This window comes from Leopardus geoffroyi, chromosome X, assembly GCF_018350155.1.
Source record: "Leopardus geoffroyi isolate Oge1 chromosome X, O.geoffroyi_Oge1_pat1.0, whole genome shotgun sequence".
Taxonomy (NCBI): Eukaryota; Metazoa; Chordata; class Mammalia; order Carnivora; family Felidae; genus Leopardus; species Leopardus geoffroyi.
In genome coordinates, this window is record NC_059343.1 from 71,587,850 (window position 1) to 71,659,938 (window position 72,089).

A 72,089-nucleotide genomic window follows, 5' to 3' on the forward strand; every position below is an offset into this window, starting at 1 on the left:
TGTTAAAAAAAATCACTCCCTGTAAATGGAGTGCTAGCTTGCAGATCATATAAACAATATTCACACTATGTTTCAGATGAGATACTCTCCCTGATGCTGTCAGCAACATTTGCTGCCAAATCCACTAACTTCTTTCGCTTGACCTTGAGAGCATAAACAATATAATCTTCCATGCCATATTTCACCAGCTTCTGCTAGTCAATAAAAGCATACCGCTTTCATAATTACATCACAAAAGAATCTTGCTGTACTAGAAGAGCAAAGCACTTGAATTAACAAATCACTTGTCCAAGACTTCAGCCAACAAAACAAAATGAAACAAAACAAACTCCCTCAAAGCCCCAAACACACAACAGAATAACAAGGCACTGGGTGATCTGGAAGAACAGCTTCAATATACTACAAAATGCCTTAGTAGCAACAAGATAGCACAGAGATGGGAAGACTGGAACAAAAATTGTGGAATGGAAGCATAAGAAACAGACAGACTTCTTATTCCCAAAAAGAGAGACTTGAAAGTACTTTAAATGTTGGTGTATGCTCTTTTTTAAAGGGAGTAAAGAAATTTAACATTTAAGGCAAGTATAAAACATTAAAATAAATATAAATATAAAATATCATTAAGAGTTCACACCTTCCCATCCCACCACACTCCCAGCCAATTTTCAATGCAGCACACACGTAAATAGTAAATCAATAGCAATTGTCATTCTTCTCTATTTGCTTGGAATAAGTTGTTCCTTGCGCTGATTGAGTGACTATTTAGAAGTCTATTCTCATACACTTTTAATACAAAGTATAACTTTGTGTCCACTCAGCAATATCTGTAATATCATCATTTATGAAAGATGTGGCAGTGTGAAAAGGTTATCAATTTAGAAGTATTTAAATAAGTCAATGAAACAAAACTTTATAACACAAAACAAAATGAAGTGGCTCAACACTGCCACTTCTTATATCCTTTGCATGAAGGACTGAATGATGTCATCACTCTGTTCCAGGAGGAATATAAGGATGATATAACAGAGCTGTCTTTGGTAGGAGAGTGGCACAACTGACATAATTTTGACTCATTGAGTGAATGATAAACAAACATAAGGGAGTATAATCAGTCACAACTACATAGAGATTCGTGATTTTAAAAAGATAAGAAAGATTAATGGTTAGAATGTCATACCCAGAAATGGACCTATAACTATATGGTCAAATCATCTTTGACAAAGCAGGAAAGAATATCCCATGGAAAAAAGACAGTCTTTTCAACAAATTGTGCTGGGAAAACTGGACAGTGACAAACAGAAATATGTAACTAGACAGCATTCTTACACCATGCACAAAAATAAATTCAAAATGGATGAAAGAATTATATGTGAGACAGGAAACCATCAAAATCCCAGTGGAGAATGCAGGCAGCAACCTCTTTGACCTCAGCCATGGCAACTTCTTATTAACATGTCTGTGGAGGCAAGGGAAACAAAAGCAAAAAATGAACTATTGGGATCTCATCAAGATAAATAGTTTCTGCACAGCAAAGTAAATAATCAATAAAACTAAAAGGTAACCTAAAGAATGGGAGAAGATATTTGCAAATGACATATTGGATAAGGGGCTAGTATCCAAAATCTATAAAGAACTTATCAAACTCAACACCCAAAAACAAATAATCCAGTGAAGAAATGGGCAGAAAACATGAACAGATATTTTTCCAAAAAATACATACAAATGGCTAACAGACACATGAAAAAACAGTCAATATAACTCATCATAAGAGAAATTCGAATCAACACAACAGTGACATACCACCTCACACCTGTCAGAATGGCTAATATGAGCAACTTAGGAAACAGATGTTGGCAAGGATGTGAAGAGAGGGGAACCCACTTACACTGTTGGTGGGAATTCAAAGTGGTGAAGCCACTCTGGAAAACAGTGTGGAGATTCCTCAGAAAGAAGAACTACCTTTATGTAAATAGAACTACTCTGTGACCCAGCATTTGCACCACTAAGTGTTTATCCAAAGGATACAAAAGTACTGATTCAAAGGGGCACATATACGCCAATGTTTATAGCACCACTATCAACAACAGTCGAATTATGGTAAAAAGTCCAAATTTTCGTTGACGAATGAATGGATAAAGAAGATGTGGTATATATGTAAAATATGAGTGAAATCATATGGTATTTATCTTTCTCTGACTGACTTATTCAACTTAGCATAATACTCTGTAGCTCCATCCACGTCATGGCAAATAGCATGATTTCATTCTTTTTGATGGCTAATATTCCATTGTATATATAGATCACAACTTCTGTATCCATTCATAAGTTGATAGATATTTAGGCTCTTTCCATACTTTGGCTGTTGTTGATAATGCTGCTATAAATATTGGGGTGCATGTATTCTTCTGAATCAGTATTTTTCTATCTTTGGGTAATTACCTAGTACTGCAATTGCTGCACTGAAGTGTAGTTGTATTTTTAACTTTTTTGAGAAAACTCCATACTGTTTTCCAGAGTGGATGCAAAACTGAATTCCCACAAACAGTGCAAGAGGGTTCCCAATTCTCCACATATTCACCAACTTCTGTTGTTTCCTGTGTTGTAAATTTTAGCCATTCTGACTGGTATTAGATGATATCGCATTGTAGTTTTGATTTGTATTTCCCTGATGATGAGTGATGTTGAACATCTTTTAATGTGTCTGTTAGCCATCTCGAAGTCTATTGTAAAAGAGTCTATTCACTTCTTCAGCCCATTTCTTAACTGGATTATTTGTTTCTTGGGTGTGGAGTTTGATAAGTTCTTTATAGATTTTGTATACTAGCTCTTTATTTGATATGTCATTTGCAAATATCTCCTCCCATTCCATAGGTTGCCTTTTAGTTTTGTTGATTGTTTCCTTCACTGTGCAGTAGCTCTTTATCTTGATGAAATCCCAGTAGTTCATTTTCACTTTTCTTTCTCTAGCCTCAGGAGACATATCTAGAAAGCAGTTAATACAAATGATGTCAAAGAGGTTACTGCCTGTGTTCTTTAGGATTTTGATGGCTTCCTGTCAGACATTTAGACATTTCATCCATTCTGAATTTATTTTTATGTATGGTGTAAGAAAGTGGTACAGTTTCATTCTCCTGCATGTGGTTATCTAGTTTTTCCAACACTGTTGTAGAGACTGTCTTCATTCTACTGGACAGTTTTTCCTGACTTGTCAAAGATTAGTTAACCACACAGTTGTGGGTCCATTTCTAGGTTTTGTATTCTGTTCCATTGATCTATTTGTCTGTTTTTTTGTGCCAGTACCATACCATCTTGATCACATTGTAATATAACTTAACATCTGGAATTGTGAGTCCTCCAGCTTTGCTTTTGTTTTTCAAGACTGCTTTGGCTATTTGGGGTCTTTCATGATTCCATACAAATTTAAAGATTGTTTGTTCTAGCTCTGTGAAAAATGCTGATGGTATTTTGGCAGGGATTGCATTAAATGCATAGATTACTTTGGGTAATATAGACATTTTAGCAAAATTGTTTTTTCCAATCCATGAGCATGCAATGTCTTTCTATTTCATTGTGTCTTCTTCAATTTCTTCATCAGTGTCTTATAGCTTTCAGACTACAGATTTTTATTAGATTTATTACTATGTATGTCATGGTTTTTGGTGCAATTGTAAATGAGATTGATGCCTTGATTTCCATTTCTGCTGCTTCATTATTGATATAGCCATGCAACATATTTCTTTACATTGATTTTGTAACCTGTGACTTTACTGAATTTGTGTATCAGTTCTAGTGATTTTTCTGATGGAGTTTTTCATGTTTTCTACTTGGAATATCATGTCCCCTACAAATAGTGAAAGTTTGACTTCTTCTTTGCTGATTGATGCCTTTTTATTTCTTTGTTGTCTCTGATTGCTGAGCCTAGGACTTCCAGCACTACATTAAATAACAGTGGTGAGAGTGGACATCCCTGTATTGTTCATGACCACAGAGAAAAAACTCTGTTTTTCTCCACTGAGGATGAAATTAGCTGTGGGTTATTCATATATGGCATTTATGATGTTGAGGTATGTTCCCTCTATGCATACTTTGTTGAGGGTTTTTATCAAAAATTGATGCTTTAGTTTGTCAAATGTTTTTTTTTCTGTATCTACTGAGAAGATAATATTGTTCGTACCCTCTCTTTAATTAATATGATATATCACATTGATTGATTTGTGAATATTGAACCACGCTTGCAACCCAGGAATAAATCCCACTTGATTGTGATGAATGATTCTTTTAATACACTGTTGGATTCTATTTCCAAAAATAGTTTTGAGAATTTTTGCATCCTTGTTCATCAGGGATATTGGCTTGTAATTCTCCTCCTTGATGGGATCTTTGTCAGTGTTGGAATCAAGGTAATGCTGGCTTAATAGAAGGAGTTTGGAAGTTTTCTTTCCATTTTTTTTGGAATAGTTTGAGAAAAATAGGTATTAACTATTCTTTAAATGTTTGGTAGAATTCCCCTGGAAAATCATCTGACCCTGGACTTTTGTTTGTTGGGATATTTTTCATAACTGATTCAATTTCTTTGCTGGTTATCGGTCTGTTCAAGTTTTCTATCTATTGCTGTTTCAGTTTTGGTAATATTATATGTTTCTAGGATTTATTAATTTCTTTCAGATTTCTCAGTTTGTTGGCATATAGTTTTTCATAATATATAATTTTTGTATTTCTCTGGTGTTGGTTGTGATTTATCCTCTCTCGTTAGTGATTTTATTTGAGTCCTTTGTCTTTTCTTTTTCATATGCCTGACTACAGGTTTATAAATTTTAACAACTCCTTCAAAGAACAAGTTCCTGGTTTATTGATCTGTTATACTGTGTTTTTTGTTTGTTTGTTTGTTTGTTTGTTTCAGTATCATTTATTTCATTTCTTTAACTTAAATTCAAGTTAGTTAATATACAGTGTAGTGTTGGTTTCAAGAGTAGAATCCAGTGATTCATAACTTCCATATAGCACCCAATGCTCATCCCAGCATGTGCCCTCTTTAATGCCCATCACACATGTAGCCTATCCCCCCCACCACCCATCTCCCCTCTAGAAATCCTCAGTTTGTTCTCTGTATTTAAGAGTCTCTTATGGTTTGCCTCCCTCTCTGTTTTCGTCTTATTTTTCCTTCCCTTCCCCTATGTTCATCTTTTTTGTTTCTTAAATGCCAAACAAACAGGAGTGAAATCATATGATATTTGTCTTTCTTTGCCTGACTTATTTTGGTTATCATAACACTCTCGTTCCATTCATGTTTTGCAAATGGCAAGATTTCATTCTTTTTGATCGCTGAATACTAGTCCATTGTATATATGTACCACATCTTTTTTATCCATTCATCAGTTATTGGATATTTGGGCTTTTCCCATAATTTGGCTATTGTTGTTAGCACTGCTATAAACATTATGGTGTATGTGCCCCTTTGAATAGGTATTTTTTTATACTTTGAATAAATACCTAGTTGTACAATTGCTGGATTTTAAGGTCATTGTATTTTTAATTTTTTGAGGAACCTGCATACTGTTTTCCAAAGTAGCTGAACTAGTTTGCATTCCCACCAACAGTGCAATAGTGTTCCTTTCTCTTTGCATATTCACCAACATCTGTTGTTTCCTGAGTTCTACTCTACTCTTTATTATTTCCCTTTTTCTGCTGGCTTTAGGCTTCATTTGTTTTTCTTGTTCTAGCTCCTTTAGGTGTAAGGGTAGGTTGCATATTTGAGATCTTGCTTCTTGAGATAATCCTGTATTGCTATGTACTTCCCTCTTATGATTGCTTTTGCTGCATCTTGGAGGTTTTTGACCATTATGATTTCATTTTCATTTGGTTTTCAATTTCTTTAATTTCCTGATTGACCTGTTCATTCTTTGGTAACTTGTTCTTTCACCTGCATTCTTTATTAACATGTTTTTTAACCAAAACTGAAACAGGAAGAAATAGAAAATTTCCACAGACATAACCTCCTTTAACCCTGGGGTGTTACCAATTTTTTTCTTGTGCTTAACTTCTATTTTCATAGTGTTGTGGTTGGAAGAAATTCATGGTATGATCTGAATCTTTTTGTACTTGTTGAGGCCTTATTTGTGATGTAGTATGTCAACAGTTTTGGGAAATGTCCCATGCGCACTCAAAAGAATGTGCATTCTGCTGCTTTAGGATGAAATTTTCAGAATATATTTGTTAAATCCATCTGGTCCAATGTGTCATTCAAAGCCAGTTTTTCTTTGTTGATTTTCTGCCTAGATTATCTGTCCAATGATGTCAGTGGGTGTTAAAGTTCCCTATTATTGTACTATTATCAATGAGATCTTTTGTTTGTTATTTGTTGTTTTATTCTCACAATTTGGGGCATGTATATTTATAATTGTTAGATCTTCTTGTTGGATAAATCCCTTTATTATAATATGGTGTCTTTCTTCATCTCTTGTTATAGTCTTTGGTTTAAAAATATACTCTGATAAGTATTGTTATTCTGGCTTTCTTTTGACATCCATTTGCATGGTTAATGTTTCTCCCTCTACTCACTTTCAATCTGCAGGGGTCTTTATATCTAAAATGAGTCTCTTGTAGGCAGTATATAATGGAACTTTTTATTTAATACTTCTGAAGCCCTGTATCATTTGATTGGAGCATTTAATACATTTATATTCAGAATAATTATTGAGAGATATGAATTTAGTGCCATTGCATTACTGTTAAATCTTTGTTTCTGGGTATTTTCTTTATTCCTTTCTGATCTTTATCACTTTTGGCCTTTCTGTCCCATTCAAGGAAACCCCTTCAATATTTCTTGCAGGGCTGGTATACTGGTCATGAACTCCTTTAGTTTTTGTTGGTCTGGGAAATTCTTCATCCTTCCTTCTATTCTGAATTATCACCTTGCTGGATAGAGCATTTTTGGCTCCCTATTTTCCTCAATCAGCATCTTTTATATATCATGCATGCCCTTCTTGCCTGCCAGGTTCTGTGTAGACATCTGCTGCCTACTTTATTTTTCTTCCTTTGTAAGTTAGGGACTTCTTTTGTCTTGCTGCTTTTTGGATATTTTTATCCCTATATTTTGCAAGTTTAACTACAATATGTCTTGGTGTTGACCCTCTTTTGTTGATTTTGGTAAAAGTTCTCTGTGCCTCTGGTTTTGGATGACTGTTTCCTTCCCCTGAGTAAGGAAGTTTTCAGCTATTATTTCTTCAAGTAAACCTTCTACCCTCTCTTCCCTCTCTTCTTCTTCCAAGACTCCTATAATATGAATGTTATTAAGCTTTACAGAGTCACTGAGTTCCTTAAGTTTACTTTTATGATCCATGTTTTCTTTAGCTCTTTTTCTTTTATTATGTTCCATAATTTTACTTGTATATAAGTGTTTCTCCCTTGCATATAACTTGTATATAACTGTTTCTTCCTCCTTGTGGTCATTACATCAATTTCTTGGTTCTTGCTTATTACATTTTTCATTTTGGCCTGATGGATTTTTAGCTCCTCTGTCTGGGAAGAAAGGGACTCCCTCGTGTCTTTTATGCTTTTTTGAAGCCCAGCTAATACCCTTACGATTGTTGTTTTAAATTCTGGATTTTACTTATTCTGGATATTACTTGTATCTGTTTCAATTAGATCCCTGACTCTGACCTTTTGTTGTTCTTTGAGTTGGGATGAATTCCTCCATCTTGGCATTTTGTCTGGGTCTCTGTCTTCTTCTCTATGTTAGGATAGTCTGTTATGTTTCCTGCTCCTTAAAAGAGTAATTGTTTTATTAAAAAGTGGTCATATACTGTCCAGGACCTGGCACTTCAGAAAATGTCTTTCGTGTATGCTACCTTCACTCTGCTGCTGATTGCTCTATCTGTAAGGTCAGTCCTCTGCAGATTTTCTCCTTTCCTGCAGTGTGGAGTGCTTGGACCTTGGCCATAGTGTGGTGAGTTTTAACTAGGTGTGCTCTGGTCTGCTTTTTAAGAGACCTGATGATATTTACTCCATAATTGAAGCTTTACAGATCTCTATGGTCAGTAGACATGGTGCATGTAGTTTGTTCTGGTCGTCTGAGGTAAGTGCCAACTGCTGTGCTGGTTATCAGGCTTACTTCCCTGAGAAAAGCAGTATCAGCAGAGTGCAGGGGGTCAGGGCTTGGTATAAGCAGTTTAGGCCACCAGTGTTGGTGCTGTACTGTTTACTGAATTTAGTTTATGCTGAGGGGTGGGGAAGGGAAATGGCACCAGCCAGATCCTTCATTCATGGAGATGGGAGTCTGTGCTTGCTGCTACCTGGAAAGCTTTCCCAGAAGAGTGAACAATTTCCTCTCATGCATCCCAGGTGTCCTTCAGATCTCTGCCTTCACAATTTCTGTTGCTAGCCCACCTGGAGCAGCACAGTGCACTTTGGGCTCTACACCAACCAAATCAGCTGAGTTTTAAAACCTCATACTCAAAGCAACTGGTGTAGAGAAGCTATACTAGTCTTTTGTAGTAGGGTCTTGATGCACTGGTCTGATGCAGGTTTGACCTAGAAAAGCAGTCACACCAGAGCACAGTAGCATGGGGTTTGAAGTAAAGTATAGTAAAGAGCCAGTGTCCAGGTTAGCTGCCCTTAACAGAGGTGCCTATGTTGAGGGGTGGGGGAGGAAAATGGTGACTGCTGGCACTTTATCCCTGGAGAGGCAATGCCACTTCTCCTAGATGGGCTCCCTTCTGGTGTGAAAATTCACAAAAATAAGACCCTCTTATTTTCCCAGCCAATGGTTTTGGGGAAGTATTTTACTTTGGCAATCCCCTGTGTGCTTCTCTCTCTCTCTCTCTCTATCTCTCTTCTCTCCGTGACTGGGGCTCTCTCCCCTTTGCAGAACCCAGGATCTGTTTCTCCCCCAAACCACATCTCTGCACCTGTTACCTTCCACGATGTAACCTCTTCTTTCCTTCTGGTTGTTCAGATTTTTTTCTGCCATTCCTCAGACCTATTTCTTGGGTATTCCGAATGATTTGAGATTTATCTAGCTGTGTTCAAGGGATGAGGCAAGCCTAGGATCCTCCTACTACTCTGCTACCTTAGCTGCTCCCCTTTCTTAGCCACTAAATGTTGAAAATGTTGGAGTTCCACTAATTCATCTGTTTTGTTTACCTCCAATATCTAATCACCAGGTCCTTTAGATTATTTTCAGTGCTTTGTTATCTTTTTCATTCCCATGAATGAAATAACCATCTTATTTATAGCATCAGAACTTCACTCTGGACCAGTACAGTTTCTTCTTAACTGGTCTCTCTATCTTATACAATATTCTTACATCAATCTTCATAAAACAAAATTTTATATGGGACACTCCCCTGATCAAGGGGGAAATGTTCTGTGAACTAAGGAATAAACCCAATACACTCTGGCATTTACATTCATTTAGATTTATATTCATTTACATTCATTGAGAGAGAGAGAGAGAAAGAGAGAAAAGCACACAGGGGGTTACAAAAGGAAAATACTTCCCCAAAACCGTTGGCTGGGAAAATGAGAGGGTCTTATTTTTGTGAGTTTTTGCACCAGAAGGGCTCAAAGACTGGAGCCCATCTAGAAGTGGCATTGCCTCTCCAGGGATAAAGTGCCAGCAGGCACCATTGGTTTCAACCTATATTGTATTTGTATTACTCCCTATTAATAGTAACAACAAAATAGTATTTAGTGCTTACTATGGGTCATACCTATGTATATGTTTTTGTAATATATAAATACATATCTAATAATATACCTATTATTAAATGTATATTATATATTTATATATAATATATAAACAATGTAATAAATACATTCATATAATATAAAGCATTACATATGTGTATATATGTCTATAATATATATTAAATATTAATATTAATATTTAATATTATACATTTAATTTCCTGACAACCCTATGAGATAAGAAACATTGTAATCCTCTTTTACTAGTGAGGGGACTCAAGATCACACAGTGAGAAAGTGGTATAACTAGGTTTTGAACTTTCCACTCTTAATAGATGTTTCTAGTAGCAGTTCCCTGAACATAGTACATGTGTCCCTGCTTTGGTATATTTGCTCATTTCATAATTTCTGTCAAAAATGGCCATTTCTTCATCCTAACAAAATTCTGCCAATCCTTTGGAGAAAAGTTCACGCTTCCAGCCCAGATTACTTCTTTCCTCTTTATCATCTTTCTTCATTCATTGTCCCATAACATTTGTCCTTATCTCCCATTTGGCACTTATTGTGGATACCCTATGTTTTTATTTATGTATATATCTGTTTTATATTAGTTCTGTTATTTTAACTAGATTGGAAGTGAGCTGGATCAACACCATGTCATGTACTTTATTTGACTTACTCTGCACCTAGCACAAGCCTGAGAATAGTAGATTCCCAATAAATGTTTACTGATAATATTTATTCATTTATTTACTCATCAAGTATTTACTAAACATCAATATATGTTGTTTTAAGATCTGTGTAAATAAAGATATGAAGATAATTTGAAAGTTGTCTTCTTCCTGCTCCCAGGGTCTCACAGTCTGGAGGGGAGAAAGAGTTGTAAATGAAATACTACAGTAATGCAATTAGTGCTATATGGATGAGGTGCTATGGTATGATATAGAAGAAAAAGGGTTTATCTTTGACTAAGACGATTTGCTAAAGTTTCATCTGGTTGTCACATTATGTTTAGTTTTAAAACTAGTTGATCAAGTACATGAGTTTTCCAGTATGGAGAAACAACATATACAAAAGTGTTGGGAAAAATTATTGTATACTCTTTGAATTGCAAACATTTGAACATAGTTGGAGATCAGGGTATATGTAGAGAGGGAGATGAACCTATAAATGTAAGTAAGGGCCACATTATCAAGGGCCTCATAGTCTGGACAAAGGAAGTATGATTTTTATTTTCTATTTAAACACTAAAATTTGTCCATTCAGTATGGCAATTGGAAGGCCCACTGTGATACTATCAAAATAGATTTCACTGAGGTAATAATGTGGAAAACAAATCAAAAGAGGTTGAAGATTGGACAATGAGAGAAAAGCAGCAGTGACTTTAAACTATTATTTCCACACAATGACTATAGAGAAAGTATGATATATGGAAGGACTCCTGGGGAAGGTGATGGAGTAAGAGGACCTTAGGCTCACCTCATCCCAGATACAACTAGGTAATACTTACCTCAGTGTAAATAACCCAGAAAATAATCTTAAGACTGGAAGAACAAATTCAACAACTAAAGGTAGAGAAGAGACCACAATGAAGAAGATAAGGAAGGTGGAGACACCATTGGGAATTAAACAGACTCACAAGAATGTCCATGAAAAGGATGGATATTGAAGGCATGGAGAGGTGAAAGAAACAGACCCCTACACCAGGAAGCCCCCATGGTGAAGATGAATCCCCATAACATTTGACTTTGAAAACCAAGGAGGCCAAATTTCATGTGTTCTTACAAGTAGCAAGACTTAAAACCTGAAATTAAAAAAAAATCAGTGGGCTTGAATAGGGAGAGCCAGTGGGCAAGAGAAAACTGAGTCCCTACACTTTAAGAGAGAGCACCATAAACAGTCCAAGAAGATACAACATAGAAGTAGAAGTTTGAAAGTCACCTGGAGCATATGGGAAGGGCAGTTATTTACTAATCTCAGAGCATGTCCTGGAGTGACAGAAATCACTGGGGAACTCCCCCAGGAACAATGGAACTGACATGCATCACTTTCACCCCCCATTTCCTAGTGTAAACACACAACTACCTGTGGGACTCCCTACTTATCTTATTAGCACTGCTGCTCTCTCCCCCTCTCCCCCCAGCTTTGTGCTTCTGCCAGTCCACCCTTCTGGACAGTGCACATCAGTATGGACACTGCAGGGTCCCTCTCACAAAGAAACAGTGACACTCAAACTTTGCTAGTACTGCCACACTGCCCCCCACCCCACTGTGCTTTGGCAGATCAACCCTCTCCCATATGCTCTTGGCCAGAGCCCATACATGGTGGAGCCACAGGGCTGAAAATGTGTAAACAGCCACCACTCCAAAACAATTCCTGCCCCAGAGGGAAGGAAAGATAACCACACACGCAAGTCATACAGAGGCCCCAGGAGTGGGCTGGAGGCAGACAACTAGTCTGATTGCAGGCCCCATACACCAACAAAACCTTCTTGGAGGACAGCACAGGAAAATTGCCCTGCCATTTGATGCTAGTGAATCTCTGGCAAATGCCTGGTCTGACACGACTCAAGCCCAACAAGTCCCCAGACACACTAACATCATGGGAACCAAGCACTGGCCATAGTAGGCAAAAGATACATTGAAGATGACTGGCCTGAAGGAAAAACCAGCTCAGCCACAACAGTTGGATGCATGCATCACACATAGGAGACACCACTGAAGCACCAGGTTCTGGTGAACAGAGGACACTGCATGGTAGGACACTGCAGGACCTCTTCTTCACAAGGCCATCACATTCAAGTGCAGATGCAGCTGCCTTTCTTCACAATGAAACAGACTCAGGGAGTTAGACAAGATGAGGAGACAGAGGAATATGTCTCGAAAGAACAGAATAAGATCACAGCAAGAGACTGAGGTGAAATATACATAAGTAATATGCCTGATGGAGAATTTAAACTAATGATCTTAAAGATACTCACTGACCTTGGGGGCGCCTGGGTGGCGCAGTCGGTTAAGCGTCCGACTTCAGCCAGGTCACGATCTCGCAGTCCGTGAGTTCGAGCCCCGCGTCGGGCTCTGGGCTGATGGCTCAGAGCCTGGAGCCTGTTTCCGATTCTGTGTCTCCCTCTCTCTCTGCCCCTCCCCCGTTCATGCTCTGTCTCTCTCTGTCCCCAAAATAAATAAACGTTGAAAAAAAAAAAAAGATACTGACCTTGAGAAAGAGGTGGACATCGGTGAGGCCCTTAAAATAATATTTAAAAAAACCAATAAGAGATAAAGAACAAAATAAGTGAAATTAAAAATACACAAAATGGAATAAACAGTAGACTAAACAAAGCAGAAAAATAAATCTCAGTGACCTGGCAGACAGTAATGGAAAGTAATCAAGCTAAACAAATGAGAGAAAACAATTATGCAAAATAAGAATAGACTTAGAGAACTCAGCAATACAGTAAAAAGTAATAGCATTCACATTATAGGGATCCAAGAAGAAAAAAAAGAAAAGGTGGCACAAAATTTATTTGAAGAAATAATAGCTTAAAACTTCCCAAGTCCAGGCAAAGAAAGAGAAGTCCAGATTCAGAAGGGACAGGGATCTCCCAACAGAATCAATCAAAAGAGGTCCACACCAAGATATATAGTAATTAAGTTGGCTAAGAGTAGTAATAAAGAGAGAATTTTAAAGACAACAAGAGAAATCAGTTACATAAAAGGGAAACCCTATAAAGATATCAGAGGATTTTTCAACAGAAACTGAAGTTCAGAAGGGAGTGGCATGACATATTCAAGGTACTAAAAGAAAAAAAAATTGCAGCCTAAAATACTCTATCCAGAGTGGCTTTCAATCAGAATGAAAGGGGGAGATAGTTTCTCAGACAAATAAAAGTTAAAGAAATTCATGACCACTAAATGAACACTACAAGAAATGTTAAAGGGAACCCCTTGAAGGGAAAGGAAAGACCATAATCAAAAGTAAGGAAGGTAGGAAACATAAAATCAGTAAAAATAAGTATAGCTGTAAAAATCAGTCAATGGACACACAGAATAAAAGGATGTAAAGTATGACACCATACAATAAAAAGTGGGGCATAAAGGAGTAAAGAATGGCTTCAAACTTCAGCAACAATCAACTTACTATAGACTGCTTATAAAGAATATGGTATATACAAACCTAACGGTAACCACAAATAAAAAAAACCAGTAACAGATTTGCAAAAATTAACAGAAAGTAACCCAAGTATATCACTAAGAAGAGCCAACTAATCATGAGAGAAAAGATGAAGAAAAGAAAGGGATGGAGAAAACTAAAAAAGCAAATATAAAAGAAGTAACAAATGGCAATAAATACATATTTACTAATAATTACTTTCAAAGTAATTGATTAAATGCTCCAATAAAAGTACACAGGGTGAAAGAGTGGAAAAAACAAGACCCATCTATATATTGACTATAGGTGTCTGATTTTAGAACTGAAGACACTTGCAGATTGAAAGTGAGGCGGTGGAGAATTATTTATCCAGCAAAGGGATGTCAAAAGAAACCTTAAGTAGCAGTTCTTACATTAGACAAAACAGACTTTAAGACAAAGATTGCAATAAGATAAGAAGGACACTATATAATCATTAAGGGGAAAAGCCAAAAAAAAAGATATAACAATTGTAAATATTTACTCACTTAATATGGGAGCATCTAATACTTAAGACAGTTAATAACAAACATAAAGAAACTAATTAATAGTAATATAATAATAATAGGGGACTTTAAACATCCCACTTATATCAATGGACAGATCATCCAAACAGAAAACCAACAAGGAAACTGTGGCTTTGAATGACACATTAGAAATGATTGACTTAACATATATTCAGAATGTTCCATCCTAAAACAGCAGAAGAACACATTCTTTTCAAGTGGGCATGGAACATTCTTTGGTACAGACAGCATATTTGGCCACAAACCAAGTATCAAAACATTAAAAAAGACTGAAGTTATTTCATGCATCTTTTCTGCTGACAACTATGAATAGAAATCAAACACAAGAAAATATCTTACAAGATCATAAATACATGGAAGATAATTAATATGCTTCTAAACAATAAATGAGTCAACCAAGAAATCAAAGAGGAAATTAAAAAATACATGAAAACAAAAGAAAATGAAAACACCATAGTCGAAAACCTTTCAGATGAAGTAAAAGTGATTCTAAGAGGGAAGTTTATAGAAATACAAGACTATTTCAAGAAAGAATAAAATTCTGAAATAAACAAACTAACCTTACACCTAAAGGAACTAGAAAAAGAGCAGCAAACAAAACCTCAAACCAGTATAAGTAAGGAAATAATAAAGATTAGAGCAGAAATGAATGATATAGAAACTAAAAAAAAGAAAAGAAAAGAAAATATTAATGAAACTGGGAGCTGGTTCTTGGAAAAGAAACAAAATTGATGAATCTTTATACAGACACATTAAGAAAAGAGAGAGAAGACCCAAATAAACAAAATAAATGAAAAAGAAATAATTACCAACAACACAGAAATACAAGCAATTGTAAGTTAATATTATGAAAGACTATATGACAACAAATTAGATAAGCAAGAAGAAATGAAGAAATCCCTAGAAACATCTGACACACCAAAAATGAAGTAGGAAGAAACAGAAAATTTGAACAAACTGATTAGCAGCAATGAAATGGAATCAATAATCAAAAAAATTTCCAACAAACAAAAGTTTAGAACCAGATGGATTCACGGTTGAATTCTACCAAAGATTTAAAGAAGAGTTAATATGTATTCTTCTAAAATTATTCCAAAAAATAGGAAAGGAAGTAAAATTTCCGATTTCATTCTTTCAGGCCAGTATTACCCGGATACCAAAACCAGAAAACCAAAATAGAGAGAACTACAGACCACTATCTCTAATGAACATAGATGCAAAAAACCTCAAGAAAATACTAGCAGACCAAATCCAACAACACGTTAAAAAAATTATTCACCATGATCAGTGGGATTAATTCCCAGGATTCAAGCATGGTTCAATATTCACAAATCAGGGGCGCCTGGGTGGCTCAGTTGGTTGAGCAGCTGGCTTCGGCTCAGGTTATGATCTTGCAGTCCATGAGTTCGAGCCCCACGTCAGGCTCTGCTGACAGCTCAGAGCCTGGAGCCTGCTTCAGATTCTGTGTCTCCCTCTCTGTCTGCCCCTCCTCTACTCATGCTCTATCTCTGTCTCTCAAAAATGAATAAATGTTAAAAAAATTAAAAAAATATTCACAAATCAATGTGATGAATCACATAAATAAGGGAAAGGATTAGAACCATATGATCATTTCAATAGTGCAGAGAAAGAATTTGACAAAGTACAGCATCTATTTATGATAAAACTTTTCAACAAAGTAAGTCTAGAGGAAACATACCTCAACATAATAGAGACCTTATAAGAAAAATCCACAGCTATCATAATACTCAATGGTGAAAACTGAGAGCTTTTCTCCTAAGGTTAGGAATGAGACAAGGATGTAGACTCTTACCACTATTATTCAACATACTATTGGAAATACTACCCACAGGAATTAGATAAGAAAAAGAAAGAAAAGCGATCCAAATCATCAAGGAAGAAGTCAAACTTTCACAGTTTTGCAGGAGACATGATACTCTATATAGAAAACCTGAAAGGTTCCACCAAAAAGCTACTAGAACTGATAAATGAATTTAGTAAAGTCACAGGATACAAAATCAATTTTCAGAAGCCTGTTGCACCTGTATACACCAAGAATAAAGCAGCAGAAAGAAAATTAAGGAATAAATCCCATTTAAATTTGCATCAGAAGTAATAAAGTGTTTAGAAATCAACTAAAGGGGTGGAAGACTTGTACTCTTAAAACGTAAAATGTTGGTGAAAGAAATTCAAGATAATACAACGAAATTGAAAAATATTTCATGTTCATGGATTGGAAGAACACTTGTTAAAACATCTATACTATCCAAACCAATCTACACATTCAATGTAATCTCTATCAAAATACCAATAGCATTTCACAGTACTAGAACAATCATAAAAAATGGTTGGAATCACAAAAGATCCTGAATAACCAAAGAAATCTTGAAAAAGATAAACAAAAACAAGGTTATTGCAATTCTGAACTTGAAGTTATATTACAACAGTGTAGTAATCAAAACAATATGGTACTGACATAACAATAGACACATAGATCAATAGAACAGAACAAAAAACCCAGAAATAAACCTATATTTATATGGTCAATGAATGTTTGATAAAGGAGAAATAAATACACAATGGGAAAAAGACAGTCTTCTCCAAAAATGATGATGGGAAAACGAGACAGCAACATGCAAAAGAGTGAAACTGGACCATTTTCTCACACTACACAAAAATAAACTCAAATGGATTAAAGACCAAAATGTGAGAACTGAAACCATAAAAATCCTAAAAGAGAGCACAGGCAGTAATTTTTCTGACATTGGCCTTAGCAATATTTTTTATATATATGTCTAATGAAGCGAGGAACTTTAAAGTATAGTTCAAATACTGGGATTCCATCAACATAAAAAGCTACTGCACAGTGAAGGAAACAATCAACAAAACTAAAAGGCAACCTATGGAATATGAGAAGATATTTGCAAGTGACATCTCTGAAAAAGGGTTTGTACACAAAATATATGAAGAATTTATAGGGGCGCCTTTGTAGCCCAGTTGGCTAACTATCTGACTTCAGCTCAGGTCATGGTCTCGCAGTTTGTGAGTTCGAGCCCCACATTGGGCTCTGCAGACAGCTCAGAGCCCCAGCCTGCTTCGGATCTGTCTCCCTTTCTCTCTGCCCCTTCCCCACTTGCTCTCTCTCTCTCTCTCTCTCTCTCTCCCTCTCTGTCTCTCTCTCTTTCAAAAATAAATAAACATTAAAAAAAGAATTTATAAAACTCACACCAAAAATGAAAAGTCCAATTAAAAAATGGGCAGAAGACATTAATAGACATTTTTACAAAGAAGGTATCCAGATGGGTAACAGATACATGAAAAGATGCTAAACATGAGTCATAATCATGGAAATACAAATCAAAACTAAAATGAGCTCTCACACCCATCAGAATGGTTAAAATCAAAAGCACAAGATTCAACGGATAAGTCTGCTGCTAACCTTAGTATCTATGCTTGTAGGTTAAGTTCCTTTTGTCCTAGCTGCTTTCAGAATTATCTCTTTATTTTTATATTTTGCAAGTTTCCCTGTAATTTGTCGTGGTGTTGATGTGTTTTTATTGGTTTTGAGGGAAGTTCTCTGTGCCTCTTAGGCTTGAATGCTTGTTTCCTTCCCCAGATTATGAAGTTCTCAGCTATAATTTGTTCAGATAAACCTGATGCCCCTTTTCACCACTCTGCTTTTTCTGGGATTCCTGTGATATGGATATTATTTCTTTTTATGGAATTGAGTCTCTCTTTGTAATCTAATAGTTTTCTTTTTCTCTTATTTTCAGGTCCATTATTTTCTGTAATTTTATTTCTATATCACTTATTCTCTCCTCTGCTTCTTCAATCCCCATGGTGACTGTATCCAGTCAAATTCGCATTTTTATTCCGGCTTGACTAGGTTTAGGTCTTTGATCTCTGCAGCAAGGGTCTCTCAACATCACTCATCGTCAGGAAAATACAAATCAAAACCAGAATGAGGTACCACCTCACACCTGTCAGAATGGCTAAAATCAACAACACAAGAAACAAGTGCTGACAAGGATGTGGAGAAAAAGGAAATCACTTGCAATGTTGGTGAGAATTTAAACTCGTGCAACCACCCTGGAAAACAGTATGCAGTTTCCTCAAATAACTAAAAATAGAACTACAATATGATCCAGCAATTTCACTATTATGTATTTACCCAAAGGATACAAAAATATAGATTCAAAAGAGTACACGCACCCAATGTTTATAGCAGCATTATCAACAATAGCCAAACTATGGAAATATCCCAAATGTCCATTCGTTGATGAATGGATAAAGAAAATGTGGTATGTATGTATGTACGTGTGTGTGAGTATATGTATGTACATGTATATATACATATATATGTGTGTATATATACACACACACACACAAATCTGGTACACACACACACACACACACACATATACACACACTGGAATATTACTCAGCCATCAAAAAGAATGAAATCTCTCAATTTGCAATGATGTGGATGGAGCTAGAATTTATTATGCTAAGGAAATAAGTCAATCAGAGGAAGACAAATACCATATGATTTCATTCATATGTGGAATTTAAGAAACAAAACAGATGAACATATGGTAAGGGATGAAGAAGAGAAGAGAGGGAAACAAACCACAGGAGATCAACTATAGACAACAAACTCAGGGTTGATAGAGGGAGGTGGCTGGGTATTGGCTAGATGGGTGATGTGTAATAAGGAGGGCACTAGTTGTGATGAGTACTGGGTGTTGTATGTAGGTGATGAATCACTGAATTCTTCTTCCAAAACCAATATTGCACTGTGTGTTAATTAACTAAAAATTAAATAAATTAATAAAAAAAAACATGAGAAGCAAGTGTTGGCAAGAATGTGGAGTAAAAGGAATTCCTGTCACTGATGGCTGGAATGCAAACTCGTACAACCACTATGGAAAATAGTATGGAGATTCCTCAAAAAGATAAAAACAGAACTACCCTTTTAATATAGAAATCACACTACTGTGTATTTACCAAAAAAATTCAAAAACATAGATTCAAGTGTATAAGGCACTCCTATGTTAACTGCAGCATTATGTACAACATGTACAAGAAATGGAAATAGCCCAAGTGTCTAACAAGTAATGAATGGATAAACAATATGGATTGAGCTATGGAGTATAATGCTAAGTGAAATAAGTCAGTCACAGAAAGACAAATACCATATGACTTCACTCATATGTGGATTAAGAATCAAAACAAATAAGCAAAATAAAAAAAAAAGAGATGGAGAGAAACCGAGAAACAGATTCTTAACTATAGAAAAAAATTATGGTTAGTGGAGTTTAGGTGGAGAGGATGAATGAAATAGATTATGGGGATTAAAGAGTATAATTATCATGGATAAGAACTAAATAATATATAGAATTGTTGAATCATCATACTGTACACCAGAAACTAATATGACACTGTATATTAACTATGCTGGAATTAAAATTGAAAACTTAATAAAAAGTAAAATTAAAGAAGATCTTATTGATATTTTAGTTGGGATTATATTTGATTTTAGAGTTTAATATCGGTGAGTTAATTTTGGGTATATTTATTACTTTCTTCAAGCTTAATTGAAATATATTTGACATATGACATTGTGCAGTTTAAGGTGCATGACGTATTGATTTGAAACACTTACATATTGCAAAATGATTACTGCTTTTAATGTTAGCCATAAACAATGTGATCCTTTTTTCACCCGTTTACATTTCCTTTTACATGTTAATAAAGTTTTAAGGTTTTCTCATATGGTTCATTCACATTAATTGTTTAGTTACTCCCTGGGTATTTTATCTATTTGGTTGCTTCATAAATTGAATCTTTTCTTCCACTGTATTTTCTACCTGCATTGATGGGTTACCAAAGAGCAGTTTGGGGCCATTGTACTTGGTAACAATGAACTATATGGAATGGCTCCTTATGAAATTTATTTTTTTATTTCATAAATGAAGTACAGAGGTAAGCCCTCTGGTATATTTGTTCCATGATCATCAAAGACCTAGGTTTGCTGTTGTTGTTATTGCTGCTGTTGCTGTTGTTGTTTTTACCGTATTGCTTTGCCATCTGTAGCACATTTCTACATGCTATGATATGCTGCATGAATGGTTCCAAATAACAGCACCAACTCCGTTCTTCCCAACAGGGTGATTTTGTTCCACATCTCCAGATGGAATGTATTCTGTCTGCATTTTAGACAGCAAGAAGGTGACAAAGGAAAAGAAGTATGAAATCTTCTGCTGTTTAAGGAGGCTTCTTGGAAAACCTATACATTTTCCTTTATCTCATTGGCCAGAATTTAGTTACATAACTACTCACAGATGTAAAACGACTGCAAGAAATCCTCTCTTCAGAGAGGTGCTGTGCCCATCTTAAAAATATGGTTTTGTTACTAAAGAAAAAAGGCGGGGAAGAAATGATGAGGTAGGCAACCAGCAGTCATTCCCATCCTTCCTCATGTACTCTCACTTCCTCCAAACTGAAACCAAAGCATTTTCTGAAACACATATTAAATTCACCCCTTTCCTTACACCAATCAATGCCTTCTGCGTCATGGGGTCAAAGGCAATACATTGCCTTGATATCACCTCTTTTCTAGATTCTTCTGCCCCTCTTTTCATCTTGCTTTGTGCACTCAAGCAACTCTGTATTTAAGTTATGCAAACATGCTATGGATTCTTTAGCCTCACAACCTTTGCCCATGTGGTTCTCTGTGCTTTGGATGCTCTACCCTCTAGCTACTTCCTTTAGCCAACCCTTACTTTCCTTTTATTTTATTTTTTTAATATGAAATTTATTGTCAAATTGGTTTCCATACAACACCCAGTGATCATCCCAACAAGTGCCCTCCTCAATGCCCATCACCCACTTTCCCCTCGCTCCCACTCCCATCAACCCTCAGTTTATTCTCAGTTTTTAAGAGTCTCTTATGGTTTGGCTTCCTCCCTCTCTAACTTGTTTTTTCTTCCTTCCTCTCCCCCATGGTCTTCTGTTAAGGTTCTCAGGATCCACATAAGAGTGAAAAAATATGGTATCTGTCTTTCTTTCTATGACTTATTTCACTTAGCACAACACTCTCCAGTTCCATCCACATTGCTACAAAAGGCCAGATTTCATTCTTTCTCATTGCCACGTAGTATTCCATTGTATATATAAGCCACAATTTATCCATTCATCAGTTGATGGACATTTAGGCTCTTTCCATAATTTGGCTATTGTTGAAATTGCTGCTATAAACATTGAGGTACAAGTGCCCCCATGCATCAGCACTCCTGTATCCCTTGGGTAAATTCCTAGCAGTGCTATTGCTGGGTCATAGGTTAGATCCATTTTTAATTTTTTGAGGAACCTCCACACTATTTTCCATAGTGGCTGCACCAGTTTGCATTCCCAGAAGCAGTGCAAGAGGGTTCCCATTTCCCCACATCCTCTCCAGCATCCATAGTCTCCTGATTTGTCCATTTTAGCCACTCTGACTGGTGTGAGGTGATATCTGAGTGTGGTTTTGATTTGTATTTCCCTGATGAGGAGCGACGTTGAGCATCTTTTCATGTGCCTGTTGGCCATCTGGATGTCTTCTTTAGAGAAGTGTCTATTTATGTTTTCTTCCCATTTCTTCACTGGATTATTTGTTTTTTGGGTGTGGAGTTTGGTGAGTTCTTTATAGATTTTGGATACTAGCCCTTTGTCTGATATGTCATTTGCAAATATCTTTTCCCATTCCGTTGGTTGCCTTTTAGTTTTGTTGATTGTTTCCTTTGCAGTGCAGAAGCTTTTTATCTTCATGAAGTCCCAATAGTTCATGTTTGCTTTTAATTCCCTCGCCTTTGGGGATGTGTCAAGTAAGAAATTGCTGCGGCTGAGGTCAGAGAGGTTTTTTTTTGCTTTCTCCTCTGGGGTTTTGATGATTTCCTGCCTCACTTTCAGGTTCTTTATCCATTTTGAGTTTATTTTTGTGAATGGTGTAAGAAAGTGTTCTAGTTTCATTCTTCTGCATGTTGCTCTCCAGTTCTCCCAGCACCATTTGTTAAAGACTGTCTTTTTTCCATTGGCTATTCTTTCCTGCTTTGTCAAAGATTAGTTGGCCATGCTTTTGTGGGCCTAATTCTGGGGTTTCTATTCTATTCCATTGGTCTATGTGTCTGTTTTTGTGCCAATACCGTGCTGTCTTGGTGATTACAGCTTTTCAGTAGAGGCTAAAGTCTGGGATTGTGATGCCTCCCACTTCATTCTGCAAGTCTTAATGCTGGCATTTACTCTTTCAGTGGTACATATTTGTTTCACCAATGTCAAATTACACCCCACTGTTCCATTTTCATACCTTTCTGCTTACACAATAATATTTTGTTCTGATGCTTACTGGCAGTGTAATCTTTTTGAAGATATTTTATATGGCAATTAACACATGTAGTACCAACAGTGCATATAACTCAACTGAAGTGTTTATAACATGAACAGCTATGACCAGGTTTCCACATGTACATGAAATGACAACTATATCTTAATAGCTACCTGGCCAACTTTAGCTATAAGACAAAATTTTTGAAAATAATTCCTAATGTCAGAAATACATAATTTGTTGGAAGTAAATCCTAATGTCAGAGATTTGTTATGGTGAAAATATGTGAAATAGTGTGTCTTGGAATTGATTAAATATGGTATTTACATTAGAATTAATCCTAACAGGAGAGACTATTAAGATTTACTAAGTTTACCCAAGGCAATGAAGTAAGATCAGAGGAAGGCACTGGCTGGGATCACCATAATGACTTTCACTCCGAATATCCTCTGTACCAGTAACCTTGCACTCCTCCTGAATCCCTGGGTGAGGTGACTACTCTCAATGCAAACATTAGTGGGCACCATTCTAATGTTTAGAATTTGATTAGACTAAAAGCACTATCATTGGTGGTGACAAGAGACATACTTTATCAGACCTAAGAAGGAGAGGCATCTCATTAATTAGCTCTAATTAATACATTTCTAACCCAATTCTCCCTTGCTACTTTCTACTATAGAAACTAGAAAACAGAAAACCAAATTTCCCTCACTTACTTGCAGATAGGAGGGACAATGTGACTCAGTTCTAATAGTGAGACTCTAAGCAGAAATCTGCTGGCACTGAATCTTTCTTCTTCTTTCTCTCTGCTTTGAATGTAAACATGATATCTAGAGCTTCAGCAGCCATCTTATAACAATGGGATGACAGGCCTGAAGATGAAAGTCTACATAGTATGAATAGTGGGTCAGAAAAAAAAAAAAAGAAATTCCTTGGGTCCAAATGGCATTGTTGAACAACTAAATAAACACCAGCAATGACCTACATCTAGACTTGCTTTTAAGACTTGCTTTTATTTGGAAAAATAAGCCATTTATTTGCTTAAGCCACAATAGGTTAGTTTGTAACTTGCATCTGAACATATTTTTAATAAATATGAATGCATATGGCAGCTGTCACTGAGTGCTCAAAAGTTCTAATTTGTGGAACGTGTGAGAAATCACCCACTTTCCCCACCCCTCCTCTTCTAAAGGAATTTCCGAGTATCTGGGGAGAAAATGATGGTCTAGAGTTCCTGCAGAATGGCCCTGGATATTCATTATAAATTTTCTTAGGAAATTTGCAAAGGCATTATGTTAGTCTGCGATGAACTATGTTTTTAAAAAGTAAAAGCATTTGCAATTGTATGGTATTCTTCTGAAATGGGGCCTTCAAAATATCCTCCAAATGTTTTCACAAATAAAAATACATATGATTTACATAATGTTCCATTTTCAGCTCACAGAAAAAATTTATTGTTTCAGGAATATGTTAATTACATAGTACACAGATCTGCATTTATATTTCAACAAATATTCCAGCCACCTTATTACCCACTCAGCTTTGAAAATGTAGGTTATACCTCAAAAACTGAGGAGCCCTGCTGAGCTGGGACCATTTCTTCCAACTATTGCCTACAGGGACAGGAGAATAAATTTAGTGACATTCTTCACCCTGCCACTACCAATGGAAAAAAATATTCTGTTTCTCTAGACAAAATTCTTGCTTTTGATAGCCTAAAATGGACAGATTAATACTCAATTATAGACCACATTAGAGATTTATTTTCAGAGAATCTTTCATATAATTACATTTGAGAGACATTAGGCTTCAAAGATAGAAAAGACTGGTGATTCTACGGTTTTAATCCATTCTATAGCACAAAAATGTCTAACATCTAAAAGATGAAATAAAACAGAAATATAGGAGAAATTTCAAATTACAAAGAAACAGCTCTAGAGTTCCTGATGTATAAACATCATTATACATTAAATGTATACATTAAAAGCATTATCATGCTTTATATGTTGAGTTTAGATGAATCAAGTGTTAACAGTATAACAAGTGGCCAAATATAATAATATGTTGTTTGTACAGAAATCTTACAGTTTGTCATGTGTATAGAAACATTTCTTTCTGAAATGACACTCAAATTACCAATAGATGATGTCTAGTGTATAAGCAATGAGCCCATTCAGTGCTAGAACTACTTTTATTCTGATAGTATTTTTTTAACCTTTTTTTTCTTTCCAAATTTTTCTTTAACTTCCACATAGTTAACATAGAGTGTAAATGTAGCTTCAGGTGTAGAACTTAGTGATTCAACACATACATACAACACCCAGTGATCATCACAAGTGCCCTCCTTAATCCCCATCACCTATTTAACTCATCACGATTCCCATTTCCCCTCTGGTAACTGTAAGTCTGATCTCATTAGTTAAGAGTCTGTTTCTTGGTTTGCCTCTCTGTATCCCCTGTGTTCATTTTTTTTGTTTCTTGAATTCCACATATGAGTGAAATCATATGGTTTGTCTTTCTCTGACTTATTTCGCTTAGCATAATACTCTAGCTCCATCCATATCATTGCAAATGGCAAGATTTCATTCTTTTTTATAGCTGAGTAATATGTCATTATATATACATGTATATATTTTATCACACATCTTCTTTCTCCATTCATCAGTCAATGGACATTTGGACTTTTTCACCATTCGACCATTGTTGATAATGCTGCTATCAAAATCAGGATGCGTGTATCCCTTTGAATCAGTTTTTTTTTTTTATCCTTTGGATAAATACCTAGTAGTGCAGTTGCTGGATCGTAGGGTAGTTCTATTTTTAAATTTTTTGAAGAACCTCCATGCTGTCTTCCAGAGTGTCTCCACTTGTTGGCAATCCCATCAGCACTGCAAGAGTGTTCTCCTTTCTCTGCATCCTCACCAACATCTGTTCGTGTTATTAATTTCAGCCATTCTGACTGGTTTAAGGTGGCATATAATTGTGGTTTTGATTTGTATTTCCCTGATGATGAGTGATGTTGAGTATCTTTTCATGTGTCTGTTCACCATCTGTATGTCTTCTTTGGAAAAATGTCTATTAATGTCTTCTGCCCATTTTTTAATTTGACTATCTGTTTTTTGGGTGTTGAGTTTGATAACATCTTTATAAATTTTGGATGCTAACTTTTATCATCTATGTAATTTGCAAAAACCTCCCATTCCAATGTTGCCTTATAGTTTTGTTGATTGTTTCCTTCACTGTGAAGAAACTTTATATTATGATGAAGTCCCAATAGTTTGTTTCTGCATTTGTTTCCCTTGCCTCAGGAGACAGATCTATTAAGAAGTTGCTACATCTGATGTTGAAAATGTTGCTGCCTATGTTCTCCTCTAGGATTTTAATGTTTTCTTGTCTCACATTTAGGTCTTTCATCCATTTTGAATTTATTTTTCAATAAATTGTAAGAAAGTGGTCCAGTTTCATTCTTCTGCATGTTGCTGTCCAGTTTTCACAATACCATTTGTTGAAGAGGCTGTCTTTTTCCATTGGATATTCTTTCCTGTTTTGTCAAAGATTAATTGACCATATATTTGTGAGTTCGTTTCTGGTTTTTGTATTCTGTTCTATTGATCTATTCAACTATTTTTGTGCCAGCACCACACTGTCTTGATCAGTACAGCTTTGTAATATAGCCTGAAGTCTCAAATTGTGGTGCCTTTATATTTTCTTTTCTTTTCAAGATTGCTTTGGTTATTCCATATATTTTTTGGTTCCATACAAATTTGAGGATTGTTTGTTTTAGTTCTGTGGAAAATGCTAGTGTTATTTTGATAGGGATGGCATTAAATGTGCAGTTTATTCTGGGTAGTGTAGACATTTAAAGAATATTTGTTCTTCCAATCCAAGAGTATGGAATGTCTTTCCATTTCTTTGTGTTCTCTTCAATTTCTTTCATCAGTGTTTTATAGTGTGAAGAGTACAGGTATTCTACCTCTTTGGTTAGGTTTATTGCTAAGTATCTTATTGTTTTTTGTGTGAAATTGTAAATGGGATTGATACCTTGATTTCTCTTTCTGATCTTCATTATTTGTGTATAGATATTCAACAGATTTCTGTATGTTGGTTTTGTAACCTACAAGTTTGCTTAATTTATGTATCAGTTCTAGGAATTTTTTGGTGGAGTCTTTAAGGTTTTCTATATAGAGTATCATGCCATCTGAAAATAATGAAAACTTGACTCCTTCCTTGCCAATTTGAATTCCTTTTATTTATCTTTTTTGTCATATTCTTATGACTAGGATTTCCAGTACTATGTTAAATAACTGTGGTGAAATTGGACATCCCTGTCTTGTTCCTAATTGTAGAGGAAATGTTCTCAGATTTTCCACATTGAGGATAATATTATCTGTGGGTTTTTCATAATGGCCTGTGTATATTCCATCTAACTCTATTTTGTTGAGGTTTTTTTTCCTCATGAATGTTCTTTGTAAAATTCTTGTTTTGCATCTGTTGAAATTATTATATGGTCCTTATCCTTTCTTTTAATATTCTGTGTCAGGTTTGCAATTATTAAACCACCCTTGCAGCCCAGGAATAAATCACACTTGATTGTGGTGAATTTCTTTTTAACTACTGTTAGATTCATTTTGTTAGTATTTAATTGAGAATTTTTGCTTCCATGTTCATAAGGGATGTTGGCCTGTAGTTCTCTTTTTTTAGTGGAGTCTTTATCTGGTTTCGGTATCAGGGTAATTCTGGCCTCATAGAAGGAATTTCCAAGTTTTCCTTCCTTTGCTTTTTCTTTTTTCTTTTCTCTTTCTTTCTTTCTTTTTTTTTTTCTTTTGAATATTTTGAGAAGAGTTGGTATAAACTCTTCTTTAAATGTTGGTAAAATTCCCTGTAAAGCCATTTGGCCCTAGTCTTTTGTTTCTTGGGAGATTTTTTTTATTACTGATTCAATTTCATTGCTGGTATCAGTCTGTTGATGTTTTCTATTTCTTTCTGTTTCAGTTTGGTAGTTTATATCTTTCTAGGAATTTATCCATTTCTTCCAAGTTCTCCAATTTGTTGGCATACAGGTTTTCATAATATTCTCTTAGAATTGTTTGTATTTCTGTGGTGTTTAGTCCAATAATCTTAAATTTCTAACTTTACTTTTCTCCTGTGCCATTGTCTGTCATGTCTTTTTAGTATTTTTCTTACTTGTTTGTAGTATTTTGATTTCTTTTTATTTCTACCCAGATGATCAAAAAGTGGCTCTTATTTAAAAAATCAGTATATAAAAAAGGGGGATTTTTGGACTATATCCAGGGTCTCCAAATAATTTAGGAGTTTTTCTCCAAGAGGTAAAGTATGAAATGCATAATGGATCAGAGAGATGCAACTCTGTTTAAAGTTAGTCTTGATAATAAAGTGATTGACAATATTGCAATTCTAAGAAAAGGAATCAGTCAAGGAGGGAATTGGTCAACAATGGAAGTATAGATTATCAGAATTCAGTTACATTCTTTTTAAAATCTGAAACTAATATAACATTGTGTGTCAATGAAATTTCAATAAATAAACAAGTAATTTTACTGAGCACCTAGAAGGTGATTTACATACAGATTCTATTCTTGAGGAGCTTACATTTTAGTGATAAATAAAAAAAAGAGAGATAGAGAGAGAGAGAATGCCAGTGTAGTGGATTAAGTATTATAATTGATATAATTACACTACTGGGCATTTACCCCTAAAATACAAAAACATTAATTCACAAGGATACATGTACTCTAACATTTATTGCAGCATTACTTACAATAGCCAAATTATGGAAGCAGCCCAGATGTCCATCAACAGATAAATAAAGAAGATATAGTATATGCATATATATGGAAATATACACACACACAGAGTGGAATATTATTTAGCTATACTAAATGATGAAATCTTCATATTTGCAACAACATGGATGAGGCTAGAGTATAATGCTAAGTGAAATAAGTCAGTCAGAGAAAGAAAATTATATGATTTCACTCATATGTGGAATTTAAGAAATAAGACAAGTGAACAAAGGACAAAGGAGAGAGAGACAAAGCAAAAAATAGACTCTAACTATAGAAAACAAACAGAAGGTTGCCAGAGGGGAGGTGGGTCTGGGAAATGGGTGAAATAGGTGATGGAGATTAAAGAGACACTTATCATGATGAGCACTGAGTAATGTATAGAACTGTTGAACTGTTGAGCCACACATGAAACTAATATAACACCATATTTTAACTATACAGACATTAAAATTAAAAACTTAATAAAAGTTTTAAAAAATATGTCAAAAATTTCAGCAGACATATGGTAACTAAAGAGGATAGAGAATTGAAGGGAAAACCCTTTGGAGAAACTTGAGGGAGGCAATATTAATAGTCTTTGGACCCTAAAGAAATGGGAAAGGCTAATATACACAGCATAGGCTGAGGAATTATTTAGAATGAAAAAGGAAGATGGGAAACAAGGGGAAATGGGTACGAATATAGATAAATTTATAAGTATGAAATTATATGCTTAGATATTCTAGCCTAATGGTTTTGGAAGGAGGTAAAATAGTTTGCTGAGACTGTAGGTGTGGGAGTTTGTGGGTGACTTGAAAGAAGACGTACGTAAAAGGAACAGTCTTACAAATGGATGTCAAATAGTAGATAAGATGGCAGATGATGCAGCCTGGAATGATTGATGGAGGAAAGAAATACAAGAGGGGTTTGGCAACCTAGAAATAGTCCTGGAAGTCAAAAGACCAGTGGTATATGAAAGGTGAAATATGATTATAGCAAAAGAAAGAGGAGAGAATGGAAAGGATTAGAGGCTATTGTAGTCAGAGAGTGGGACAATAAAGTTTAAAATCTCAAGAGAGTTCACCAGCAGAGTCCATGATTTGATCAGCAGATGTAGAGGTAATAAAGATATTTGGGAAATTAAAAAAAAAGTGAAATTTCTGCAGATACCTGATAACCTATAAAATGTATCTCAAATCTGACCATTGCTCACCAATTCCACTACACCAAAGATTCCAAGCTGCCATCAACTTTAAAAAAAAATAATTAATTTTTAAATTTATATCCAAGTTAGTTACCATATAGTGCTAATATGACTTCAGCAGTAGATTCCTTAATGCCTCTTACTCGTTTAGCCCAACCCCTTCCCACACAACCCCTCCAGCAACCCTCTGTTCTCTATATTTAACAGTCTCTTATGTTTTGTCCCCCTCCCTGTTTTTATATTATCTTTGCATCCGTTCCCTTATGTCCATCTGTTTGTATCTTAAATTCTTCATGTGAGTAAAGTCATATATTTGTCTTTCTCTGACTAATTTTGCTTAGTATAATACCTTCTAGTTCCATCCACGTAGTTGCAAATGGCAAGATTTCATTCTTTTTAATTGCCATGTAATACCCCATTGTGTATATATACCACATCTTATTTATCCATTCATCTACTGAGGGACATTTGGGCTCTTTCCATACTTTGGCTATTGTCAATAGTGCTGCTATAAACATTAGGGTGCATGTGCCCCTTCAGAACAGCACACCTGTATCCCTTGGGTGAATGCCCAATAGTGAAATTGCTGGGTCGTAGGGTAGTTCTATTTTTAATTTTTGAGGAACCTCCATACTGGTTTCCAGAGTGGTCGCACCAGTTTACATTCCCATCAGCAGTGAAAAAGAGATCCTCTTTCTCCACATCGTCGCCAACGTCTGTTGTTGCCTGAGTTGCTAATGTTAGTCATTCTGACAGGGGTGAAGTGTTACCTCAGTGTGGTTTTGGTTTGTATTTCCCTGATGATGAGTGATGTTGAGCATTTTTTCAAGTGCCTGTTAGCCATCTGGATGTCTTCTTTGGAGAAGTGTCTATTCATGTCTTTTGCCCATTTCTTCACTGGATTGTGTTTTGGGTGTTGAGTTTGATAAGTTCTTTATAGATTTTGGATACTAACTCTTTATCTGATATGTCATTTGCAAATAATCTTTTCCCATTCTCTCGGTTACCTTTTAGTTTTGCTGATTGTTTCCTTTGCTGTGCAGAAACTTTTTATTTTGATGAGGTCCCAATAGTTCATTTTTGTTTCTTTCCCTTGCCTTGGAGATGTGTTCAGTGAGAAGTTGCTGTGGCTGAGGTCAAAGAGGTTTTAGCCTGCTTTCTCCTCTAGGATTTTGATGGCTTCCTGTCTTACACTGAGGTCTTTCACCCCTTTTGAGTTTATTTTTGTCTATGGTTTAAGTGGTCCAGGTTCATTCTTCTGCATGTGGCTGTCCAGTTTTCCCAGCACCACTTGCTGAAGAGGCTGTCTTTATTCCATTGGATATTCTTTCCTGCTTTGTCAATATTAGTTGGCCATACATTTATAGGTCCATTTCTGGGTTCTCTATTCTGTTCCATTGAGTGTCTATTTTTGTGCCAGTACCATACTGTCTTGATGATTACAGCTCTGTAGTTTAGCTTGAAGTCTGGGATTGTGATGCCTCCTGCTTTGGTTTTCTCTTTCAAGATTGCTTTGGCTATTTGAGGTCTTTTCTGGTTCCATACAAATTTTAGGATTGTTTGTTCTAGCTCTGTGAAGAATGCTGGTGTTATTTTGATAGGGATTGCTCTAGCCTTCTAATTGATGTCTTGGATTCCCTTTATGTCCATTCCCTAACCCACACCCCACTCAGATCCTCACATATTGGCCAGATGTAAATTAGGTAAAATAATGACCGCTCCCTCCTTTTCTCAAAATTCAGTATTGTACTGGCTTCCCATTACACTCACTTAGCTATAAGTCCTTACATGATTTTATCACATTCTTTTCAACTTTACCACCTAGAATTTTTCCTATCTTCATTGTGTTTCAGCTACCTGGGATCCTTGCTATTCTAAGAGCATAGTAAGCTTGTCATAGGGCCTCAAGGTTTGAGGGTCTTTGAACTTGTTCCTCTGCCTATAATTCAACCTCATTACCATCTCTACAGGTCTTTACAGACTCTTACTTCATTCAAACCTATGCTAAAATTTACCTTTAGAGAGGCCTTTGCTTACCTTTACTACTTAAAATTATAAGCCTCTGTTTTTCTCTACCACAATTCCCTTCATTATTTTCCATATAACACCACTAAGTGAGATATTTTATAAAGGCATACCTCAGGGGTATTGTGGGATACTTCCAGATCACTGCAATAAGGCAAATATCACAAGAGAGTCAAATGATTTTTTTTTATTTCTCAGTGCATATAAAAGTTATGTTTACAGTATCTGTAGCTTATTAGGTGCATAATAGCATATGTGTAAAACAGCAATGTACATACTTTAATTAAACTTTACTGCTAAAAATGCAAACCATTATCTGAGCTTTCAGTGAATTGTAATCTTTTTGTAGGTGGAAGGTCTTGCTTCAATGTTGATAGCTGTTGAAGTTTTGTGTGACTGTGTCAATTTCTTAAAACAACAATGACGTCTGAAGGATCAATTGACTCTTTATTTCATGAAAAATTTTGCTGTAGCCTGCAATGCTGTTTCATAGCATTTTACACATAATAGAACTTTCAAAATTGGAGTCAATCCTCTCAAAACTCCCTCTTCTATATTGTCTAAGTTTGGGTAATACTCCAAATCTTTTTTTGTCATTTCAATAATCTTCACAACATCTTCACCAGGAGTAGATTCCATCTCAAAACCTCAGTTTCTTTGCTCATCAACAAGAAACATCCCATTTGTTAAGTTGTATCATGAGATTGCGGTCATTCAGCCACATCTTAAGTGTTCACTTTTAATCTTACCTTTTCTTGCTATTTCCACTATATCTCAATTACTGCCTCCACTGAAGTCTTCAACCTTTCAAAATCATCCATGAGGGTTGAAATCAGCTTCTTGCAAATTCTTGTTAATATCGATGTTTTGAGCTTTTTGCAAGAATCATAAATGTTCTTAATGCCATCTAGAATTGTGAATCCTTTTCAGAAAGTTTTCAGTTTACTTTTCCTAGATCCATCAGTGGAGTCACTATCAATGGCAGCTATAGCCTCACAAAATATCTTTGTTAAATAATAAGACTTGAAAGTCAAAATTACTCCTAGATCGATGAACTGCAGAGAAGATGTTGTGTTAGTGGGCATGAAAAAAACATTAGTCTCATTGTACATCTCCTTTAGAACTCTTGGTTGACGAAGTGTATTTGCAATGAACAGTCATATTTTTAAAGAAATCTTTTTTTTTCTGAGCAGTAGATGTCAACCATGGGCTTAAAATACTCAATAAACCATGTTGTATGATCCAGGCTTTATTGTTCCATTTATAGAGCACAAGCAGAATAGATTTAGCATAATTCTTAAGGGTCCTATGAGTTTCAAAATGGTAAGTGAGCATTGACTTCGACTTAAAGTCACCAGCTGCATTAACCCCTAACAAGACAGTCAGCCTGTTCATTGAAGCTTTGAAGCCAAATATTGTCTCCTCTCTATCTCTGGAAATCCTAGATGGCATCTTCTTCCAATGGAAGGCTGTTTTGTCTACATTAAAAATCTGTTGTTTAGTATAGCCACCCTCATGAATTATCTTAGCTAGATCTTCTGGATAACTTTCTGTAACTTTTTCTTTTTTTTAAAGACTACATTTTATTTTAATTATTTTTAAAACTTTTTTGTTTTAATGTTTATGTATTTTTGAGATAAAGAGAGAGAGACAGAGCATGAGTAGGGGAGGGGTAGAGAGAGAAGGAGAGATAGATTCTGAAGCAGGCTCCAGACTATGTGCTGTCACCACAGAACCTGATGTGGGGCTTGAACTCATGAACTGCAAGATCATGACCTGAGCCAAAGTTGGATGCTTAACTGACTGAGCCACCCAGGTGCCCCAACTTTCTGCAACTTCTACATCAGGACTTGCAGCTTAACCTTGCACTTTTATGTTTGGAGATGGCTTTTCTTAAATCTCATGAACCAACATTGGCCAGCTTTAAACTTTTCTTCTGCAGCTTCCTCACTTCTTTTAGCCTTTGTAGAATTGAAGGTCATTAAAGCCTTGTTCTAGATAAGACTTTGGCTGAAGGAAACGTCACTGGTTTGATCTTATATCCAGACCACTACAACTTTCTCCATATCAGCAATAGGACTGTTTCACTTTCTTATCATTTGTGTGTTCACTGGAATTGCACTTTTAATTTGCTTCAGAAACTTTTCCCTTGCATTCACAACTTGACCAAATGTTTGATGCAAGGGGCCTCAGCCTATCTCAGCTTTCCATGTGCATTCCTCACTAAGCTCAATTATTTCTAGCTTTGTAGCTGAAGGGAGACATGTGACTCTTCTTTTCACTTGAACACTTAGAGGCCATTGTAGGCCATTGTAAGATATTTATTGGCCATTTCAATATTGTGTCTCAGGAAATAGCCCAAGGAAAGGAAGAGAGATGGGGGAATGGCAGGTTGGCAGAGCAGTAAGAACACACACATTTATTAAGTTCACTGTGCTATATGGGAGCAGTTCATGGTGCCTGAAAAGAATTACAATAATAACTTCAAAACTACTGATCACAGATAACCATAACAAATAAGATATGATGAAAAAGTTTAAAATATTGATAGAATTACCAAAATGTGATACAGAGACATAAAGTGAGCAAATGCTATTTGAGGAAATGACACTGATAGACTTGCTTAATGCAAGGTTGCCACAATCTTTCAATTTGTAAAAGACCCATATCTGTGAAACACAATAAACTTAAGTGCAATAAAAAAAGGTATGCCCATATATATTTGCTTGTTTATTACCTTTAGTCTACCTTGCACCTAAAATTTATTCTATTTGGGGTAGTGATTGTGTCTGTCATATCCCCTGTTTTATATCATAGCACTTAGCAAATTTCCCAGCACAAAATGGGTTTCAAGACAACCACTAGAATACTTGTTCAAGGCAAATCTGCATTCCATGTGCTGCAGCTACAAAAATGAATAAGGTATGGTTTCAGAAGCAGCTGCCAGATTTAGGAACCAAGAGGAGCTACAGAGTGAGGTGCACTGACTGGAGAATGACAGAAAATAAAGTGCATGAAAGTTTAACTGTCTAACTCTTCCTTTTGTATATTTTCCCCCTCTGAGTAAAATCTTGAGATCTTGGTTTCCCAAAGATCACCCTAAAGAGATCTCTGTAAACATGTAAAATTCTGGGGCATGGATTGGGCTCTTGTCTTTCTATTAAACAATAACAACAGACAATGAACACAGAATTGGAATCATATGCCAAAAGTATTTCAAAATATCAGAAAACAGTAAAAATAAGTGCGTATAAATTTTTATTTTATTTAAATATAACCTTTTTCAATGAGTTAAAACTGCAAAAATGCTCTTCAAACTTACATAAAAATTTTTTTTACAAGATTACCTCAATCCTTCTTGTAGGATGATTTAACCTTTTCAAGATCTTTGTCCTAAGTAATAGATGCATATTTAGTACTCTTTCATCTGCACTCATTTTTCAGGTCAAACAAGAAAAAAATAGCCTAGACTTTATTGCAAATGTTTGCAGTCATCCAAAAAAGTTTTGCATTTCATTGACTTACTTTTTCTCCCATGTTTTGCCTAAGATTTGTGAAGCTTGTTATTTAAGATAGCAACTAAAGACTAAGCCATGGATGAGTTATAATAGTCACCAAACAAATTAAAAATGTCTGGTGTTATGCTAGTGTTTTCGAAGACTTTATTCTTTTATCACTCTCCCTTCAAAGAAAATAAAGTCCCTATTGCAAAGGCACTGTGACATCCTTCCTAAACTTCATCTGTTGAAATGAATCTGCTACTCCCAAGCATCTGTAAATCTGTAAATCCCAAGAAGTTGAATATTTTTATTTCAACACATGAAAATAATTTCTAGTACGTTTTATTTTTATTTTTGTTATGTGTTGTAAAGATATCTTTGTCTATGTCCAGACTTGTCTGAACCATTACATGAATGAGGGAGAATGGAGGCAGTTAAAGGGGCAAATTTGCTTCCCATAGGAAACAATTAAGTTGCAACTGAAGCTACTTCTAAGCAAAATTGTGGAACATTGCATAATGTGAAGCATGCTCCATGTAATTAGTGTAGTTTCCAACTTCTTGCTCAAGCTGTGCCTCTATTTTGGTTATATGATCTCATGTGTTTGAATGAGAGACAGGTTTTACTGTTCCAACTTTCTGAGTTAGCTTGTTTTAAATCAGGATAATTACAATAGGTCTGTGTGAGCTACCTGTTTTCTAATTGTTTTTCCCCTAACGAAGGCAGTGAAAATAGAATGGCAAGTACATTTAAAAAAAAGCACTACAAGGAGGATTTAAGATAGCAGAGTTGTAGGGAGACCCGATGTTTTCCTAGTCCCTTGAACAAAGTTAGGTAAGTATCAAATCATTCTGAAATAGATCTGGGGACTGAGAAAACAAACTGCACAACTACAGGGAGAAAAGATGCCACAATGTGGAAGGTAGGAAGTGCAGAGACATGATTTGGGGGAGAAAAGAATCACAGGTGCTGTGGAAGGAAAGGAACCCTGATCATGGAGAGAGGAGAAAAAGAGAGAGAGAGAGTATTGCACAGGGGATTGCACAAGTAAAACACTTCCCCAAAACTTTTGACTGGGAAAACAAGAGGGGCCAATTATTGTAAGTTTTTACAAGCAGTGGAGCTCAAAGACTGAAGTTTTAGAAGTCCATGCCATCACCTGTGTGGAGCCTGGCCAGCACAGTGGGGCTTCTGTAGAGAAGGAGGGCAGAGGCCCAGGAGAAGACTGTATGGTCTGAGGATCTCCTGGGTCACACTAGGAGAGACAGTTACCCCTTCTTAGAGTGCATTCGGTAGAGGTGGCACTGTATCTCTGGGGACAAAATACCCATGGTGCCACAAAGCTTCCCCATTGATTACCACAGGAACAGAGACACCTGCCAAGGGCAGCTAACCGGGATGCCAGTTTTTGCTGTGCTTTACCACAAATTCCAACGCCCTGCATGTTTGTGTGCTGCCCATCTGAAACAAACCAGCACCAGCCACACAAAGCAAGACCCTCCCCCAGAGGATCAGTGCAGGTCTGCACCATGTCAGGTCCCTAAAATTTGGAGTTTTGAAGCACAGCCAGCACATTTGAGAGAAAACAAAGGAACACCACAAAAGGCCTGCAACAAATGCATGAAGGTAGGGATCTGAGGGAAATCAGGGACAAATGAAAGGAGAATATCTGGTCTTCTGCAGGGCTCTCTGAACAATGGAAGGCATGAACTCCCCTTTCCAGGGATGAGAGAGTGGACAGACAATATTTACTACCCTTGCCCATTAGCACATAAGGACAACACTGACCAGCTCAGTGCCCATAGTGGAGGGCTGAGCTGCTTATACCAAGCTTCTCCCCACTGTGCTCTGCAGGTTCTTGTTTTACTTAAGGCAAATGTACCTGAGAGCCACAACAGCAGCAAACCCTTCCCACAGACCAGCAAAATCTCTCCCACATGCACCAAGTCTAATGACATAGAGGGCTGTAAAGCTTCTGCCAAGTAGAAACAAGATCTAGACTTTTTTAACAAGCAGACCAAAGCACACCTAGTTAAAACACACCACACACTGGACAAGGTCAAAACACTCCCCACTGCAGACAAGAAGAAACTCTTCAGAGGATTGATCTAAGGGAAAGAGCAGGTAAACACAATAGGAAAGTACACACAGCATACACAAGAAATATTGCTGAAGTACCAGGCCATGGACAGTATATGATGTATTATTAATATAGCCATTACTGTCAGGAGTGAGAAACACAACAGCATTTGCTAAAACACAGAAGATAGAGACATAGACAAAATGCCAAGATGAGGGATTTCATTCTCCAAAAAATAACAAGAAAAGGTCATGGCCAGGGATCTAATCAAAATGGTTATAAGTAATATGCATGAACCAGAATTTAAAACATTAATCATAAGGACACTAGCCAGGCTTGAGAAAAGCATACAAGACACCAAGGAGTCCCTTACCATAAACATAAAGGCTTAAAAACTAGTAAGACCAAAATAAAAAATGCTATAACTGAGATGTGAAAACAACTGTATGTAAATAGCACAAGGATGGACAAAGTAGAGGAGTTAATCAGTGATATAGAAGATAAAATAAAGAAAAATAATGAAACTGAGGTACCTGGGTGGCTTGGTCAGTTAAGCATATGACTGTTGGTTTCAGTTCAGGTCATGATCTCATGGTTTGTGTGGTCGAGCCCCACATCGGGCTCTGTGCTGTGCAGAGCCTGCTTAGGATTCTCTCTCTCTTCCTCCATCTCTGTCTCTCTCAAAATAAATAAATAAACATTAAAAAAAGAAAATAATGAAGCTGAAAAGAAGAGGTAAAGAAAAATATTGGCTCACTAATGTAGACCTAAGGAACTCAGGGATTCCACAAAACATAATAACATTCCTATCATAAGAGTCCCAGAAGAAGAAGAGAGGAAAAAGGGGCAGACTTTTTTTGAGCAAATTATAGCTGAAAACTTCCCTAATCTGGGGAAGGAAGTAGCCAACCATATCCAGAAGGTACAGAGAACTCCCATCAAGATCAACAAAAGCAGGCCAACAATAAGACATATTGTACTTATAAGGAAAGACAATTGGGTTAGCAGCAGATCTGTCCACAGAAACTTGGCAGGCCAGAAGGGAGTGGCATAATATTCAATTTGCTGAGTGGGAAAAAATATGCAGCCAATAATACTTTATCCAGCAAAGCTGTCATTCAGAATAGAAGGAGGGATAAAGAGTTTCTCAGGCAAACAAAAACTGAAAGAGTATGTGACCACTAAACCAGCCCTGCAAGAAATAATAAAGGGGACACTTTGAGTGGTAAAGAAAGACCAAAAGCAACAAAGACTAGAAATGAACAGAGAAAATCTCAAGAAACAATGAATTTACAGGAAATACAATGGCACAAAATTCATATATTTCAATAATCATTATGAATATAAATTGACTAAATGCTCCAATCATAAGACGTAAGGTATCAGAGTGGACAAAAAAATAAAAAATCAAGACTCACCTATATGCTCCTACAAGAGATTGACTTTAGACCTAAAGACACCTACAGACTGAAAGTGAGGAGGTGGAGAACCATTTAACATGCTAATGGGTGTCATAATTAAGCTGGAGTAGACATGCTTATATCAAACAAACTAGATTATTAACCAAAGGTTGTAACAAGAGATGAATAAAGGCACTATATATAAAGGGGACTATCCAACAACAAGACCTAACAATTGTAAATATATATATCCCCAACTTGAGAGCACCCATTTATACACACCCACACACACACACACATACACACACATATATATATATATACACACTGGTAACAAAAAAAACCCTCACTGTTAATGGTACAATGACAGTATGGGACTTGAACACCCCACTTACAGCAATGGGCAGATCATCTAAGCAGAAATTCAACAAGGAAATAATGACTTTGAATGGCATCCTAGACTAGATGGATTTAACAAATATACTCAGTACACTTTTTCTTAAAGCATCAGAATATACTTTTTTTTGAATGCACATGGAACACTCTCCTGAATAGATCACATACTAGGTCACAAAAGAGGCCTTAACAAATACAAAAAGATTGAGATTTTACTGTACATATTTCTTCCCCAAAATGCTATGAAACTTGAAGTTGAGCAAAAGAAAAAAATTTGGAAAGCCTTCAAATACATGAACGACCCAACGCTAATATCATCCTCGATGGGGTAAAACTGAGAGCTTTCCCGCTAAGGTCAAGAACAAGACAGAGATGTCCACTCTTGCCACTGTTATTCAACATAGTATTGGAAGTCTTAGCCTCTGCAATCAAACAACACAAAGAAATAAAAGGCATCCAAATCAGCCAGGAGGCGGTCAAACTCTCACTCTTCACAGATAACATCATACTCTATATGGAAAACCCTAAAGATTCCACCAAAAGACTGCTAGAACTGATTCATGAATTCAGCAAAGTTTAAGGATATAAAATCAACACACAGAAATCAGTTGCATTGCTATACACCAACAATGAACCAACAGAAACAGAAATCAAGGAATTGATCCCATTTACAGTTGCACAAAAAACCATAAAATACCTAGGAATAAGCCTAACAAAGAGGTGAAAAATCTATATGCTGAAAACTATAGAAAGCTTATAAAAGAAATTGAAGAAGACACAAATAAATGGAAAAAGATTCCATGCTCCTGGATAGAAAGAGCAAGTATTGTTAAAATGTCGATACTGCCCAAAGCAATCTACATACTCAATGCAATCCCTACCAAAATAACACCAGCATTCTTCACAGAGCTGGAACAAATAATCCTAAAATTTGTATGGAACCAGAAAAGACCTCAAATAGCCAAAGCAATCTTGAAAAAGAAACCCAAAGCAGGAGGCATCACAATCCCAGACTTCAAGCTATACTACAAAGCTGTAATAGTCAAGACAGTATGGTACTAGCACAAGAACAGACACTGAGATCAGTGGAAAAGAATAGAGGACCCAGAAATCGACCCACAAACGTATGTCCAACTAATCTTTGACAAAGCAGGAAAGAATATCCAATGGAATAAGGAGAGTCTCTTCATCAAGTGGTGCTGGGAAACCTGGACAGTGACATGCATAAGAATGAACCTGAACCACTTTCTTACACCACACACAAAAATAAACTCAAAAGGGATGAAAGACCTCAATGTAAGACAGGAGCCATCAAAATCCTCGAGCAGAAAGTAGACAAAAACCTCTTTGATCTTGGCCGCAGCAACTTCTTGCTCAACATGTCTCCGGAAGCAAGGGAAACAAAAGCAAAAATGAACTACTGGGACCTCATCAAAATAAAAAACTTCTTTGAAGCAAAGGAAACAATCAACAAAACTAAAAGGCGACTGACAGAATGGGAGAAGATATTTGCAAATGACATATCAGATAAAGGGTTAGTATCCAAAATCTATAAAGAACTTATCAAACTCAACATCCAAAAAACAAATAATCCAGCGAAGAAATGGGCAAAAGACATGAATAGAAACTTCTCCAAGGAAGACATCCAGATGGCCAACCTACATATGAAAAATGCTCAACATCACTCATCATCAGGAAATACAAATCAAAACCCCAATGAGATACCACCTTACACCTGTCAGAATGGCTAACATTAACAAGTCAGGCAACAACAGATCTTGGCAAGGATGTGGAGAAAGAGGATCTCTTTTGCATTGCTGGTGGGATTGCAACCTGGTGCATCCACTCTGGAAAAGAGTATGGAGGTTCCTCAAAAAACTAAAAATAGAACTACCCTACAACCCAGCAATTGCACTACTAAGAATTTACCCACGGGACACAGGTGTGTTGTTTTGAAGGGACACATGCACCCCCATGTTTATAGCAGCACTATCAACAATAGCCAAAGTATGGAAAGAGCCCAAATGTCCATCGATGGATGAATGGATAAAGAAGATGTGGTATATATATACAATGGAGTATTACTCAACAACCAAAAAGAGTGAAATCTTGCCATTTGCAACTACATGGATGGAACTGAAGGGGATTATGCTAAGTGAAATTAGTCAGTCAGAGAAAGACAAAAATCATATGACTTCACTCATATGAGGACTTTAAGAGACAAAACAGATGAACACAAGGGAAGGGAAACAAAAATAATATAAAAACAGGGAGGGGGACAAAACGGAAGAGACTCATAAATATGGAGAACAAACTGAGGATTATGGGAGAGATTGTGGGTGGGGGGATGGGCTGAATGGGTAAGGGGCACTATCGAAACTACTCCTGAAATCATATGCTAAGTAATTTGGATGTAAACTTTAAAAAATTAAAATTAAAATTAAAATTAAAAAAATAAAAGAATAAAAACCAAATACATGGAGGTTAAAGAACACCCTACTAAAGAATGAATGACTTAACCAAGAAATTAAAGTAGAAATAAAAAAAAAATTCATGGAAGCAAATGAAAACGAAAACAAACAATCCAAAACCTTTGGGATGCAGAAAAAGTGCTCATTAGAGGGAGGTATAGAGCAATTCAGGTCTACCTCAAAAAGCAAGAAAAGTCTCAAATATACAACCTAGCCTTACACCTAAAGAAAATAGAAAAGGAACAGCAAATAAACCCTAAATAGAGCAGAAGAAAGGAAATAATAAAGATAAGAGAAAAAATAAATGATATAGAAAAAACAACAAAACAACAATAGAACAAATCAATAAATTAAAGCTGGTTCTTTGAAAGAATTAATAAAATTGATAAACCCCTAGTCAGACTTAAAAAAAAAGAGAGAGAGAGAAAGGATCTAAATAGTTAAAATCACATATGAAAGAGGAGAGGTCATGAGCAACACCACAGAGTCACAAACAATTACAAGACAATATTACGATAAATTGTATGCCAAGTTTTTGGCATTCTGGAAGAAATTGCTAAGTTCCTAGAAACATAAACTATCAAAACTGAAATAGGGAGAAATAGAAAATTTGAACATACCTATAACTAGCAAAGAAATTGAATGAATAAAAAAATAAAATCTCCCAACAAACAAAAGTCCATGGCCAGATGGACTCTCAGGGGAATTCTACCAAACATTAAAAGAAGAATTAATACTTATTCTCAAATTATTCCAAAAAAACCCAACCAGAATTGGAAGGAAAACTTCCAAATTCATTCCACAAGGCCAGTATCACCTTGATTCCAAAACCAAAGACCCCATTAAAAAGGATAATTACATGACAATATTCCTAATGAATATGGATGGAAAAATTCTCAACAAGACACTAGCAAAGTGATTCCAACAGTACACTGAAAGAATCTTTCACCACGATCAAGTGGCTTTATTTCTGAGCTGCAAATGTGGTTCAATATTCACATATCCATCAATGTGATAAACCACATTAACAAAGAAATGATAAGAACCTTATGATCCTCTCAATAGACAAAGAAAATTCATTTGTTAAATTACAGCATCCATTTTTGATAAAAAAAAAAACCCTCAACAAAGTAAGGATAGAGAGAACACACCTCAACATCATAAAGGACATATACAGAAGACCCACAGCTAATATAATCTTCAATGGGGGAAAACTGAAAGCTTTTCCTTTATGGTCCAGAATTGACAGGGATGTCCACTCTCATCACTGTGATTTAGCATAGTAATGGAAGTCCTAGCCTTAGCAATCAGACAACAAAAAGAAATAAAAGGTGTCAAATTGGTAAGGAAAAAGTCAATCTCACTATTCACAAAGGACGTGATACTTTATGTAGGATATCCGAAGGACTCCACCAAAAAATTGATAGAACTGATACATTAATATACATGAATTTAGTAAAGTGGCAGCATACAAAATCAATCTACAGAAAACTGTTGCATTTCTGTACACCAATAATGAAGCAGAGAAGGAGAAATCAAGGAATTGATTCCATTTACAATGCGCCAAAAACCATAAGATACCTAGGAATAAACCTATCCAAAGAAGTAGAAGATCTGTACTCCAAAAACTATAGAACACTATGAAAGAAACCGAAGATAAAACAATGCAATGGAAAAATATTCCATGCTCATAGATTGGAAGAACAAATATCGTTAAAATGTCTATACTACCAATGCAATCTACACATTCAATGCAATCCCTATCAAACAACACCAGCATTTTTCAAAGAGGTACACCAAACAATATTAAAATTTTTATGGAACCACGAAAGACCCCAAATAGCCAAAGAAATCTTGAAAATGAAAAACAAAGATGAAGGAATCATATTTCTAGACTTTGTGCTATTTTACAAAGCTGTAGTCATCAAGACAGTATAGTATTGGTTCTAAAAATGACACAGATCAACAGAACAGAGTAGAAACCTTGGAAATGGACCCACAACTATATGGTCAACTAATGTTTGACAAAGCAGGGGAAAATATGCAATGGAAAAACACAGTCTCTTCAACAAATGGTGTTGGGCAACCTGGACAGCCACAAGCACCAGAAAGAAACAGGACAACTTTCTGACACCATACACAAAAATAAATTCAAAATGAATGAAAGACCTAAATGCAACAAAGGAATCCATCAAAATCTTAAAGGAGAACAGAGGCAGCCACCACTTTTACAACAGCCATAGGAACTACTTATTAGACGCATCTCAGGAGGCAAGGGAAAGAAAAGCAAAAATGAATTATTGGGACTTCATTAAGATATAAACGCACACTTTTGCACAGTGAAGGAAACAATCAACAAAACTAAAAGGTTATCTACAGAATGGGAGAAGATATTTGCAAATTACATATGTGATAAAGGATTAGTATCCAAAATCTATACAGAACTTAGCAAACTCAACACCCAAAAAGCAAATAATCTAGTTAAGAAATGGCTAGAACACATGAAAAGACACTTTTCCAAAGAAGACATACGGATGGTTATCTGTTATAAGGCCTTTATCAAGGAGAAAATGAATCATGCCTTTTCATTAATCCTATTTTCCCATACCTTTGTGGATACTCTCTATTAGCCCTACTTTGTCTTCAAATATATGTTTATTTTTTACTCCATTGGGTATTACTGAAATATATTAATTTATATTAATTTATGTTCATGTGTACAACCTTTCTATTTAAATTTTTTTTAATGTTTATTTATTTTTGAGACAGAGAGAGACAGAGCATGAATGGGGGAGGGGCAGAGAGAGAGGGAGACACAGAATCGGAAGCAGGCTCCAGGCTCTGAGCCATCAGCCCAGAGCCTGACGCGGGGCTCGAACTCACGAACCGTGAGATTGCGACCTGAGCTGAAGTCGGACGCTCAACCGACTGAGCCACCCAGGCGCCCCCAACCTTTCTATTTATAAACATTCCTAAGTTTGTCCTATAGACATATACTGTATATTTTGAATTCCATTATAGGTTTCCTGATTGACAGTGCATTTTGTTATATTTTTAGTAGGTACTTCATGGTTCTTAATCTAGATTTTATCACAAATTGGTTACTTAATTCATACATCTCCATCCCTGAGCTTGCTCTTTGTCCACCAGACTCAAACCCAACTCCCTATGAATGCTCTGCTTAAGGCAACTCAGTATGACCAAAATAGAACTTATGATTATCCCCATCCAAAACTCTCTCCTTCAGTACTTCCCATCTCAATAAATGTCACTACTATTTGCCAAACTGCTAGAGTCATAGATCTAGGAGTCATTTTTTACACATGAAGGTAATATACCATTGTATGCCAATTATACTTTAATAATAATAATAATAATAATAATAATAATAATAAATTGCTGTAGAAAAATATTTTAAAACTAGGAATTATTTCTGACTTTTCTCTTTTCTTCACAGCCTAATCCATTCCACAGAGAAGACATGTCAGTTTTTCCTTCAAAATTTATTGAAAATCAAAACGCTCTTCACATTTTCACTATCATAACCCTCGTCCAAACCACTATCAACTCTCGCCTAGACTTAATTGCCTGCATAGTGTAGTAGCCCTTGACTGATCTTGCTTCTACTCTTGACCCCCTATATTCTATCTATCACACAGCACTTAGATTGATCTTTAAGAACCCATATTACATTATACTAGTTTCCTTCTTTACATATTCCAATGGCTTCTTATTGCATTGAGAATAAATTCCAAAGTCATTTACCATGGCTTAAAGATTGTACATTATTTAAGCTCTCTGCCCTATTCCCTATCACTCTGCCCTCTACTGACCCTTATCCAACCACCATGGCATTCTTACTATTCAAAAAAAAAAAAAAAAACTTATTCTCTGATCCAAATCCTTTATACTTATTTTTCTTTATATCGTGAATGCTCTCTTCTCAGGCTTTGGCTTGCTCCATCTCTTCTTCCAGGCTTCTATTCTACTATTCTCTTCAGAAAGGCCTTCCTTAACCACTTTTACTTTGTTTACATTTACCCCAGCTTTATTGATGTGTAGTTGACAAATAAAAATTATATATACTTAAGGTGTCTATGTAATGTTTTGCTATACATTGTGCATTTACATATACACTGAAATGATTACCATGAACAACTTAATTAACTATCCATCACCTCACATATTTAGCATATTTTTTGCAGTAGGAAACTTTAATATCTACTCTCTTAGAAAGTTTCAAGTATACAATACGGCTTTATTAAGGATAGTCAACATGCTGTACATTAAATCTCCAAACTCATTTATCCTGCATAACTGAAACATTGTACCTTTGATGAACACCTCTCTATTTCCCCCACACCATCCCCTGTCAGCTTCTATTCTATTCTCTGCTTTTATGAGTTCTAAATAGCCAATGGAAAGCAAGTTGCACACAGTTGTATGTCCACAAATGTTTCCCACTGAATTTAGAGGTTAGTATAATGTTAGGTTCCACATTTATTTGTCTTTTCAGCCTACTGACTTCATTTTCTCTCCACTAGAGAGAAATCTAGACAGACAGAGAGAAGGACTATGAGAGACATAGAGGCATGTTGGCAGAGAGGGATAGTCAAATAGCCATAAAAAGTGATGAGAGAGTGATGGATTGGAAAGGTTCATGCAGATTTCTACATAAAATCTCTCAAGAGAATAGGTAAACTTCGTAATGTAAAGGATGTTGAGAAAGAAAAATGAGGGGCATGGGGAATATTCCCGAGGAACAGTTGGCTGTTTTAAATTCCTGTGAATTCCCCACTCTAAATCTTGGATAAGGACCAGATATATATCATCGCTATTTTCCAAAACTGTGGTAATAGCAAAGCCACATACTAATTTTATAACCTTTAGCAATTTAGTCTTCTTGAGCTTTAGTTTCCTTATCTGTAAAATAAGAATATTCTCATCTTCCAGGAATAGTAGCATATTGCCTTGCATATAATAATAATGGTAGCTGCTATCACCATCACTACCATCATCATCACCAAAATACCTGGACTGCCCCTTATACTGGTCACTATGATAGCTACATGGTCCTTAAAACCACAATTGTTTTCCAACAAGAACTAAAATGTAGATTAGATGAGAGTTGTCTTGGGACAGTCTTGTGTAGCACAAGTGTCAAATTTTTGTTCATTTGCTTCCTAAAATATATTTTCTTGCTACATTCATTAAATGTTGTCATTTATATTTGTGACTGAGGAAGAGAGAGAGAAAGAGTGAGGGAGGGAAGGGAGGGAGGGGAGTAGAGTTGGTTTTGTGAGCTATTTAATCAAAAGCCTCTATGGGTTATTGGTTATCATTATTACTGCATTTACTGAGGCAATGGTATTATTTTATTGTGCAGAGCAGTTGTTTTTCAAATTCATTTATTCAGAATATGATCCCTGCTTATTTCATAATCAACTAAGTGGGTTTTTAATTTTTGATATCTCATTGCTTAACCTAGTCATTTATGAACAGGGGAAAAAAAGAAAACTGGAAATAAATCCACAGTAAGCAAATGAGGCAAACGAACATTGCAAATCATAGAATTTTACAGTCTGAAGAAAATATAGCCATTATCTAAACCATCTAGTTATACAGGAGAAAAATTGAAGTCTATAGACAAATTAAGAACAATATTTTAATCAATCCAGGCTTCAAATCCAGTATTTCTATTTCTAATATAATGCTCTTCCCTCTACCAAGCCTCCCTGCTTAAATATATGAAACAGAGCTCTGCAGAGGGATTATTCATTGAGAGCACTTAGCCCATTTCAGATTACAGAAAAAAAAATGAGTAAAGGAGAGCACCATGGGAAACTGGAGATGGGAAAATAGGAATGGAGATAGGGTGCATTCATACTCTGCATTGTTAGCAACTGATTTTGGTTTATTAAGTTTGAGGATTGGGGGAGCAGCAGCCTTACTTTATGATCTCTCTCAGAATTTCAGTTCTGAAATTTAACCTGTGACATGAATAAGTAAACTTCCAATGCAAATTAAAACAATTCTATCAACTTTTGACTTTATTTTCTTTTTTTTTTTTATCACAGTTTCAGGTTTTGGTTTGTGTTCCCTGAAATTGAAAACTATGGTTTGAAAAGAATCTTCCCCTTTCATTCTCACTTGACTACAGAATAGTACTATAATAGTTCTGGTGTGAGTGTGTTTGTGTTTGTGTGTGTGTGTGTGTGTGTGCATGCGTGTGTGTGTGTGTGTGTGTGTGTACTAGAATTAGTACACAAATTACAATCCTTGACATAGTCTGATGATAATTTCTTTTGATCTTAAATGATTGGTATTGTAGATTTTGTTTAGAGGTATTGAAAGATAAAATTTTAAAGAAAGCTCAGCCTTTGATTGTTTTCTTTTCTTTTCTTTTCTTTCTCACAGAATGAATTCTAATGGTTTACTAGACAACTGATCACTTGTGATTATATATAACTTATGATTGCTTTGTAAGAAAAAAGTAGAAAATGGAAGAAAAATTCTATGGATTATGTGGGGAGGGAAATCTCCTTTCAATGTATTACAGTTTTGTTAGTCATGACATGATGGCATTAGTAGGAGACCATGGGGATATAGAGGAATCTATGTTCACTTACTCTGAGTCAAAATAGGATTTTTTAAGAAATTAAATTTTATACAACAATATATTCCAGGCTTCAACCTATCATTTTTGTGGTTGGAGTGGAGATAGTGTCAAAGGAGAGTTGGAGCTCCAAATTTTTGATGGATCTCTAATTCATTGTGAAATTTAGGCTTTTCCAAGCCACATCTACTTATTAATAACTATATTTACTGCTGTGGTGACATACTAGCGTGGACTGTAGAATTGCTTTATTTGATGTACTTTGTTCCAAGTTCCTAAATTCTTAGACAGGAATCACTTAAAAAGCAACCTATAGAAGTTTGCTACTGCTGAATATTGAAATCATTCCCTCCAAAAGAAGTTTAAGTTAGTATAAAGCTACTCAAGCAATTATTCATAACTTGAAATACTTACTATTATTATTACAAAGTTTTATAGCTCTATTTACATTATTAGTGACATGATAGGAAAAAGAAAATGTGAAAAACTTGGATCTCTATGTACTTGTTATACTCAATAAACAATTTATAAATTAAGACTTCAACTTTATGTTCTGAGTCTTATTTCTCTCATTGAGATCATTTTTTTATTATAGTTACTGAAATAATGTGCCTTTGAAAAAACTCAATATATGGACAGATTCTAAATCAAGAATAATATCATTTAAAATGAGCTTTCAATCAGAAGTAGCCTTCTTTTTTTGTGTTAGTTTTATTGCTAATAAACAGGATAAGATATAAACAGAATATTTGAAGAAGTAAATAAACTAAAAGGAAGAATCATAACATAAGCAACTTCTAAAAACCACAGTAACTTGGAAAGTTTGCAAATTGAGATAAAGACTGAATAGATTATTATAAAATTGCATCGAATTAGACACTTTTCCAAGATACTTAGAATTTTTTATGCCATTAATTAAAATTTTTATTGAACTAGGGAATAATGATTATATACTGTCATATGTAATCAAAATTTTGGCAATTATGAAATGCATGGAATTAGAACAATTTTAAAGGTTATCAGATACAAATATTTGTCCACCAGCATTTCAGCTTTTGCTCTCAAATAGAAAGTAGTATCAATTAATCTAGTTCAACCACTATAGCACTCAAATTATGGACATATCTATATAAATATTAAAATATAACACTCAACACCCTCTTGACTGAATCTGAGAAACTTGAAGTTGAGAAACTATCCAGTATGGTATGCATACTAGAGAGAATTAAGAAACTCCAAAGTCTTTTCTGTGTTCCATCACAGACCCACTGGTTTTTCAATTTACATTTCTTTCATTAAAACAATTATAATGATGTTATTTACTCATAATAATTGTGGCATCAGGTGAGGGCTTTGGAAAGCAAAAAGTCCTAATCAATATAGTAGCTATTTTGTGTGAGATCTACACTATGAGTATAGAGGGTTCTTTGATTTTATTTTATTTTATCTTTTTAAATTTTTTTAACGTTTATTCATTTTTTGAGAGAGACAGAGACAGAGGATGAGCGGGGGAGGGGCAGAGAGAGAAGGAGACACAGAATCCGAAGCAGGCTCCAGACTCTGAGCTGTCAGCACAGAGCCCGCCATGAGGCTTGAAACCATGAACCTGAGATCCTGACCTGAGCTGAGGTCAGATGCTCAATCGACTGAGCCACCCAGGCACCCCGGGTTCTTTGATTTTATATGTGACATATATAAAGCCAAAAGTAGAGGGCTACCGAGGGCAAATATAAATCTTGTCACTAGCTACATTCTCAGGAAAATGGCAAGTGGCTTAAGCATCTCTTGAGTGGAACCAGGAGGGTGGAGGAAATGAGAGATTAAATATTCTAATAGCCCCAAAAGGCTGAGAAGTACTCATCAACCATCTATACTAAAAACTACAGGGGACTCAAGGAATGTAATTTCAGTGACATCCTTATCCAGAATGCATAGCAGCTTGCCACCATACATGAAATATTACCACCTGAGAATTATTCCTTTGGCTTGTACCATTACTTTTTCTAGAAGTCTCCTGTGGCAATTCATTATTTCTTTTTGTTGTTGTTATTTGAAGTTTTTATTTAAATTCCAGTTAGGACAAATATATATATATATATTTACATCCAAGTTAGCCAGCATACAGTGCAACAATGATTTCATGAGACCACCCCACCACCCCTCACCTATTCAGCCCATCCCCCCTCCCACAACCCCTCCAGTAACCCTCTGTTTGTTCTCCATATTTAGAGGCTGTTATGTTTTGTTTCCTTCCCTGTTTTTATATTATTTAAAATTTTTTATTATTTTTTTTAAATTTAATGTTTATTTTTGACAGAGAGAGAGCATGAGCAGGGGAGGGGCAGAGAGAGAGGGAGACACAGAATCCGAAGCAGGCTCCAGGCTCTGAGCTGTCTGCACAGAGCCGGACGCGGGGCTCGAACTCACAGACTGCGAGATCATGACCTGAGCCGAAGTCGACTGCTCAACTGACTGAGCCACCCAGGTGCCCCTATTATTTTTAATTTTTTAAATGTTTGTTTATTTTTGAGAAAGAGAGACAGAGAGTACAAGCAGGGGAGGGGCAGAGAGAGAGGGAGACACAGAATCTGAAGTGAACTCCAGGGTCTGAGCTGTCAGCACAGAGCTGGATGCAGGGCTTGAACCATGAATCATGAGATGACCTGAGCCAAAGTCAGACGTTTAACCGATTGAGCCGCCCAGGCACCCTTCATGAATATATTTAGAGTAGTTTTCACATTAAAAACAACTGGGAATTCTGCTTACCATACATTTCTAGACTCTACTTTAAGAGCTCATGATTCAGTGTGTCTGTCATGGGACATTGGAATCTGTATACTTGTCAGACTACCCAGGTGATTTGATGTTGCAGGCTAGATTTCTTTTTTTTTCTTTTTTTTAATGTTTATTTATTTTTGAGAGACAGAGAGAGACAGAGAATGAGCATGGGAGGGACAGAGAGAGAGGGAGACACAGAATCTGAAGCAGGCTCCAGGCTCTAAGCTGTCAGCACAGACCCTGATGCGGGGCTCGAACCCATGAACTGTGAGATCATTACCTGAGCCGAAGTCAGACGCTCAACCGACTGAGCCACCCAGGCTCCCCTGCTTGCTAGATTTAATTACCAGATATTAATAATGAGTGGCAAATGATTTTATTTTTCTCATCTGCTATGGTTGTGAAGGAATAATATAGATAAAAGGCTTTGATGGATGGTTTTGATGGGAGAAAAAAGGTTCAGAGCTGAGAGATACCTTGGAAAGAAAACACAAAATTCAAGAGTATAAAAACTCAAAGTACTACAAAGAGACATTGGCTACCTGAGGGAGGAAGTCTCCCCACAAGGAAAAAAAAAAGGCTATGAATTCTAACACAAAAGTAATGTATATCATAACTTTTTCCGGATATACTTCAACTTTCTTCAACAACCAACAAATGGACCTCTACATGGAGAGCTTCCTGCTGAGACCTCATCAGGAAATGAGATGAGTGGAGAAAACAAAACATTAAGGGTTCATCTGTACCAAACATTTTGAAACAATTAATTACTACTTCTTCTGTGCTCATGAGAATTCTGGGTGACATTTCTGCCAGCCCATTAAAGCTCATTTGGGGACATTTAAAACATCCAAGCTATTATCTTTTCCCCAGGATCATTTTCTCCCCATCTCTCCCCCAAAAAACAAAAATGTGAATTTTAGAAGGTCCTAACACATTGTCTTAGAGCTTTGGATCCTTGATTAGATGCTTGTTCACTCATCATTGGTTCCTATTTTAAAATGTAAACCTGGTCCAATTGTCAAAGATATGATGGGAATATCTGAAAAATATTGAGTGGAGGCAATAACTGGCAACATTGGGATTGTGTTATAATTTTAGTACTTGAGTGTAAGCCCGGGTATAGGAATAAGAAAGCATCAAACCAATTCATCTACTGTTTCATTTTCTGTGTTAAGTTGTTTGATTTTGGGGCTTAAGTCTTATAGAATCTTACTTCATTCTAAATGGAGTCTCTGTTTTGTAGATATAGAAAAATTACTGACTGCAGCTGTGCTGACTCTCACAGAAACCTCTGCAACCTGAAAAGAGAAATTACAGAGATCACAGAGGTTGATTATAAAAGCTAACATGAATCAACGGTTTACCATATTCCTGGCTCTTATGTGATGTGTATCCTTGACGTGCTATGTCTCATTTAATCCTTAAAACAATTATGTGAAGTAGATGATGTACTTATTTGTATTTTACAGATAAAGAAAATGAGTGTAAGCAAGATTAAATTAATTGTCCAAGGCCACACAGCTTTAAGTGGCAAAGCTATAATTCAAACCAAGATCCATCTGACCTTGTAATGATATAGTAAAAAATAGATCTCATAAGACTGAATAAGTCAATTAAATTTTAGTGCTTGTATAGGGTAATTTATAAAAGCGCCCCAAAGAGGTCATCTTCTTAGCATAATAGTCACACCAAGCTATTAAATTATAGAGCAATGTAAAACTCAACCCAAACTACCACTCAGATGCTGGGTTTTGTTGACAGTCATGGTCCAACTCTTCAGAGAACTAAATATTGAACTTGTATCCTATTTCAGAAACTTTCTTCCTCTTTTATAAGTAACCAAAATGTATTTTTAAAGAGACTTCATGGTAAAACTGCCTATTCCACATGTTACCCTTCTCTTTTAGGATAAAATCTGTTTATGAAAAGATTAAGTAACAAAAGAATTCCAAAATTCTTACACTAAAGTGTCTAAAAAATGGCACCATATTAGGCTCAGTCAGTTGAGCATGTGACTCTTGATCTTAGGGTCGTGAGTTCAACCCCCACGTTGGGCCGAGAACTTACTTTAAAATATTTTCTATTTTATTTTTTATGTTTTTAACGTTCATTTATTTTTGAGAGATAGAGACAGAGCATGAGTAGGGGAGGAGCAGAGAGAGAGAGGGAGACACAGAATCTGAAGCTAGCCCAGGCTCTTAGCTGTCAGCACAGAGCCCAATGCAGGGCTTGAAGTCATGAACCATAAGATCATGACCTGAGCTGAAGTCGGGGAATTAACTGACTGAGCCACCCAGGCGCCCCTAAAATTTTATTTAAATTAAAAAAAAATAGAATCCAAATCTATAACAATGTGTACCTTTCATTAAGACATTATTTATACTTCTTTTAAAGTGTAATTAAAATAATCTGTTAATACTTTTATTACCAATTCTTCCAAGGGTGGTTCAATATTTGCTAATCAACATGATACACCACATTAATAAAAGAAAGGATAAGCACCATATGATCCTTTTGATAGATGCAGAAAAAAAAAACATTTGACTAAGTACAATATCCATTCATGATAAAAAAAAACCCTCAGCAAAGTTGGTTTAGAGGGAATGTACCTCAACATAATGAAGGCCATGTATGAAAAACCCACAGCTAACATCATCATTAATGGGGATAAAACTATAAGCTTTTCTCCTGAGGTCACGTACAAGACATGAATGTTCACTCTTACCACTTTTATTCAACACAGTACTGAAAGTCCTAGCCACAGCAATCAAGCAAAAGGAAATAAAAGGCATCCAAATCAATAAGGAGGATGTAAAACTTTCATTACTTGCAGATGACATGATACTCTATATAGAAAACCTGAAAGATACCACCAAAAGACTTCTAGAACTGATTAATGAATTCAGTAAACTCAGAGGATACAAAACCAGTGTACAGAAATCTTTTGTATTTCTTTTTTTAAGTTTATTTATTTTGAGAGAGAGAGAGGGAGAGAGAGGAGAGAATGTGCATGAGCAGGGGAGGGGCAGAGAGACAGGGAGAGAGGGAATCCCAACCAGGCTCCGTGCTATCAGAGCAAAGCCAGATGCAGACTTTGATCTCACAAACTGTGAGATCATGACCTGAACTGAAATCGAGTCAGACGTTTAAACAACTGAACCACCCAGGCGCCCCAAGGATGAATACAATTTTCATGCTTATATAACTTCCCCTACTTCACCTATCCTGGTGCTTACCACATTATATCATAATTACAGATTTACTATTCTGGAGATCCCCATAGATTGTGAGATCCTGGAGGACAGTGCTAGGTATGTTTCATATACCTGTCATCTAGCCAGTACTTGACACATAGTAAGTATTTAGTTATTATTAGCTATATGAAAAGAAAGAAGGAAGGAAGGAAGGAAGAAAAAGAAGAAAGGAAGAAATGAAGAAAGAAGAAGGAGCAAAAAAAGGGATAAAAAAGAAAGAAAAAAGATAAAATCTATCCATCCAATTATTCTAGTTTTAGTGAGGTCTCAAAGACAAAGTAGTGGAGTCCTTAAAAGACATGGAACTTAATAGATGTTTGTTCAGCATGTGTGCTTTATTTGAATTTAATCAATTGAAGAGAACACAGACGAATTGACAATGCCTTCTGATGAGACATAATGCGTATGATTTTTATTATAAATTTATGAGTGGGACTCGGATGAGACATGGGTATTCCAGAGAAAAGGACATCTTTGACCCAGGACATAGGCTTCATTTACTGTTAATGTTCTTGTGTGTTTTGTTTTTAATTTAGTCTTTTTCCAGGTCAGGTCATAGCTGCAAGGTCTTATATTGCAAGCAAAAATGTGCCATATGAGTTGTATCATTATAGTCATCTTTATAGTCTACAGAGATGAGCGTGCCTGCTCTGTATCTCCTTCCAGCAAGAGCTAGGGAGTCTTAGGGTTTCTAAATTTCCTAACCCAAGATGTCATCATGCAGACTGGTTTTAAATGTATTGAATGATTCATGTGAGTTATGATGGCCTATATTTGCAGTTTGTCCTATCATCTTAACATGGTTATTCTGTGATTGGCATTTCTTGCATTTTTACATTTATGCAAACTAATATTTAAAGTGAGTTTTCTAAGTTAGGAACCCTGATGTTTTTATTAATAAGTAAAAATTACATCTAAGAGCCTGACAAACAGAACCTATAACATGTCATAATATGTTTGTTTTTTTTTTTTTATGAGGAGGTCATAGACAAAGTGAAGATGAAAGGGGAAGACAATAACTGTTTTAACTCTTTCATTTCTAGAAAGCAAACAAGATAGAGTTGCTTATTTATCTTATTTAGGGAAAGGGAAATTAGAATTATGTAGCTTTTCTACAATAAGGGTGGTCTTGTTTCCTTTCTGTCTTTTTGTTATTCTGAGCCACATTATGTTCTCTGGAAGGAATATCTGAAAATAGTCAATTTATAGCCTCTAGTTGGCCTTGCAGCCCAACCCAACAGGCCTTGAAGTGAAAACTTCTCACAAAGTCATGCAGAAAGTATCCACCAGGTGCTAGAAAGTGGCAGATTCTACCTGTCTATAAAAATAATTCAAGCAGAGAAGACTAATCAATATAAATGCATTCAAAAAGTGAAAACAAGGGGCGCCTGGGTGGCGCAGTCGGTTAAGTGTCCGACTTCAGCCAGGTCACGATCTCGCGGTCCGTGAGTTCGAGCCCCGCGTCGGGCTCTGGGCTGATGGCTCAGAGCCTGGAGCCTGTTTCCGATTCTGTGTCTCCCTCTCTCTCTGCCCCTCCCCCGTTCATGCTCTGTCTCTCTCTGTCCCAAAAATAAATAAACGTTGAAAAAAAAAATCTCAGTTTAAAAAGTGAAAACAATAGGAACTTGGCATCTTCATTACTCTGATAGTACAAATTTCCAACTTTTCTAATGTCAGGAAACATAACTAGAATTTTTACTTTAAAAAAATCTCTGATTCCTTTTCTGACCACAAGTTTTTATTTATGTAAATACCATTTTTCAAACTCAAAAATACATGAATAGTAGGACAATACTATTAAATTTTTAGTTCAACTGAAAAACTTCCCTATTTAACCAGCCAGACTTTTGTCTTGTAAATTCTGTTTCAATTCCTTTTTTCCAAAGTGTGGACAATCTGAGAAGAGGGAAATGAGTTTAATGAGGAAAGTGAAAAAGAGAGTAAAAGAGTTAGTTTGTTGGAGTTGCTGGGTTTCCCCTTACTTATTCCTAGCAATATTTTCTACCTAATCCTTCTCATTAAAAAAAAAATCTGCCACTATTTAAAATAACAATCTCAGGGGCACCTGGGTGGCTGAGTCAAAGTCTGACTTCAGCTCAGGTCATGATCTCACAGTTTGTGAGTTTGAGCCCTGTGTCAGGCTCTGTGCTGGCAGCTCACAGCCTGGAGCTTGCTTTGGATTCTGTGTCTCCCTCTATCTCTGCCCCTCCCCCACCCGCACTCTGTCTCTCTCTCAAAAATAAGCAATATATATATATATATATTCCATATATATATATATATATATATATATATATATATATATAAAGAATCACAAAGCTAGAAATTTTCTTTTTATTTTTACTGACTGGTTTAATTTTTTAAGTTTACACAAATAATGTATGAACACATTCTTATAGTAGAAAAACTAAACATTACAAAAGTATATACAGTAAAAAGTGACAGTTCCATTAGATGTGCCCACCCCCATCCCAATCCACTCCTAGGTAGTAGCTATTGCTAACATTAGATGTCTTATCTTCCCCATTCACTTTAGAAAATATTTTTTAATCTTAAATACAGTATATCTTCAAAGAGTAAGAACCATGTTTACATGTCTTTTTAGTTTTACCCAGACCTGCATATACTGCAGTCTCATTGTAAAACTTTTTGTTTCATTTTCCAGAGGACTTTAGCATAAGACATGTTTATCATAGTTTCTTGGTCAATAAAGTACAAAGAGAACTTCCAAGGAAGGCTCTTTCAATTATTAAACTATCTCATTTGGATCCAGAAGAACAGTGGGATCCTAAGGGCTTCCTCACATGCAATGTAGTGACGTTGATTAAATTAGATAATTGCTCTTCTGCATTCAGCCTGAGTAAACCTACTGAGAAGAATACATTTCTGGTATCAATCAAAAATATGTACTGTGCCTACTTCATGTAGAATATATATATTAAGTTGTTCTAAAATATTTTCATTTTGTTGGCCCCTCTGATGGGGCAAAAGACTTCACAGACCATGTATTCCACTTGCTCCTTCCTTTACGAAAAAAAAAATCCTCAGAATTGGGGAAAGTCCTACTTTTGATGAGGTGGAATGAGGTTATGTCTGCATTTTTATTAAAAACAGAAATTCATTTGCATAACAGAATACACAACAGGAAGTAAAGATTATGCATTGTTACATTATTTTTATTAATGGTATAAGATAACCTGTAGGCCACCTGAAAAATCCACATGAACCATGACTTGCAAACCAAATTTCTGTGTCAGACTTATCATAGAAATTTGACATACTGGAATGATCACATGAACATGGAGTCAGACAAACCTAGGTTTGAATTCTAACTGAGCCACTTAGTAGTTGCAAGAACTTAGGCAAATCGCTTAACCTTTTACAGTTTCATTGTCCCTTTCTCAAAATAAAGGAATACCTACCTTGTTCAGTTATTGTGAACATTAAGTGACAATGTATATATGTCTCCTTTCTTTCATTCCCTCCCTCTTTCTCTCCTTTATTCCTCTTCCCTCTCTTCCTCTGTTCCTTCTTTTCTCTTTCCTTCTTCCTCTCTCCCTCCCTCTTTTCCTTCCTTCCTTCCTTCCTCTTTCTTTCTTTTTCTTTATTTTGTCTTAATATTTGTATTCTTTCTAACTGGCTCTGAGAAAATTGTATAAAATATCCCCTTTAAAGGATATACACCCAATGAATCCATTCCTAAACACAAAGAGTTACAAGAGTGTAATCGTAACATTCAGTTTGTATCACTCCTTATCCAAACCTTTTCTCATTTTCTCCTGTCACCACTTTTTTTCCCCTTAAGTAGAGCTGAGCTTTGATGATCCAAATCCAGTCTCATGTAAAGACTTCTTCAAAGTTGTATCATTACATATATCCCTGGGTTTTTTAACCACTCCCTTTCAATTCCTCATTTCATGTTAAATTGTATTTTGTTGATTGGTTTTAGAAGATGCTCTGTGTAATACATTATTGGAGAGGTATATCTCATATATTTGAATACTTGACAGTTCTTCTCTGAGATAAGAGTTATGAACTTAAGAGAATGATGAAGCTTTCTATTTTATTTATGCACAAAATGGTAGCAAAAATATTAATGTAAAAACTCTTTATTTAGGAGTTTCTTTCTTACATTTCACATGCTGTAGTAAATACGATTTAACATGAATTCATGTTTGGAGCCGCACCTACAGAAACTGCCCTGGTAATGTGTTTGCATGGCACATAATTAAGTGCATGTTATAACTTGTTCCTATTATGCATACCAGTTTGGACAATGTGAAATATACAATCATAAAGTTAAACCTATGTTATTCATTATGTCAGTCAAATTTCCCTGATTTTAAGACTAGTTGCGACCCTCAAATCATAAAACAATAAAAGCCATCATAAAACATAAAGTCAAGGTGCCTGGGAAATACTAGATAAAACAAACAGGCAAGACTTGTTATTTAATTTTACCAATATTTGCCTACCAGAGAAGTCAGATTCACTTCTAGCCTAGCCATAGCAAATAGAGCTTTCTTATCAAAGTGTTAATGCCCTTTCCTGACGTTTGAGCTGCTGTACTTACGAAATGCCTCTACTTGTTCAGACCAGTATAACTTATTGCAGGGAAGCCTTAGGGAACTAGTAGCACAAAATAACAATTACTCACTGGAAACTTTGGTTCCAGAAATGGAGATAGGCACAGACAAAATGTAAAGGCCAAGTGGAGGGAGAGAGTAATACAAAACAGAGGTAGAATATAAGAGGAAAATCATGTAGGGCATTTGACCATTTGAAAGACTTCAAGTTTTACTTTGAATGATATAAGATATCATTGGAGAATTTTGAGAAGAGGAGTGACATGATCTGATTCTGTTTTTAAAATATCATTCTGGCTTATGTATTGAGAATACATAATACATCTCCTCTATCAGTGGAGATAATGGCATGAAAAAGGAAATCACTTTGGAAGGTGTTGTAATATTACTAGCAAGAGATTATGTCAGTTTATAACAGAGGAGGTGATGAGAATTGGTCATATCCTAGACATATTTCAAATGAGATGGGGCAGTAAAATAATAAAGATATTATAAGCCCCTTGAAGGCTATTACTGATATAATTAACTAGCCTTATCTCACCCACAACTCAGAATCATAAAAGAATAAATGTATATGAGAATTATGATTATTTCTTTTTTGAAACCACTGTTCTATCAAATATCCCACCCTCCCTTAATTAATGCTTATTTATTTTTTTAGAGAGAGATAGACAGAGTCGAGCAGGGGAGGGGCAGAAAAAGGGAGACACAGAATCGGAAGCAGCTCCAGGCTCCGAGCTGTCAGCACAGAGCCCGACGGGGGGCTGAAACTCATGAACTGTGAGATCATGACCTGAGTCGAAGTCGTACACTTAACCGACTGAACCACCCAGGCACCCCTTCTTAAAAAAAAAAAAAAAAATTAATGTTTACTTATTTTTTGAGAGTCACCCTCCCTTAATTCGTTTCTTACATGAAAATACTCAAACTTGTTTTACATGATTAATTATATCAATTTTACTATGGTTCAATCAATACAGAGTCAATTGAATACCAATTAATCAGTCTTATTCTGTTCTAATGACTGAGTAAGGCCTGGTTTGAATAACAATTTCATAAAATTTTCAAGCTCAAAAGTGTTTTGGAGATGATGTAGTTTAGAGATTCCCAACAAGTTTGAGTATAGAGACCACTTATAATACTGCAAAATGTAGTGGTTCTCCCAAGAAAATGATGGCACTTTTAGTAGCCATTAAGTGAGGAAATACATAATAACAAAAAGCTACAATTAATTCAATATTGGTTTTGAGTGAATGTGCATTTTATTAATCTCAGCAGAATTTATATACACATATGTGCAATATATGTTATTTATGCTCAATGGATATATAATTTCATGTACTCCCTGTAATATTTTTGAACCCTCTGTCACTCCTATGCCAAATAATTTTTGGTTCACAGGATCAAACAACTGAGTTTCAACCCTTACTTTCCATACCCCATGGCCAGTTTTGCAGGTAGAAAAATTACATTCAAAGGGGCTAAGTGATTTTAGGAGATCAGCATCTGTACTGGAACAGGAAGGCAGAGGTGTGGGATAAAGGACAAAGTCTTAGACTTGGTTTTAGGATAACTGAGCTCAAAGCATAGCTCTCAAGCTAGTCCTCTAGTCTCTGAGACTGTTTTATTTTTTTTACCTATAAAAGGAAGATGATAAGACAAACCTTAGAGAATTATGCTGAGAATAAAAAAAGATAATGCACATACTTTTTTTTCTTTTTCATTGAAATGTGCTATAAAATGGAAATAATAATACCATTATTAGAACCTGAGTTCTAGCTGAGCACTCCATGAATTATTTCTATCCTTTTTATGACAACAACTGGCCATATTATTCTGATGATTCTGATGCTGGAATCAAATAAAACACACATCAATTTACTCAAAATTAAATAACAATAACCCAAACCACTATTCAAAATGAAGAAGACTGAATGAATGTCATGATGTGTACATTGTCTCAGTGAATGAAAAATATTTATATTCCATTGTTTTCTCTGCCTTTTTGTGTATGTCTCTGAATTCAAGAAGACTCAGTGATGTTTTTCTCATAATAAGAATTGTTTTTCTTCTTGGGTGTTTTGGGTACTATTTCTGGTACATAATTGTCATTAAATTAAATGGACTTTAGACTCAAATATAGTTGTAAATGGAATTCTCTGAAACCCAGTATTGTGGGTATATCTACTACTAAATAATTTAGGGTAGAAGCAACTTCAAGCAGTTTCTTTGGCAGTGATAATAACATGACATGAATGATATTATATTGGTAATCATTGCTAATAACTAATAGCATATATCACCTATCTTCTTGCTTTCTATAAAAGTGAATTTAAAACAATACATCCATAGTTATTATTAGGCAATATGAACTTTAGACACTGTGTTTTAGTCAGTCTCAAAACAAGCACATCAAGTTTTCCAAGATATTACACTCCACTGTGCAAAGGTGTTTAATATGTTGATATGAAATCTAATGACTTTTTGGTGAATGTGCATATTGGAAATACTTAAAGTGGGAAATAACGGCTCAATTATTTAAAATGATTCCTCAGATGTTTACAGCCTGGCATGCACAAAAATATGAGTGATTGTTTAAACATTTTGTTTGTTGTTTTTCAGGTTTTTATTTAAATTCTAGTTAGTTAACAGACACTGTAATATTAATTTTAGGTGTAGAATTTAGTGATTCATCACTTACAACAGACAGTGCTCATGACAAGTGCCCTTCTTAATAGCCATCACCTATTAAACCCATCTGCCCACTGATCTGCTGTCCAGTAACCCTCAGTTGTTCTCTATGGTTAAAAGTCTGTTTGGGCTCTCTTCGCCATCCCATGTTCATCTGTTTTGTTTCTCAAATTCCACATGTGAGTGAAATCATATGGAATTTGTCTTTTTCTGACTGACTTATTTCGCTTAGCATAGTACGCTCAAGCTCCATCCGTGTCATTGAAAATGGCAAAATTTCATTCTTTTTTTATGGTTGAGTAATATTCCATTGTGTGTGTGTGTGTGTGTGTGTGTGTATCGCATTTTCTTTTTTAAAAAATATTTATTTTTGAGATACAGAGAGAGAAACAGAGAATGAGTGGGGGAGGGGCAGAAAGAGAAGGAGACACAGAATCTGAAGCAGGCTTCAGGCTCTGATCTGTCAGCACAGAGCCTGACATGGGGCTTGAACCCACAAACCATGAGATCATGATCTAAGCTGAAGTGGGACTCTAAACCAGCTAAGCTACCCAGGCACCCCTATACCACATTTTCTTTATCCATTCATCATTCAATGGACATTTGGGCTTTATCTATAATTTGGCTATTGTTGATAATGCTGCTATAAACACCAGGGTGCATGTATCCCTTTGAATTAGTATTTTTGTATTCTTTAAGTAAGTACATAGTAGTGCAATTGCTGGATTGTGGCGTAGTTCTATTTTTAACATTTTGATGGGGCCTCCATACTGTTTTCCAGAGTGACTGTACCAGTTTGCATTCCCACCAACACCAGATCCTTGGCAACACCTGTGTTTTCCTGTGTTGTTAATTTTAGCCATTCTGACAGGTGTGAGGTGATATTGCATTGTAGTTTTCATTTGTATTTCCCTGATGATGAGTAATGCTGACCATCTTCTCATGTGTCTATTATCCATTTCTATGTCTTCTTTGGGAAAATGTCTATTCATGTATTCTGACCATTTCTTCACCGCATTATTTGTTTTTTTTGTGTGTGTTGAGTTTGATAAGTTCTTTATAGATTTTGTATATCAACCCTTTATCAGATATGTCCCATGCAAATATCTTCTCCCATCCTGGAGGTTGCCTTTTAGTTTTATTGGTTGTTTCTTTTGCTGTGCATAAGCTCTTCATCTTAAGTCCCAATAGTTTATTTTTGCTTTTGGTTCCCTTGCCACAGGAAACATATCTAATAAGAAGTTGTAGGGGCGCCTGGGTGGCGCAGTCCGTTAAGCGTCCGACTTCAGCCAGGTCACGATCTCGCGATCCGTGAGTTCGAGCCCCGCGTCAGGCTCTGGGCTGATGGCTCAGAGCCTGGAGCCTCTTTCCGATTCTGTGTCTCCCTCTCTCTCTCTGCCCCCACCCCGTTCATGCTCTGTCTCTCTCCCAAAAATAAATAAACGTTGAAAAAAAAATTAAAAAAAAAAAGAAGTTGTAAAAGAGGTTATTGATGTAACTGATGTAAAAGAGGTTACTGCCTGTGTTCTCATTTATAATTTTGATGGTTTCCTTCCTCTCTCACATTTAAGTCTTTCATCCATTTTGAATTTGCTTTTGTGTATTATGTAAGAGCTGGTCTAGTTTCATTCCTTTGCATGTGGCTGTCCACTTTTCGAAACACTATTTGTAGAAGAGACTGCCTTTTTTCCATTAGACAATTTTTCCTGCTTTGTCAAAGGTGAATTGGCCATGTAGCTTTGGGTTAATTTCTGGGTTTTCTATTCCATTGATCTATTGTCTATTTTTGTGCCAGCACCATACCATCTTGATCACAACAGCTTTGTAATACAACTTGAAGTAATACAACGTGTGATGCCTCCACCTTTGCTTTTCAAGATGTTTTGGCTATTTGGGGTCTTTTGCGGTTCTATACAAATTTTAGGATTATTTGTTCTAGCTCTGTGAAAAACGCTGGTGGTATTTTGATAGGGATGGCATTGAATGCAATTTCTTTGGTTACTATAGACATTTTAGCAATATCTGTTCTTCCAATCCATGAGCATGAGATGTCTGTCCATTTTTATGTCATTTTTTAATATGTTTCATCTGTGATATATGGTTTTCAGAGTACAGTTTTTACCTCTTTCATTAGGTTTATTCCTAGCTACCTTATGGCTTTTGTTGTTACTGTAAATGGGATTGACTCCTTGATATATTTTTCTGCTGCTTCATTATTGTATAGAAATGTAACAGATTTCTGTATGTTGATTTTATATCCTGTACGTTACTGTGTTTGTGTTTAAGTTCTAGCATTTTTTTTTTTTTTTTTTGCTGGGGTATACTGGGTTTTCTGTATACAGTATCATGTCATCTGCAAATAGTGAAAGTTTGACTTCTTCCTTGCCAGTTTGGATGCCTTTTATTTCCTTGTGTGGTCATATTGCTGAGACTAGGACTTCCAGTTCTATGTTGAATAAAAGTTGTGAGAGTGGCTATCCCTGTTTTCTTCCTGACCTTAGAGGATAAGCTCTCAGTTTTCCCCATTGATGATGATATTAGCTGTGGGTTTTTCATAATAACCTTTACTATGTTTATGTATGTTCCCTTTAAGCCTACTTTGCTGATGGCTGTTATCAAGAATGGATATTGTGCTTTATCAAATGCTTTTTCTGCATCTATTGAGAGGATCATATGGTTTTTATCCTTTTTCTCATAAATGTGGTGTCCACGTTGATTGATTGAAAATATTTAACCACACTTGCAGCTCAGGAATAAATCCCACTTGATTGTGGTGAATGATTCCTTTAACGTACTGTTTAATTCGATTTGCTAGTATTTTGTTAAGAATTTTTGCATCCATGTTCATCAGGTATATTGGCCAATAATTCTCTTTTTTAGTGGAGTCTTTGTCTGATTTTGTAATCAAGATAGTGCTGGCCTCATACATGATTTTGGAAGTTTTTCTTTCATTTTTTAGAAAGGTTTGAGAAGAATAGGTATTAACTATTCTTTAAATATTTGGTAGAATTCCCCTAGGAAGCCATCTGGCCCTGGACTTTTGTTTGTTGCGAGATGTTTGATTACTGATTCAATTTCTTTGCTGTTTATTGACATGTTAAAATTTCAATTTATTCTTGTTTCAGCTTTAGTGGTTTATATTTTTATAGGAATTCATCCATTTCTTCCAGATTGTCCATTTTGTTGGCATTTTATGTTTCATAAAATTCTCTTCTAATTGTTCATATTTCTGTGGTGTTTATTGTGATTTTATTTGGGTGCTTTCTCGTTTCTTTTTGAAAAGTCTGATTAGGGGTTTACCAATTTTATTATTTTTTTTTTCAAAAACCAGTTCCTGGTTTCATTGATATATTTTACTTTTTTTTTTTTAATCAATTATGTCTGCTCTAATCTTTATTATCTCCCTTCTTCTGCTGGCTTTAGGTTTCATTTGTTGTTCCTTTTCTAGCTCCTTTATGTATAAGATTAGGTTCTGTATTTAAGATTTTTCCTGCTTCTTGAGGTAGGCATGTATTGCTATATATACCCCTCTTAGGAGTGCTTTTGCCGCATCCCAATGGTTTTGAGTGATTGTGTTTTCATTTTCATTTTTTTCCTTAATTTCCTAGTTGACCCATTCATTTTTTAGTAGCATGCTCTTTAACCTGCATGTATTTGTGGTCTTTTCAATTTTTTCTTGTGATTGACTTAAAGTTTCATACCATTGTGGTCAGAAAATATGCATGGTATAATCTCAATCTTTCTGTATTTCTTGAGGCCAAATTTATGATCCAGTATGTGAAATATTCTGGAGATTGTCCCTCGTGCCCTTGAAACTAATGTGCATTTTGCTGCTTTAGGATGAAATGTTCTGAATATATCAGTTAAATCTATCTTGTTCAGTGTATCATTCAAAGCCATTGTTTCCTTGTTGATTTGTGCTTAGGTGTTCTGTCTATTGATATAACTGGGGTGTTAAAGTCCCCTACTATTATTGTAGTATTAATGAGTTTCTTTATGTTTGTTATTAATTGTTTTATATATTTGGGGTTCCCATGTTGGTTGCATAAATACAATTGTTAGATCTTCTTGATGGAGACTCCCCTTTATTATGATATAGTGCCCTTTTGTATGTCTTGTTACAGTATATGGTTTTAAATCTATTTGTCTGATATAAGAATGGCTACTCTGGCTTTCTCTGATGATAAATGTTTATCCATTCCCTCACTTTCAATACGGAGATGTTTTTAGGTCCAAACTAAGTGTCTTTTAGGCTGCATATATATAGGTATTTTTTAATCTATTTTGACACCCGATGTATTTAGATTAGAGCATTTAGTACATTTACACTCAGAGTAATTAGTGATAGATAAGTATTTAGTGTCATTTTATTACTTGTGTTGTCATTGTTTATGGAGATTTTCTGTTTCTTTCTAGTCTTTGGTGCTTTTGCTCTTTTGTTCCCACTCAAAGAGTCGCCTTAATATTTCTTGCAGGGTTGGTTTAGTGGTCACAAACTCCTTTAGTTTTGTTTGTCTGGGGAACTCTTTATCTCTCCTTCTATTCTGAATGATAATCTTGCTGCCTAGTGTGTTTTTGGCTACAGGTTTTCCCCAATCATCATGTTGAATATATCATGCCATTCCCATCTGGCTTGACAAGTTTCTGTGGACAGATATGCTACTAATTGATTGGTTTTCCCTTATAAGTTAGGAATTTCTTTTGTCTTGCTGCTTTTATAAATTTTTCTTTATCACTATATTTTGCAAATTTAACTATGATATATCTTGATGCTGGCCTGCTTTTTTTGATTTTGATGGGAGTTCTCTGTGCCTCCTGGACTTTGATGTCTGTTTCCTTTTCCAGATTAGGAAAGTTTTCAGCTATAAAATCCTCAAATATACCTTCTGGCCCCCTTTTCTCCTTCTTATTCTGGGCTTCCTATGATAATAATATTAATAAGTTTGGTGGAGTCAATGAGTTATTTAAATCTACTCTCATGACCCCAATTTTTTCTTTCTCTCTTTTGTTCAGTTTCTTTAGTTTCCATAATTCTATCTTCTATATCACTTATATGTTACTCTTATTCTTCCATCATTGTGGTCATTACATCCAGTCAGTTTTGAATCTCAGTTACTGAATTTTTCATTTTGGACTGATTGTTTTTTAGCTCTTTTATATCTGTGGTAAGCGTCTCCCTGATGTCTTCTATGTTTTTCTCAAGCCCAGCTAATACCATTTTGATTGTTGCCCTAAATTCTCCATAAGGAATATTAATGATATCTGTATCAATTAAATATCTGGCTGTGACCTTTTCTTGTTCTTTTCTTGTTTTTTTTCTTTGTTTTTTTTTTTTTTTTTTTGCAATGCATTCCTCTGTCTTGGTACTTTTTTCTAGGTCTCTGTCTTTTGTGTGTGTTAGGAAAGCCTGTTATGTTTCCTGCTTATGAGAACAATGGCTTTATGAAGAAGTCATACACTGTCCAGGCCTGGTGCCTCAGTAAGTGTGTCTGGTGTGTGCTGTGTGCACTCTGCTGTGGTGTTTGGCTGCTCTATCCCTGAAATTGCCTGCAGAGTTTCTCCTTGCACTTTCATCAGCGTGTAGCAAGTTTTAAGTAGGTGTGTTATGGTGTGCTTGTTAAAAAACACCTGATGTTATTTCCACTAGAATTAAAGCTTCACAGAACTCTATAAACAGTAGATGTAGTGCTTGAAAAGTTTGTGCTGTTCTTCTGGGTAGGGGTCTGTTGCATGAGTTTTTAGGCATACTTGCCTAAGAAAAGCAGTACCATGAGAAGCAGTGAATGGGGTTCTGACTTGGTGTAAGCAGGTTAGGCAGCCAGTGTTGATGCTGTGCTGTTTACTGACATTGGTTTATGATGAGGGTTTTGGCAGGGGGGATGTTGTCCCCACCCCTCTCCTTCCTCCCAGAAGAGGTAGGTCCTTGATTGCTGTTCTCAGGGAAGCACTTTCAGAGGAGAAAATAATTTCCCCTGTTGCATCACAGGCATTTTTCAGATTACTGATTTCATAGTGTCTATCTCTGGGTCACTTGCTTACCTGACTCAGTGCAGTGCACCTTGGGCTGTACCCTAGCCACTCTTACTGATTTTTAAAATTCTAAACTTCAGGGACTTGGTGTGGCAGGGAACTGCACTCATCCTCTGGGTAACGATTTGACTCTATTGGGACGAATGCAGGTTTGACACAGAAAGACAGTTTCACAAGAGTGCAGGGGCATGGAATTTGGAGCAAACAGGTTAAAAAGCCAGGGTCCTGATTAGTTGCTCTCAGCAGGTGTCTCTGCACCTATGCTGAGGGGTGATGGAGAGAAATGACCTTTGCTGTTTCTTTTGTCCCGAGAGGCAATGACACTTCTCACAGATGCCCTCCAAAAAGTATGAACAATCTCTCCTTCAGCCCCTTAGGCAATCCTCAGATTGCAAAGTCTGCCCTGGGTTGGTTCCCTGTGTTTTGTCCAGGAGTAGAGCATGTCCTAAGGTCTATATCCCAGCCAAGCCCATAGACCTCTAAAACTCCAGTCTTTGAGCCTGGCTGCTTATAATAACGCACTAAATTCAGTCACTCTCATTTTCCCAGCCAAAGGCTTTGGGGAAGTGTTTTCTTGTGTGTATCACTGTGTGTTCCACTCTCACCTTTCTATGCAACCAGGGCTCCTTCCCCTCTGTAGCACCCATGAAACATTTCTCCCTCAAACCATGTCTCCATACTTCCTTCCTTCTTCAAAGTGGCCTCTTCTCTCCCTGTAGTTGTGCAGTTTTCTCAGTTCTCTAGTCAATTTCTCGAGTATTCAGAATGATTTGATAGTTATCTAGCTGTGTTCATGGGATGAAGCAAGCCTAAGGTCCTCCCACTTCACTGTCATCTTAGCTCCCTCTCCTCCTTCTGAATGATTTTCTAACAGATGAATAGAGTCACGAGTCACCAGATTACATCACAACATGCAAAAGCTATTTCTCTAGAGTATCAACAAGAAGTTTGACGTTTGAAGATGGGGCAGTTTGGAGAACACAGTGTGTGAGTACAGGGATAGACTCCATAAAGAAGTTATAGGAGACAACTTTACTGTTGCTTGTGGCTTAACTGTGTTGCAACTTTCTTCCTAGTCGAGGATGAGAACTGTGAATATTATTTTGAGATTATAACTAAATTGAAGGTTATTGAGTTTGAGGAACCCTTGAAATATGTGTTCCTAAAAGATAGCAGTCTTGCCTCAGGTATACCTCAACATTAACTATTAAGCAACCAATCTGGTCACCTTCATCTCATAATTTTTACTCAACTCAATACATGAAAATGGAAGGTTCTTTCTGCTACTGTTAGGGTAGGGATATTTATAACCATTTCCCTGAAAAATTAATCTCAGCAACAGTAGGTAGTTCCAATGTGATATGATTTCTGATCCACCTATACTTCCTTATATCTACTGCAAGAGTCCATACTATATGGTGTTGAAAATGTCACTCATAGAGTGTTTTTTCTTTAGTTTAAGATTTATTCTCTTTAAAATGGAAATTCTCTAAAATGAGGTAGCATTCAGAAAGTATATTATTCCTTGTTAATAGATATTTAATCATATTAATTCACTTGAAAACACTTCAGGTAGAGGAAATAGAAAAAAAAAGTTTTTGAGTGGACAGATAAGAGCCTTAGGATTAAAGTGCTTCACAATGCCAAAAGAAATACAGCAGGAGGGAAAAGAACAGATATCTATTTCCCCTGCCCCCTGGATGTAGTGAATGATAGGGACACCTTTACCATAACTTCTAATCTCAGGCATGCAAATAGATAGATTGATCCACAAAATTATTAGGAAGATGTTCTCTAGTCCCCAATTTTATTTTTAAAATCTTATATTTAATAAGGTATTTGTATATTGTAATGTGCTTTATCACACATTATACATTTAACTTAATCGAAAGAATAAATGAGAATATTTTATCATCAATACAAATATTTTATATGTAAATGAGTGTTTTTAATGTGCTTCAATATTTTGTGCTCTTAATTGGAATAATTAATACTGCAATGGGAGAAATTTTGTTAATTTTCTCAGTATATTTTTCTCTTATACTAAAGGCCAGTGTAAAAGATGATAGATTCTGTATCTGTTGGGCTTGAGGTTTTCTATTTATATTTCTTGTGAAATTTCGTCATGTGTCTAATGCTTTGATTTAGCTTAGTTCAATAAATAAAACCAAATATGTAATTATTACTCTACCTTATTTTTCCCACACATATGAATAAATCATTTCTGATATGAAAATGTTTTTCTGCTTTAACACTTTGAGATTTATAAGAGATAAAGAAACTAATATTTTGCTTTTTAAAATGGACAATTTTACTCTTGTCATGATAAAATGTCATTGGAAGGAAGATAAAATCTTTGATCATAATTATTTACTCTCTTCACAATTTACAGCATAAAAAATTATATGTAGTTTTTTTTTATTTTAAAATTTATGATAGGTGGCTTGGATGGTTAAGAATCTGTTGATTTTGGCTCAGGTCATGATCTCACAGTTGTGAGACTGAACCCCACATCAGGCTCCATGCTGAGCATGCAACCTGCTTGGGATTCTCTCACCCTCTCTCTCTGCACCCCCCCCCCCGCTCACACTCTCTAAATAAATAAATAAATAAATAAATAAATAAATATTGGAAAATAAATTTATCATGAAAGCCCAGCACATTAGAAAATGATCAGAAAATAAAAGCTAGTTTTTACTCATCTTCATTCACATAAATGAGTAAACATGTTAGTGCTGAAGACAGACTATTTAGGTTTAGTTCTGAAAGCAACTAGTTATCAGCTGTGTAACTTTAGACAAATTATTCTCTGGGTGCCTCGATTTCCTTATATGATAACAACAGACTGACTGACAGTAATAGTACCTAATCTCATAAAACTGATTAAGAATTAACGAAGTTTTTAATGTAAAGATATGGAATAGTACCTAACATACAAGAAACACTTGATAAATGTTAAGTGTGATCATTTTACTCAAGTGGACACATGCACATTGTGATGGTGGATAAACAGTGGAAGCTAATTAGTCATTTTTTTTTGAGAGAGAAAGAGAGAGAGAGAGAGCCATGAGTGGTGGATAGGGGTAGAGGGAGAGAGGGAGAGAGAGAATCTTAAGCAGGCTCTACCCTCAGCATGGAACCCAACATGGGGCTCAAACCCATGACCCTGGGATTATGACCTGAGCCAAAATCAACAGTCAGTTTCTCAAACGCCTGAGCCACCCAAAACCCCTAAATTAAGCTAATTTGTGACAAACTTTGAAGACCTCACAGCCAAAGTTCAAGTGACTGCTAAATATTTTTAACTCTTTTTCTCCCCACCTTTTCTTGGAGATCAAAACTTTGGATATTGATTTATAATTGAAGTAATCAAAGTTTTCATAGCAGTTAATGAAAAGATATCTCTAATTATACAGCTTAATTTTATTATTTCCATTTACAGTTTACCAAAAAGATTTTGTTCAGAAGAGTGATTGCTGATCAAAAGTACATTCATTCTCTCTCTCTCTCTCTCCCTAAGAAGCTCTCAACTAGAAGGCACTTATCCCGGTAACTATATAATTAGTGGGTTCTTTGGTAGAAAGTCTCTTCATAACTTCTCATAATTATAATATGTACCTATTAATTAGATAGCCGTCTTTTAGAAGCAATACTGATAGAATGCTGCCTTTGATATCTTTCACATAAAAAATTCAATGCATGAACTTATTCATAGCTACATGAACCTTGGCAATTCATTTTGTTATTCTGGACCCCAATTCTCCATTTATAAAATGAGAAAAATTCAACTAGACCAGGCTCTTTAATTATTATTTCAACTTTTAAACTTCTTAAATTTAATTACTCAATTGACTAACACGTATTAGAGAACCTACTGCAAGCAAGCCATTGGTCTGGCTGCTATAGATATATTTTTTCAAGATTTCCTTTCAATATTTTACTTAGGAAAGTGGGAATCAGGTTCTGAGATTTAATAAAGAACTCTACCTGTCCCTCACCCCACCAGGCATTTAACACAAGTTGAGACTTAAATAAAGAGAAAATTTTCCCAAATCCTATCAGATTAGATTATTTTTTTGAGACCGTGCTGTTATTCTTTGGATATTTTCTAATGAGGATAATACCTGATCCTTTTTAACTTGTACTATTTTTATTTTGAAGAACGATTTCATTCTGTTTTCTGTCATTTACCAGTTGTTCCCAAAGACTGAATTTTTTACTTCTGCAGAGAGCTCTACCGTCAAGTTATATTCATGGCTAATGTCACCCTCAAATCAGATAGCTGAATGACTAGTCTGAGGGTACTGCTCCCCTGTTGCTTCATCAGTTAACTGCCTCTGGACGTTCCTTACTCTACCCTCAGCCAACCTAATGTGTACTTGAAAGATGGTATGGAAGGAGAGAAAGGAAAGAGAGATGATAGATGGAAGAAAGATAAGCCTTTATCTTTCAAATATGTGTGTCAGTAGTGGGTGGGTGTGTGTGTGTGTTAATAGGGCATAAAT